The sequence below is a fragment of the Delphinapterus leucas genome, chromosome 20, assembly GCF_059928025.1.
Source record: "Delphinapterus leucas isolate spDelLeu-1000000601 "Yukka" chromosome 20, BTC_Dleu_Yukka2, whole genome shotgun sequence".
NCBI classification, from domain to species: Eukaryota; Metazoa; Chordata; class Mammalia; order Artiodactyla; family Monodontidae; genus Delphinapterus; species Delphinapterus leucas.
The window spans coordinates 22,938,124-23,008,127 of NC_143148.1; positions in this window are offsets into that span (position 1 = coordinate 22,938,124).

The following is a 70,004-nucleotide window of genomic DNA, read 5'->3' on the forward strand; positions in this document are numbered from 1 at the left end:
GGTGATGCCTATACTACATTGTGGAAAGGCTGGGTCTTACGGCTCTCTCTTTCTCCCTCTCTCGGGCCCATACCCTGGTGCTCAGCTCTTGTGGGAATGCTGAGTGAGAGACACCGCCACTGTGCTGGACTCAGAAGGCTTCCTCCCTTTATGGCAATTCTGTTTGTCTCTTACGTCGAGGAGCAATGGAGGGTGCGCACAGGTATTCTGAAATCAACTGGCTGACGACAGAGGCTCCGGGGGAGCTGGTTTCTCGGTGGAAGGAGCCAAAAGGCCCGCCTTCCTATGGTCTCCTTTAGAGCTGCCGGACACCCGGCCGTCTGAGGCCTAACAATTGGACATTGTGACGGCATGGCATGGAAACCCTGGGAACCCTAAGACACGGTGGAAGTGCGGTTCGCAAGCTGGGTGCCAGGAACCTTCAAAGCACAGTGTGGTTTCATGTACGAAAGCGAGCCCAAGCGTCTGAGGCTGGCAGCCTCTTGCTTGCGAGGCTTGGTGTCCTCGTGGGCCTGACGGCTACTTCCCTGTTTCCGGCACCCTCAGGAAACTCTTCAGAAGAGCCTTCGGAAGCCGCTGAGAGAGAACAGCTGCGAAGTGGAGGCACAGAGCAGTCACCTCGATACCAGCCCCGTGTCCCAAGCAACGATCCTTCCCCGGAGGGTTCTTAACCCACCCAGGGATTCAAGCAGGGAGTTTGCCTTGTCCAACTTGCACAGGAAACTGGCATGAGAGGTAGGGCTCATGTACTTGCGTTCACACGACGAGGCCCGGAGAAGTTCTCACGGAGCCGAATCCAGCACCCTTCCTCCACCACGTGTGTACAACAAAGGAGCGCTGGGCAGTGGGTGTTCTCAGGCCAAGAGAGAAGTCCTTGTTCTGTGCTGCACCTGCTGGGTGGTTCAAGGGTTCTCTGACCTTCCTCCTCTGGAAGCTTTTCAGAGCTGAGGCTACCCCTGGGCTGCGAAAGCAGAGAGGCGTAGAGGCCTTTCACACTGAAGGCGTGGGCTGGTTTCCCAGGGAGAAAGTGTACGTCGCCCACACCCACACCCCCACCCCACCCCAGCTGGAGGCGTGCAGGTTGACACCATTTTGTTCTGCCCACGGAAAATACAAAGAGGCGTACACGATTTGGGCTGTCTGGCGAAAGGATTCTGAATCGCTGGCACCCTGAGTACCTTTCCTGAAGTTTGCCTCCTAGCTGGTTAAACTCGGCGTTCAGAGGCGAGATGAGAACAGACTTGCTCAGCGTGCGGCGACGAGCCTTGACGCCCTGCCCTAAACGTTTGTGCTTCTGGCCAGCGTCGCGCAAGTACTTTGACACGTAGGATTCTTACCTTTACTCTAAGCTGTCCCTGTTGGCTGAAGCAGTCGGCGTGTCTGTATCGCAGCCTGGGAGGCAGGGCGTTGGGGGAGTCCGCCAAGTGACTGGCCTCCATCATAGCTGAGAAAGTGCGTCGAGGTTTTCGGGAGCCACTTACAGGGAAAGGTTGCAATTCGGAATTGGAGACTGTGCTGGCAAACGTCAGCAGCTCCTCTCCCTCGCAGTGCTCTGGGTGTGCCGACTCCTAACAGCCACCACGGTCCCCAGCTTGTGAACGGTCCCACTGCGAGCCGGTTTCATCCGTGAAAGATCCACGTGAGGCCGATCTCCAGCGATCGGGCTCCACGCCTTGAGCCTCTGGGACAGGGCAGCCCTGTGCCGATGTGCCCACCAGGGGACGCAACCGAAGTTTACTTACCACGGGAAAGCGCATCAAGGCCTCGTGTTCTCTGCATGAGATGAACGCGAGCTTGAAGGGTGACGCGTCAGAGTACACTGTGAACAGCTCGCCGGTACGCCTGTCTTGCCCCCTCTCACGGTCTCACGCACCCGGGCTCAGTTCCCTGTTGGAATGCTGAGTGGGAGCGCCAGCCTCCCTTCTGGACTCTGAAGCCTTCCGCCCCTAATGGCAAGTCTGTGTGCCTCTCACGTGGGGGGGCGGAATGAGGTCGCCCGCAGAGGTTCTGACATGAAAGAACTAAAGACGCGTGGTGCTGAGGAGCTGGTTCCTCATGGAGGGAGCCCAAAGGCCAGAACGCCGAAGGTCTCTTCCAAGGCTGCCGGACGCTCTGCCCTTCTAGGCCTGAGATACGGACCTTGTGACGGCACGGAAAGCCTGCGAGATTTAGGAGACATCGCCAGTGCAAGTGGCAATCCGGAAGGAAGACCCTTCAAGGCGGAGGGTCCTTTCCTGCACAAAACTGCGCCCTAGCATTTAACTTCACAGAACAGGTATCCTCGCACGCCTGTGGCTTACTCTACAGAAAGGACACTGTGAGCAACCTCTTCCGAAAAGCCTTCGCCAACGGCTTGGAGACAACAGCAAGCGAGCGCAGTGGAGGCACAGACCATTATCCTAGATAGCAGCACAGTGTCTCTAGCAGAGATCGCCTCCCGGAGGATACTTACGCCACACCGAGGTTCCAGCAGGGAGTTTTGCCTTGTAGCAGTACAACTCACTCAAGAAACAGGGCTGAGGTGTAGGGCTAATCTGACGTGCGCTCACTCTATGTGTCCGCGAGAAGGTTTCACGGAGCAGAAGGCATCACCGACCGCGACCACGTGTGTGCACCCAAGAAGCCCTGTGCCGTGGGTGTTCTCAGGCCGACCGAGAAGACCTAGGTGTGTGCTGTACCCGCTCTCGGTGGTTCACACGTTGCGTGACCCTGTGCCTTTGGAGGGTTTTCAGGGCGGGTGGCACCTCTGCGCTGCGAGCGCGAAGAGGCGTAGAGGCCTTTCACACTGGAGGAAGGGCCTGCATCTATCTCACGGAGAAAATGTGTACGTCGCCCGGCAGATGGAGGCGCGCTCTTGACACCATTTCTTCTGCCCGTTTAAAACACAAGTATTTGTACTCGATCCGGGCTGCCTGGTTACATGCTTGGCAGTCCGCATCACCCCGAGTACCTTTCCTGAAGTTTGATTCGTAGCTGGGTAAACTCGGGCTTCAGAGGCTAGATGAGACCCAACGTGTTCGGCTTGTGGCGAAAGCCTTTGACCAGAGGCCTATACGCTTGTGCTCGTGGCGAGGGCTAGGCAAGAACGTTTACGCACTGGGTTTTTATCTTTACTCCAAGCTGCCCCTTTCGGCTGCAGCAGGCGGCGTGTCCGTATCCCAGCCAGGGAAGCAGGCCCGTGGGGGAGTCTGCCAGGCGACAGGCCTCCACTCTAGATAACGGCGAAAATGCATCGAGGCCTTCGGAAGCCCCTCTCAAGGAAAGGCTCCTCTCCGGACTAGAAGACTTTGCTAGCGGACTTCAGCAGCTCCTCTCCTTCAGGGTGCTCCGGCTGTGAAGACTAGTGAAAGCCACCATGGTCCCCAGCTTCTGAACGGCTCTTTCCCGAGTTGGTCCCATCCGTGGAAACGCCGAAGGGGCTGATCTCAACCGATCGGGCTGCGCACCGTGAGTCTCTGGGGTAGGGCAGCCCTGAGCCAGTGTGCCACCCAAGGAATGAAAAGCCAAGTTTCCTTACCCACAAGAAGGCACACTGAGGCCCGGTGTGTTCTCTATGAAATTTACGTGGGCTTGAAGGGTGATGCCTATACTACATTGTGGAAAGGCTGGGTCTTACGGCTCTCTCTTTCTCCCTCTCTCGGGCCCATACCCTGGTGCTCAGCTCTTGTGGGAATGCTGAGTGAGAGACACCGCCACTGTGCTGGACTCAGAAGGCTTCCTCCCTTTATGGCAATTCTGTTTGTCTCTTACGTCGAGGAGCAATGGAGGGTGCGCACAGGTATTCTGAAATCAACTGGCTGACGACAGAGGCTCCGGGGGAGCTGGTTTCTCGGTGGAAGGAGCCAAAAGGCCCGCCTTCCTATGGTCTCCTTTAGAGCTGCCGGACACCCGGCCGTCTGAGGCCTAACAATTGGACATTGTGACGGCATGGCATGGAAACCCTGGGAACCCTAAGACACGGTGGAAGTGCGGTTCGCAAGCTGGGTGCCAGGAACCTTCAAAGCACAGTGTGGTTTCATGTACGAAAGCGAGCCCAAGCGTCTGAGGCTGGCAGCCTCTTGCTTGCGAGGCTTGGTGTCCTCGTGGGCCTGACGGCTACTTCCCTGTTTCCGGCACCCTCAGGAAACTCTTCAGAAGAGCCTTCGGAAGCCGCTGAGAGAGAACAGCTGCGAAGTGGAGGCACAGAGCAGTCACCTCGATACCAGCCCCGTGTCCCAAGCAACGATCCTTCCCCGGAGGGTTCTTAACCCACCCAGGGATTCAAGCAGGGAGTTTGCCTTGTCCAACTTGCACAGGAAACTGGCATGAGAGGTAGGGCTCATGTACTTGCGTTCACACGACGAGGCCCGGAGAAGTTCTCACGGAGCCGAATCCAGCACCCTTCCTCCACCACGTGTGTACAACAAAGGAGCGCTGGGCAGTGGGTGTTCTCAGGCCAAGAGAGAAGTCCTTGTTCTGTGCTGCACCTGCTGGGTGGTTCAAGGGTTCTCTGACCTTCCTCCTCTGGAAGCTTTTCAGAGCTGAGGCTACCCCTGGGCTGCGAAAGCAGAGAGGCGTAGAGGCCTTTCACACTGAAGGCGTGGGCTGGTTTCCCAGGGAGAAAGTGTACGTCGCCCACACCCACACCCCCACCCCACCCCAGCTGGAGGCGTGCAGGTTGACACCATTTTGTTCTGCCCACGGAAAATACAAAGAGGCGTACACGATTTGGGCTGTCTGGCGAAAGGATTCTGAATCGCTGGCACCCTGAGTACCTTTCCTGAAGTTTGCCTCCTAGCTGGTTAAACTCGGCGTTCAGAGGCGAGATGAGAACAGACTTGCTCAGCGTGCGGCGACGAGCCTTGATGCCCTGCCCTAAACGTTTGTGCTTCTGGCCAGCGTCGCGCAAGTACTTTGACACGTAGGATTCTTACCTTTACTCTAAGCTGTCCCTGTTGGCTGAAGCAGTCGGCGTGTCTGTATCGCAGCCTGGGAGGCAGGGCGTTGGGGGAGTCCGCCAAGTGACTGGCCTCCATCATAGCTGAGAAAGTGCGTCGAGGTTTTCGGGAGCCACTTACAGGGAAAGGTTGCAATTCGGAATTGGAGACTGTGCTGGCAAACGTCAGCAGCTCCTCTCCCTCGCAGTGCTCTGGGTGTGCCGACTCCTAACAGCCACCACGGTCCCCAGCTTGTGAACGGTCCCACTGCGAGCCGGTTTCATCCGTGAAAGATCCACGTGAGGCCGATCTCCAGCGATCGGGCTCCACGCCTTGAGCCTCTGGGACAGGGCAGCCCTGTGCCGATGTGCCCACCAGGGGACGCAACCGAAGTTTACTTACCACGGGAAAGCGCATCAAGGCCTCGTGTTCTCTCCATGAGATGAACGCGAGCTTGAAGGGTGACGCGTCAGAGTACACTGTGAACAGCTCGCCGGTACGCCTGTCTTGCCCCCTCTCACGGTCTCACGCACCCGGGCTCAGTTCCCTGTTGGAATGCTGAGTGGGAGCGCCAGCCTCCCTTCTGGACTCTGAAGCCTTCCGCCCCTAATGGCAAGTCTGTGTGCCTCTCACGTGGGGGGGCGGAATGAGGTCGCCCGCAGAGGTTCTGACATGAAAGAACTAAAGACGCGTGGTGCTGAGGAGCTGGTTCCTCATGGAGGGAGCCCAAAGGCCAGAACGCCGAAGGTCTCTTCCAAGGCTGCCGGACGCTCTGCCCTTCTAGGCCTGAGATACGGACCTTGTGACGGCACGGAAAGCCTGCGAGATTTAGGAGACATCGCCAGTGCAAGTGGCAATCCGGAAGGAAGACCCTTCAAGGCGGAGGGTCCTTTCCTGCACAAAACTGCGCCCTAGCATTTAACTTCACAGAACAGGTATCCTCGCACGCCTGTGGCTTACTCTACAGAAAGGACACTGTGAGCAACCTCTTCCGAAAAGCCTTCGCCAACGGCTTGGAGACAACAGCAAGCGAGCGCAGTGGAGGCACAGACCATTATCCTAGATAGCAGCACAGTGTCTCTAGCAGAGATCGCCTCCCGGAGGATACTTACGCCACACCGAGGTTCCAGCAGGGAGTTTTGCCTTGTAGCAGTACAACTCACTCAAGAAACAGGGCTGAGGTGTAGGGCTAATCTGACGTGCGCTCACTCTATGTGTCCGCGAGAAGGTTTCACGGAGCAGAAGGCATCACCGACCGCGACCACGTGTGTGCACCCAAGAAGCCCTGTGCCGTGGGTGTTCTCAGGCCGACCGAGAAGACCTAGGTGTGTGCTGTACCCGCTCTCGGTGGTTCACACGTTGCGTGACCCTGTGCCTTTGGAGGGTTTTCAGGGCGGGTGGCACCTCTGCGCTGCGAGCGCGAAGAGGCGTAGAGGCCTTTCACACTGGAGGAAGGGCCTGCATCTATCTCACGGAGAAAATGTGTACGTCGCCCGGCAGATGGAGGCGCGCTCTTGACACCATTTCTTCTGCCCGTTTAAAACACAAGTATTTGTACTCGATCCGGGCTGCCTGGTTACATGCTTGGCAGTCCGCATCACCCCGAGTACCTTTCCTGAAGTTTGATTCGTAGCTGGGTAAACTCGGGCTTCAGAGGCTAGATGAGACCCAACGTGTTCGGCTTGTGGCGAAAGCCTTTGACCAGAGGCCTATACGCTTGTGCTCGTGGCGAGGGCTAGGCAAGAACGTTTACGCACTGGGTTTTTATCTTTACTCCAAGCTGCCCCTTTCGGCTGCAGCAGGCGGCGTGTCCGTATCCCAGCCAGGGAAGCAGGCCCGTGGGGGAGTCTGCCAGGCGACAGGCCTCCACTCTAGATAACGGCGAAAATGCATCGAGGCCTTCGGAAGCCCCTCTCAAGGAAAGGCTCCTCTCCGGACTAGAAGACTTTGCTAGCGGACTTCAGCAGCTCCTCTCCTTCAGGGTGCTCCGGCTGTGAAGACTAGTGAAAGCCACCATGGTCCCCAGCTTCTGAACGGCTCTTTCCCGAGTTGGTCCCATCCGTGGAAACGCCGAAGGGGCTGATCTCAACCGATCGGGCTGCGCACCGTGAGTCTCTGGGGTAGGGCAGCCCTGAGCCAGTGTGCCACCCAAGGAATGAAAAGCCAAGTTTCCTTACCCACAAGAAGGCACACTGAGGCCCGGTGTGTTCTCTATGAAATTTACGTGGGCTTGAAGGGTGATGCCTATACTACATTGTGGAAAGGCTGGGTCTTACGGCTCTCTCTTTCTCCCTCTCTCGGGCCCATACCCTGGTGCTCAGCTCTTGTGGGAATGCTGAGTGAGAGACACCGCCACTGTGCTGGACTCAGAAGGCTTCCTCCCTTTATGGCAATTCTGTTTGTCTCTTACGTCGAGGAGCAATGGAGGGTGCGCACAGGTATTCTGAAATCAACTGGCTGACGACAGAGGCTCCGGGGGAGCTGGTTTCTCGGTGGAAGGAGCCAAAAGGCCCGCCTTCCTATGGTCTCCTTTAGAGCTGCCGGACACCCGGCCGTCTGAGGCCTAACAATTGGACATTGTGACGGCATGGCATGGAAACCCTGGGAACCCTAAGACACGGTGGAAGTGCGGTTCGCAAGCTGGGTGCCAGGAACCTTCAAAGCACAGTGTGGTTTCATGTACGAAAGCGAGCCCAAGCGTCTGAGGCTGGCAGCCTCTTGCTTGCGAGGCTTGGTGTCCTCGTGGGCCTGACGGCTACTTCCCTGTTTCCGGCACCCTCAGGAAACTCTTCAGAAGAGCCTTCGGAAGCCGCTGAGAGAGAACAGCTGCGAAGTGGAGGCACAGAGCAGTCACCTCGATACCAGCCCCGTGTCCCAAGCAACGATCCTTCCCCGGAGGGTTCTTAACCCACCCAGGGATTCAAGCAGGGAGTTTGCCTTGTCCAACTTGCACAGGAAACTGGCATGAGAGGTAGGGCTCATGTACTTGCGTTCACACGACGAGGCCCGGAGAAGTTCTCACGGAGCCGAATCCAGCACCCTTCCTCCACCACGTGTGTACAACAAAGGAGCGCTGGGCAGTGGGTGTTCTCAGGCCAAGAGAGAAGTCCTTGTTCTGTGCTGCACCTGCTGGGTGGTTCAAGGGTTCTCTGACCTTCCTCCTCTGGAAGCTTTTCAGAGCTGAGGCTACCCCTGGGCTGCGAAAGCAGAGAGGCGTAGAGGCCTTTCACACTGAAGGCGTGGGCTGGTTTCCCAGGGAGAAAGTGTACGTCGCCCACACCCACACCCCCACCCCACCCCAGCTGGAGGCGTGCAGGTTGACACCATTTTGTTCTGCCCACGGAAAATACAAAGAGGCGTACACGATTTGGGCTGTCTGGCGAAAGGATTCTGAATCGCTGGCACCCTGAGTACCTTTCCTGAAGTTTGCCTCCTAGCTGGTTAAACTCGGCGTTCAGAGGCGAGATGAGAACAGACTTGCTCAGCGTGCGGCGACGAGCCTTGATGCCCTGCCCTAAACGTTTGTGCTTCTGGCCAGCGTCGCGCAAGTACTTTGACACGTAGGATTCTTACCTTTACTCTAAGCTGTCCCTGTTGGCTGAAGCAGTCGGCGTGTCTGTATCGCAGCCTGGGAGGCAGGGCGTTGGGGGAGTCCGCCAAGTGACTGGCCTCCATCATAGCTGAGAAAGTGCGTCGAGGTTTTCGGGAGCCACTTACAGGGAAAGGTTGCAATTCGGAATTGGAGACTGTGCTGGCAAACGTCAGCAGCTCCTCTCCCTCGCAGTGCTCTGGGTGTGCCGACTCCTAACAGCCACCACGGTCCCCAGCTTGTGAACGGTCCCACTGCGAGCCGGTTTCATCCGTGAAAGATCCACGTGAGGCCGATCTCCAGCGATCGGGCTCCACGCCTTGAGCCTCTGGGACAGGGCAGCCCTGTGCCGATGTGCCCACCAGGGGACGCAACCGAAGTTTACTTACCACGGGAAAGCGCATCAAGGCCTCGTGTTCTCTCCATGAGATGAACGCGAGCTTGAAGGGTGACGCGTCAGAGTACACTGTGAACAGCTCGCCGGTACGCCTGTCTTGCCCCCTCTCACGGTCTCACGCACCCGGGCTCAGTTCCCTGTTGGAATGCTGAGTGGGAGCGCCAGCCTCCCTTCTGGACTCTGAAGCCTTCCGCCCCTAATGGCAAGTCTGTGTGCCTCTCACGTGGGGGGGCGGAATGAGGTCGCCCGCAGAGGTTCTGACATGAAAGAACTAAAGACGCGTGGTGCTGAGGAGCTGGTTCCTCATGGAGGGAGCCCAAAGGCCAGAACGCCGAAGGTCTCTTCCAAGGCTGCCGGACGCTCTGCCGTTCTAGGCCTGAGATACGGACCTTGTGACGGCACGGAAAGCCTGCGAGATTTAGGAGACATCGCCAGTGCAAGTGGCAATCCGGAAGGAAGACCCTTCAAGGCGGAGGGTCCTTTCCTGCACAAAACTGCGCCCTAGCATTTAACTTCACAGAACAGGTATCCTCGCACGCCTGTGGCTTACTCTACAGAAAGGACACTGTGAGCAACCTCTTCCGAAAAGCCTTCGCCAACGGCTTGGAGACAACAGCAAGCGAGCGCAGTGGAGGCACAGACCATTATCCTAGATAGCAGCACAGTGTCTCTAGCAGAGATCGCCTCCCGGAGGATACTTACGCCACACCGAGGTTCCAGCAGGGAGTTTTGCCTTGTAGCAGTACAACTCACTCAAGAAACAGGGCTGAGGTGTAGGGCTAATCTGACGTGCGCTCACTCTATGTGTCCGCGAGAAGGTTTCACGGAGCAGAAGGCATCACCGACCGCGACCACGTGTGTGCACCCAAGAAGCCCTGTGCCGTGGGTGTTCTCAGGCCGACCGAGAAGACCTAGGTGTGTGCTGTACCCGCTCTCGGTGGTTCACACGTTGCGTGACCCTGTGCCTTTGGAGGGTTTTCAGGGCGGGTGGCACCTCTGCGCTGCGAGCGCGAAGAGGCGTAGAGGCCTTTCACACTGGAGGAAGGGCCTGCATCTATCTCACGGAGAAAATGTGTACGTCGCCCGGCAGATGGAGGCGCGCTCTTGACACCATTTCTTCTGCCCGTTTAAAACACAAGTATTTGTACTCGATCCGGGCTGCCTGGTTACATGCTTGGCAGTCCGCATCACCCCGAGTACCTTTCCTGAAGTTTGATTCGTAGCTGGGTAAACTCGGGCTTCAGAGGCTAGATGAGACCCAAGGTGTTCGGCTTGTGGCGAAAGCCTTTGACCAGAGGCCTATACGCTTGTGCTCGTGGCGAGGGCTAGGCAAGAACGTTTACGCACTGGGTTTTTATCTTTACTCCAAGCTGCCCCTTTCGGCTGCAGCAGGCGGCGTGTCCGTATCCCAGCCAGGGAAGCAGGCCCGTGGGGGAGTCTGCCAGGCGACAGGCCTCCACTCTAGATAACGGCGAAAATGCATCGAGGCCTTCGGAAGCCCCTCTCAAGGAAAGGCTCCTCTCCGGACTAGAAGACTTTGCTAGCGGACTTCAGCAGCTCCTCTCCTTCAGGGTGCTCCGGCTGTGAAGACTAGTGAAAGCCACCATGGTCCCCAGCTTCTGAACGGCTCTTTCCCGAGTTGGTCCCATCCGTGGAAACGCCGAAGGGGCTGATCTCAACCGATCGGGCTGCGCACCGTGAGTCTCTGGGGTAGGGCAGCCCTGAGCCAGTGTGCCACCCAAGGAATGAAAAGCCAAGTTTCCTTACCCACAAGAAGGCACACTGAGGCCCGGTGTGTTCTCTATGAAATTTACGTGGGCTTGAAGGGTGATGCCTATACTACATTGTGGAAAGGCTGGGTCTTACGGCTCTCTCTTTCTCCCTCTCTCGGGCCCATACCCTGGTGCTCAGCTCTTGTGGGAATGCTGAGTGAGAGACACCGCCACTGTGCTGGACTCAGAAGGCTTCCTCCCTTTATGGCAATTCTGTTTGTCTCTTACGTCGAGGAGCAATGGAGGGTGCGCACAGGTATTCTGAAATCAACTGGCTGACGACAGAGGCTCCGGGGGAGCTGGTTTCTCGGTGGAAGGAGCCAAAAGGCCCGCCTTCCTATGGTCTCCTTTAGAGCTGCCGGACACCCGGCCGTCTGAGGCCTAACAATTGGACATTGTGACGGCATGGCATGGAAACCCTGGGAACCCTAAGACACGGTGGAAGTGCGGTTCGCAAGCTGGGTGCCAGGAACCTTCAAAGCACAGTGTGGTTTCATGTACGAAAGCGAGCCCAAGCGTCTGAGGCTGGCAGCCTCTTGCTTGCGAGGCTTGGTGTCCTCGTGGGCCTGACGGCTACTTCCCTGTTTCCGGCACCCTCAGGAAACTCTTCAGAAGAGCCTTCGGAAGCCGCTGAGAGAGAACAGCTGCGAAGTGGAGGCACAGAGCCGTCACCTCGATACCAGCCCCGTGTCCCAAGCAACGATCCTTCCCCGGAGGGTTCTTAACCCACCCAGGGATTCAAGCAGGGAGTTTGCCTTGTCCAACTTGCACAGGAAACTGGCATGAGAGGTAGGGCTCATGTACTTGCGTTCACACGACGAGGCCCGGAGAAGTTCTCACGGAGCCGAATCCAGCACCCTTCCTCCACCACGTGTGTACAACAAAGGAGCGCTGGGCAGTGGGTGTTCTCAGGCCAAGAGAGAAGTCCTTGTTCTGTGCTGCACCTGCTGGGTGGTTCAAGGGTTCTCTGACCTTCCTCCTCTGGAAGCTTTTCAGAGCTGAGGCTACCCCTGGGCTGCGAAAGCAGAGAGGCGTAGAGGCCTTTCACACTGAAGGCGTGGGCTGGTTTCCCAGGGAGAAAGTGTACGTCGCCCACACCCACACCCCCACCCCACCCCAGCTGGAGGCGTGCAGGTTGACACCATTTTGTTCTGCCCACGGAAAATACAAAGAGGCGTACACGATTTGGGCTGTCTGGCGAAAGGATTCTGAATCGCTGGCACCCTGAGTACCTTTCCTGAAGTTTGCCTCCTAGCTGGTTAAACTCGGCGTTCAGAGGCGAGATGAGAACAGACTTGCTCAGCGTGCGGCGACGAGCCTTGATGCCCTGCCCTAAACGTTTGTGCTTCTGGCCAGCGTCGCGCAAGTACTTTGACACGTAGGATTCTTACCTTTACTCTAAGCTGTCCCTGTTGGCTGAAGCAGTCGGCGTGTCTGTATCGCAGCCTGGGAGGCAGGGCGTTGGGGGAGTCCGCCAAGTGACTGGCCTCCATCATAGCTGAGAAAGTGCGTCGAGGTTTTCGGGAGCCACTTACAGGGAAAGGTTGCAATTCGGAATTGGAGACTGTGCTGGCAAACGTCAGCAGCTCCTCTCCCTCGCAGTGCTCTGGGTGTGCCGACTCCTAACAGCCACCACGGTCCCCAGCTTGTGAACGGTCCCACTGCGAGCCGGTTTCATCCGTGAAAGATCCACGTGAGGCCGATCTCCAGCGATCGGGCTCCACGCCTTGAGCCTCTGGGACAGGGCAGCCCTGTGCCGATGTGCCCACCAGGGGACGCAACCGAAGTTTACTTACCACGGGAAAGCGCATCAAGGCCTCGTGTTCTCTCCATGAGATGAACGCGAGCTTGAAGGGTGACGCGTCAGAGTACACTGTGAACAGCTCGCCGGTACGCCTGTCTTGCCCCCTCTCACGGTCTCACGCACCCGGGCTCAGTTCCCTGTTGGAATGCTGAGTGGGAGCGCCAGCCTCCCTTCTGGACTCTGAAGCCTTCCGCCCCTAATGGCAAGTCTGTGTGCCTCTCACGTGGGGGGGCGGAATGAGGTCGCCCGCAGAGGTTCTGACATGAAAGAACTAAAGACGCGTGGTGCTGAGGAGCTGGTTCCTCATGGAGGGAGCCCAAAGGCCAGAACGCCGAAGGTCTCTTCCAAGGCTGCCGGACGCTCTGCCCTTCTAGGCCTGAGATACGGACCTTGTGACGGCACGGAAAGCCTGCGAGATTTAGGAGACATCGCCAGTGCAAGTGGCAATCCGGAAGGAAGACCCTTCAAGGCGGAGGGTCCTTTCCTGCACAAAACTGCGCCCTAGCATTTAACTTCACAGAACAGGTATCCTCGCACGCCTGTGGCTTACTCTACAGAAAGGACACTGTGAGCAACCTCTTCCGAAAAGCCTTCGCCAACGGCTTGGAGACAACAGCAAGCGAGCGCAGTGGAGGCACAGACCATTATCCTAGATAGCAGCACAGTGTCTCTAGCAGAGATCGCCTCCCGGAGGATACTTACGCCACACCGAGGTTCCAGCAGGGAGTTTTGCCTTGTAGCAGTACAACTCACTCAAGAAACAGGGCTGAGGTGTAGGGCTAATCTGACGTGCGCTCACTCTATGTGTCCGCGAGAAGGTTTCACGGAGCAGAAGGCATCACCGACCGCGACCACGTGTGTGCACCCAAGAAGCCCTGTGCCGTGGGTGTTCTCAGGCCGACCAAGAAGACCTAGGTGTGTGCTGTACCCGCTCTCGGTGGTTCACACGTTGCGTGACCCTGTGCCTTTGGAGGGTTTTCAGGGCGGGTGGCACCTCTGCGCTGCGAGCGCGAAGAGGCGTAGAGGCCTTTCACACTGGAGGAAGGGCCTGCATCTATCTCACGGAGAAAATGTGTACGTCGCCCGGCAGATGGAGGCGCGCTCTTGACACCATTTCTTCTGCCCGTTTAAAACACAAGTATTTGTACTCGATCCGGGCTGCCTGGTTACATGCTTGGCAGTCCGCATCACCCCGAGTACCTTTCCTGAAGTTTGATTCGTAGCTGGGTAAACTCGGGCTTCAGAGGCTAGATGAGACCCAACGTGTTCGGCTTGTGGCGAAAGCCTTTGACCAGAGGCCTATACGCTTGTGCTCGTGGTGAGGGCTAGGCAAGAACGTTTACGCACTGGGTTTTTATCTTTACTCCAAGCTGCCCCTTTCGGCTGCAGCAGGCGGCGTGTCCGTATGCCAGCCAGGGAAGCAGGCCCGTGGGGGAGTCTGCCAGGCGACAGGCCTCCACTCTAGATAACGGCGAAAATGCATCGAGGCCTTCGGAAGCCCCTCTCAAGGAAAGGCTCCTCTCCGGACTAGAAGACTTTGCTAGCGGACTTCAGCAGCTCCTCTCCTTCAGGGTGCTCCGGCTGTGAAGACTAGTGAAAGCCACCATGGTCCCCAGCTTCTGAACGGCTCTTTCCCGAGTTGGTCCCATCCGTGGAAACGCCGAAGGGGCTGATCTCAACCGATCGGGCTGCGCACCGTGAGTCTCTGGGGTAGGGCAGCCCTGAGCCAGTGTGCCACCCAAGGAATGAAAAGCCAAGTTTCCTTACCCACAAGAAGGCACACTGAGGCCCGGTGTGTTCTCTATGAAATTTACGTGGGCTTGAAGGGTGATGCCTATACTACATTGTGGAAAGGCTGGGTCTTACGGCTCTCTCTTTCTCCCTCTCTCGGGCCCATACCCTGGTGCTCAGCTCTTGTGGGAATGCTGAGTGAGAGACACCGCCACTGTGCTGGACTCAGAAGGCTTCCTCCCTTTATGGCAATTCTGTTTGTCTCTTACGTCGAGGAGCAATGGAGGGTGCGCACAGGTATTCTGAAATCAACTGGCTGACGACAGAGGCTCCGGGGGAGCTGGTTTCTCGGTGGAAGGAGCCAAAAGGCCCGCCTTCCTATGGTCTCCTTTAGAGCTGCCGGACACCCGGCCGTCTGAGGCCTAACAATTGGACATTGTGACGGCATGGCATGGAAACCCTGGGAACCCTAAGACACGGTGGAAGTGCGGTTCGCAAGCTGGGTGCCAGGAACCTTCAAAGCACAGTGTGGTTTCATGTACGAAAGCGAGCCCAAGCGTCTGAGGCTGGCAGCCTCTTGCTTGCGAGGCTTGGTGTCCCCGTGGGCCTGACGGCTACTTCCCTGTTTCCGGCACCCTCAGGAAACTCTTCAGAAGAGCCTTCGGAAGCCGCTGAGAGAGAACAGCTGCGAAGTGGAGGCACAGAGCAGTCACCTCGATACCAGCCCCGTGTCCCAAGCAACGATCCTTCCCCGGAGGGTTCTTAACCCACCCAGGGATTCAAGCAGGGAGTTTGCCTTGTCCAACTTGCACAGGAAACTGGCATGAGAGGTAGGGCTCATGTACTTGCGTTCACACGACGAGGCCCGGAGAAGTTCTCACGGAGCCGAATCCAGCACCCTTCCTCCACCACGTGTGTACAACAAAGGAGCGCTGGGCAGTGGGTGTTCTCAGGCCAAGAGAGAAGTCCTTGTTCTGTGCTGCACCTGCTGGGTGGTTCAAGGGTTCTCTGACCTTCCTCCTCTGGAAGCTTTTCAGAGCTGAGGCTACCCCTGGGCTGCGAAAGCAGAGAGGCGTAGAGGCCTTTCACACTGAAGGCGTGGGCTGGTTTCCCAGGGAGAAAGTGTACGTCGCCCACACCCACACCCCCACCCCACCCCAGCTGGAGGCGTGCAGGTTGACACCATTTTGTTCTGCCCACGGAAAATACAAAGAGGCGTACACGATTTGGGCTGTCTGGCGAAACGATTCTGAATCGCTGGCACCCTGAGTACCTTTCCTGAAGTTTGCCTCCTAGCTGGTTAAACTCGGCGTTCAGAGGCGAGATGAGAACAGACTTGCTCAGCGTGCGGCGACGAGCCTTGATGCCCTGCCCTAAACGTTTGTGCTTCTGGCCAGCGTCGCGCAAGTACTTTGACACGTAGGATTCTTACCTTTACTCTAAGCTGTCCCTGTTGGCTGAAGCAGTCGGCGTGTCTGTATCGCAGCCTGGGAGGCAGGGCGTTGGGGGAGTCCGCCAAGTGACTGGCCTCCATCATAGCTGAGAAAGTGCGTCGAGGTTTTCGGGAGCCACTTACAGGGAAAGGTTGCAATTCGGAATTGGAGACTGTGCTGGCAAACGTCAGCAGCTCCTCTCCCTCGCAGTGCTCTGGGTGTGCCGACTCCTAACAGCCACCACGGTCCCCAGCTTGTGAACGGTCCCACTGCGAGCCGGTTTCATCCGTGAAAGATCCACGTGAGGCCGATCTCCAGCGATCGGGCTCCACGCCTTGAGCCTCTGGGACAGGGCAGCCCTGTGCCGATGTGCCCACCAGGGGACGCAACCGAAGTTTACTTACCACGGGAAAGCGCATCAAGGCCTCGTGTTCTCTCCATGAGATGAACGCGAGCTTGAAGGGTGACGCGTCAGAGTACACTGTGAACAGCTCGCCGGTACGCCTGTCTTGCCCCCTCTCACGGTCTCACGCACCCGGGCTCAGTTCCCTGTTGGAATGCTGAGTGGGAGCGCCAGCCTCCCTTCTGGACTCTGAAGCCTTCCGCCCCTAATGGCAAGTCTGTGTGCCTCTCACGTGGGGGGGCGGAATGAGGTCGCCCGCAGAGGTTCTGACATGAAAGAACTAAAGACGCGTGGTGCTGAGGAGCTGGTTCCTCATGGAGGGAGCCCAAAGGCCAGAACGCCGAAGGTCTCTTCCAAGGCTGCCGGACGCTCTGCCCTTCTAGGCCTGAGATACGGACCTTGTGACGGCACGGAAAGCCTGCGAGATTTAGGAGACATCGCCAGTGCAAGTGGCAATCCGGAAGGAAGACCCTTCAAGGCGGAGGGTCCTTTCCTGCACAAAACTGCGCCCTAGCATTTAACTTCACAGAACAGGTATCCTCGCACGCCTGTGGCTTACTCTACAGAAAGGACACTGTGAGCAACCTCTTCCGAAAAGCCTTCGCCAACGGCTTGGAGACAACAGCAAGCGAGCGCAGTGGAGGCACAGACCATTATCCTAGATAGCAGCACAGTGTCTCTAGCAGAGATCGCCTCCCGGAGGATACTTACGCCACACCGAGGTTCCAGCAGGGAGTTTTGCCTTGTAGCAGTACAACTCACTCAAGAAACAGGGCTGAGGTGTAGGGCTAATCTGACGTGCGCTCACTCTATGTGTCCGCGAGAAGGTTTCACGGAGCAGAAGGCATCACCGACCGCGACCACGTGTGTGCACCCAAGAAGCCCTGTGCCGTGGGTGTTCTCAGGCCGACCGAGAAGACCTAGGTGTGTGCTGTACCCGCTCTCGGTGGTTCACACGCTGCGTGACCCTGTGCCTTTGGAGGGTTTTCAGGGCGGGTGGCACCTCTGCGCTGCGAGCGCGAAGAGGCGTAGAGGCCTTTCACACTGGAGGAAGGGCCTGCATCTATCTCACGGAGAAAATGTGTACGTCGCCCGGCAGATGGAGGCGCGCTCTTGACACCATTTCTTCTGCCCGTTTAAAACACAAGTATTTGTACTCGATCCGGGCTGCCTGGTTACATGCTTGGCAGTCCGCATCACCCCGAGTACCTTTCCTGAAGTTTGATTCGTAGCTGGGTAAACTCGGGCTTCAGAGGCTAGATGAGACCCAACGTGTTCGGCTTGTGGCGAAAGCCTTTGACCAGAGGCCTATACGCTTGTGCTCGTGGCGAGGGCTAGGCAAGAACGTTTACGCACTGGGTTTTTATCTTTACTCCAAGCTGCCCCTTTCGGCTGCAGCAGGCGGCGTGTCCGTATGCCAGCCAGGGAAGCAGGCCCGTGGGGGAGTCTGCCAGGCGACAGGCCTCCACTCTAGATAACGGCGAAAATGCATCGAGGCCTTCGGAAGCCCCTCTCAAGGAAAGGCTCCTCTCCGGACTAGAAGACTTTGCTAGCGGACTTCAGCAGCTCCTCTCCTTCAGGGTGCTCCGGCTGTGAAGACTAGTGAAAGCCACCATGGTCCCCAGCTTCTGAACGGCTCTTTCCCGAGTTGGTCCCATCCGTGGAAACGCCGAAGGGGCTGATCTCAACCGATCGGGCTGCGCACCGTGAGTCTCTGGGGTAGGGCAGCCCTGAGCCAGTGTGCCACCCAAGGAATGAAAAGCCAAGTTTCCTTACCCACAAGAAGGCACACTGAGGCCCGGTGTGTTCTCTATGAAATTTACGTGGGCTTGAAGGGTGATGCCTATACTACATTGTGGAAAGGCTGGGTCTTACGGCTCTCTCTTTCTCCCTCTCTCGGGCCCATACCCTGGTGCTCAGCTCTTGTGGGAATGCTGAGTGAGAGACACCGCCACTGTGCTGGACTCAGAAGGCTTCCTCCCTTTATGGCAATTCTGTTTGTCTCTTACGTCGAGGAGCAATGGAGGGTGCGCACAGGTATTCTGAAATCAACTGGCTGACGACAGAGGCTCCGGGGGAGCTGGTTTCTCGGTGGAAGGAGCCAAAAGGCCCGCCTTCCTATGGTCTCCTTTAGAGCTGCCGGACACCCGGCCGTCTGAGGCCTAACAATTGGACATTGTGACGGCATGGCATGGAAACCCTGGGAACCCTAAGACACGGTGGAAGTGCGGTTCGCAAGCTGGGTGCCAGGAACCTTCAAAGCACAGTGTGGTTTCATGTACGAAAGCGAGCCCAAGCGTCTGAGGCTGGCAGCCTCTTGCTTGCGAGGCTTGGTATCCTCGTGGGCCTGACGGCTACTTCCCTGTTTCCGGCACCCTCAGGAAACTCTTCAGAAGAGCCTTCGGAAGCCGCTGAGAGAGAACAGCTGCGAAGTGGAGGCACAGAGCAGTCACCTCGATACCAGCCCCGTGTCCCAAGCAACGATCCTTCCCCGGAGGGTTCTTAACCCACCCAGGGATTCAAGCAGGGAGTTTGCCTTGTCCAACTTGCACAGGAAACTGGCATGAGAGGTAGGGCTCATGTACTTGCGTTCACACGACGAGGCCCGGAGAAGTTCTCACGGAGCCGAATCCAGCACCCTTCCTCCACCACGTGTGTACAACAAAGGAGCGCTGGGCAGTGGGTGTTCTCAGGCCAAGAGAGAAGTCCTTGTTCTGTGCTGCACCTGCTGGGTGGTTCAAGGGTTCTCTGACCTTCCTCCTCTGGAAGCTTTTCAGAGCTGAGGCTACCCCTGGGCTGCGAAAGCAGAGAGGCGTAGAGGCCTTTCACACTGAAGGCGTGGGCTGGTTTCCCAGGGAGAAAGTGTACGTCGCCCACACCCACACCCCCACCCCACCCCAGCTGGAGGCGTGCAGGTTGACACCATTTTGTTCTGCCCACGGAAAATACAAAGAGGCGTACACGATTTGGGCTGTCTGGCGAAAGGATTCTGAATCGCTGGCACCCTGAGTACCTTTCCTGAAGTTTGCCTCCTAGCTGGTTAAACTCGGCGTTCAGAGGCGAGATGAGAACAGACTTGCTCAGCGTGCGGCGACGAGCCTTGATGCCCTGCCCTAAACGTTTGTGCTTCTGGCCAGCGTCGCGCAAGTACTTTGACACGTAGGATTCTTACCTTTACTCTAAGCTGTCCCTGTTGGCTGAAGCAGTCGGCGTGTCTGTATCGCAGCCTGGGAGGCAGGGCGTTGGGGGAGTCCGCCAAGTGACTGGCCTCCATCATAGCTGAGAAAGTGCGTCGAGGTTTGCGGGAGCCACTTACAGGGAAAGGTTGCAATTCGGAATTGGAGACTGTGCTGGCAAACGTCAGCAGCTCCTCTCCCTCGCAGTGCTCTGGGTGTGCCGACTCCTAACAGCCACCACGGTCCCCAGCTTGTGAACGGTCCCACTGCGAGCCGGTTTCATCCGTGAAAGATCCACGTGAGGCCGATCTCCAGCGATCGGGCTCCACGCCTTGAGCCTCTGGGACAGGGCAGCCCTGTGCCGATGTGCCCACCAGGGGACGCAACCGAAGTTTACTTACCACGGGAAAGCGCATCAAGGCCTCGTGTTCTCTCCATGAGATGAACGCGAGCTTGAAGGGTGACGCGTCAGAGTACACTGTGAACAGCTCGCCGGTACGCCTGTCTTGCCCCCTCTCACGGTCTCACGCACCCGGGCTCAGTTCCCTGTTGGAATGCTGAGTGGGAGCGCCAGCCTCCCTTCTGGACTCTGAAGCCTTCCGCCCCTAATGGCAAGTCTGTGTGCCTCTCACGTGGGGGGGCGGAATGAGGTCGCCCGCAGAGGTTCTGACATGAAAGAACTAAAGACGCGTGGTGCTGAGGAGCTGGTTCCTCATGGAGGGAGCCCAAAGGCCAGAACGCCGAAGGTCTCTTCCAAGGCTGCCGGACGCTCTGCCCTTCTAGGCCTGAGATACGGACCTTGTGACGGCACGGAAAGCCTGCGAGATTTAGGAGACATCGCCAGTGCAAGTGGCAATCCGGAAGGAAGACCCTTCAAGGCGGAGGGTCCTTTCCTGCACAAAACTGCGCCCTAGCATTTAACTTCACAGAACAGGTATCCTCGCACGCCTGTGGCTTACTCTACAGAAAGGACACTGTGAGCAACCTCTTCCGAAAAGCCTTCGCCAACGGCTTGGAGACAACAGCAAGCGAGCGCAGTGGAGGCACAGACCATTATCCTAGATAGCAGCACAGTGTCTCTAGCAGAGATCGCCTCCCGGAGGATACTTACGCCACACCGAGGTTCCAGCAGGGAGTTTTGCCTTGTAGCAGTACAACTCACTCAAGAAACAGGGCTGAGGTGTAGGGCTAATCTGACGTGCGCTCACTCTATGTGTCCGCGAGAAGGTTTCACGGAGCAGAAGGCATCACCGACCGCGACCACGTGTGTGCACCCAAGAAGCCCTGTGCCGTGGGTGTTCTCAGGCCGACCGAGAAGACCTAGGTGTGTGCTGTACCCGCTCTCGGTGGTTCACACGCTGCGTGACCCTGTGCCTTTGGAAGGTTTTCAGAGCGGGTGGCACCTCTGCGCTGCGAGCGCGAAGAGGCGTAGAGGCCTTTCACACTGGAGGAAGGGCCTGCATCTATCTCACGGAGAAAATGTGTACGTCGCCCGGCAGATGGAGGCGCGCTCTTGACACCATTTCTTCTGCCCGTTTAAAACACAAGTATTTGTACTCGATCCGGGCTGCCTGGTTACATGCTTGGCAGTCCGCATCACCCCGAGTACCTTTCCTGAAGTTTGATTCGTAGCTGGGTAAACTCGGGCTTCAGAGGCTAGATGAGACCCAACGTGTTCGGCTTGTGGCGAAAGCCTTTGACCAGAGGCCTATACGCTTGTGCTCGTGGCGAGGGCTAGGCAAGAACGTTTACGCACTGGGTTTTTATCTTTACTCCAAGCTGCCCCTTTCGGCTGCAGCAGGCGGCGTGTCCGTATGCCAGCCAGGGAAGCAGGCCCGTGGGGGAGTCTGCCAGGCGACAGGCCTCCACTCTAGATAACGGCGAAAATGCATCGAGGCCTTCGGAAGCCCCTCTCAAGGAAAGGCTCCTCTCCGGACTAGAAGACTTTGCTAGCGGACTTCAGCAGCTCCTCTCCTTCAGGGTGCTCCGGCTGTGAAGACTAGTGAAAGCCACCATGGTCCCCAGCTTCTGAACGGCTCTTTCCCGAGTTGGTCCCATCCGTGGAAACGCCGAAGGGGCTGATCTCAACCGATCGGGCTGCGCACCGTGAGTCTCTGGGGTAGGGCAGCCCTGAGCCAGTGTGCCACCCAAGGAATGAAAAGCCAAGTTTCCTTACCCACAAGAAGGCACACTGAGGCCCGGTGTGTTCTCTATGAAATTTACGTGGGCTTGAAGGGTGATGCCTATACTACATTGTGGAAAGGCTGGGTCTTACGGCTCTCTCTTTCTCCCTCTCTCGGGCCCATACCCTGGTGCTCAGCTCTTGTGGGAATGCTGAGTGAGAGACACCGCCACTGTGCTGGACTCAGAAGGCTTCCTCCCTTTATGGCAATTCTGTTTGTCTCTTACGTCGAGGAGCAATGGAGGGTGCGCACAGGTATTCTGAAATCAACTGGCTGACGACAGAGGCTCCGGGGGAGCTGGTTTCTCGGTGGAAGGAGCCAAAAGGCCCGCCTTCCTATGGTCTCCTTTAGAGCTGCCGGACACCCGGCCGTCTGAGGCCTAACAATTGGACATTGTGACGGCATGGCATGGAAACCCTGGGAACCCTAAGACACGGTGGAAGTGCGGTTCGCAAGCTGGGTGCCAGGAACCTTCAAAGCACAGTGTGGTTTCATGTACGAAAGCGAGCCCAAGCGTCTGAGGCTGGCAGCCTCTTGCTTGCGAGGCTTGGTGTCCTCGTGGGCCTGACGGCTACTTCCCTGTTTCCGGCACCCTCAGGAAACTCTTCAGAAGAGCCTTCGGAAGCCGCTGAGAGAGAACAGCTGCGAAGTGGAGGCACAGAGCAGTCACCTCCATACCAGCCCCGTGTCCCAAGCAACGATCCTTCCCCGGAGGGTTCTTAACCCACCCAGGGATTCAAGCAGGGAGTTTGCCTTGTCCAACTTGCACAGGAAACTGGCATGAGAGGTAGGGCTCATGTACTTGCGTTCACACGACGAGGCCCGGAGAAGTTCTCACGGAGCCGAATCCAGCACCCTTCCTCCACCACGTGTGTACAACAAAGGAGCGCTGGGCAGTGGGTGTTCTCAGGCCAAGAGAGAAGTCCTTGTTCTGTGCTGCACCTGCTGGGTGGTTCAAGGGTTCTCTGACCTTCCTCCTCTGGAAGCTTTTCAGAGCTGAGGCTACCCCTGGGCTGCGAAAGCAGAGAGGCGTAGAGGCCTTTCACACTGAAGGCGTGGGCTGGTTTCCCAGGGAGAAAGTGTACGTCGCCCACACCCACACCCCCACCCCACCCCAGCTGGAGGCGTGCAGGTTGACACCATTTTGTTCTGCCCACGGAAAATACAAAGAGGCGTACACGATTTGGGCTGTCTGGCGAAAGGATTCTGAATCGCTGGCACCCTGAGTACCTTTCCTGAAGTTTGCCTCCTAGCTGGTTAAACTCGGCGTTCAGAGGCGAGATGAGAACAGACTTGCTCAGCGTGCGGCGACGAGCCTTGATGCCCTGCCCTAAACGTTTGTGCTTCTGGCCAGCGTCGCGCAAGTACTTTGACACGTAGGATTCTTACCTTTACTCTAAGCTGTCCCTGTTGGCTGAAGCAGTCGGCGTGTCTGTATCGCAGCCTGGGAGGCAGGGCGTTGGGGGAGTCCGCCAAGTGACTGGCCTCCATCATAGCTGAGAAAGTGCGTCGAGGTTTTCGGGAGCCACTTACAGGGAAAGGTTGCAATTCGGAATTGGAGACTGTGCTGGCAAACGTCAGCAGCTCCTCTCCCTCGCAGTGCTCTGGGTGTGCCGACTCCTAACAGCCACCACGGTCCCCAGCTTGTGAACGGTCCCACTGCGAGCCGGTTTCATCCGTGAAAGATCCACGTGAGGCCGATCTCCAGCGATCGGGCTCCACGCCTTGAGCCTCTGGGACAGGGCAGCCCTGTGCCGATGTGCCCACCAGGGGACGCAACCGAAGTTTACTTACCACGGGAAAGCGCATCAAGGCCTCGTGTTCTCTCCATGAGATGAACGCGAGCTTGAAGGGTGACGCGTCAGAGTACACTGTGAACAGCTCGCCGGTACGCCTGTCTTGCCCCCTCTCACGGTCTCACGCACCCGGGCTCAGTTCCCTGTTGGAATGCTGAGTGGGAGCGCCAGCCTCCCTTCTGGACTCTGAAGCCTTCCGCCCCTAATGGCAAGTCTGTGTGCCTCTCACGTGGGGGGGCGGAATGAGGTCGCCCGCAGAGGTTCTGACATGAAAGAACTAAAGACGCGTGGTGCTGAGGAGCTGGTTCCTCATGGAGGGAGCCCAAAGGCCAGAACGCCGAAGGTCTCTTCCAAGGCTGCCGGACGCTCTGCCCTTCTAGGCCTGAGATACGGACCTTGTGACGGCACGGAAAGCCTGCGAGATTTAGGAGACATCGCCAGTGCAAGTGGCAATCCGGAAGGAAGACCCTTCAAGGCGGAGGGTCCTTTCCTGCACAAAACTGCGCCCTAGCATTTAACTTCACAGAACAGGTATCCTCGCACGCCTGTGGCTTACTCTACAGAAAGGACACTGTGAGCAACCTCTTCCGAAAAGCCTTCGCCAACGGCTTGGAGACAACAGCAAGCGAGCGCAGTGGAGGCACAGACCATTATCCTAGATAGCAGCACAGTGTCTCTAGCAGAGATCGCCTCCCGGAGGATACTTACGCCACACCGAGGTTCCAGCAGGGAGTTTTGCCTTGTAGCAGTACAACTCACTCAAGAAACAGGGCTGAGGTGTAGGGCTAATCTGACGTGCGCTCACTCTATGTGTCCGCGAGAAGGTTTCACGGAGCAGAAGGCATCACCGACCGCGACCACGTGTGTGCACCCAAGAAGCCCTGTGCCGTGGGTGTTCTCAGGCCGACCGAGAAGACCTAGGTGTGTGCTGTACCCGCTCTCGGTGGTTCACACGCTGCGTGACCCTGTGCCTTTGGAAGGTTTTCAGAGCGGGTGGCACCTCTGCGCTGCGAGCGCGAAGAGGCGTAGAGGCCTTTCACACTGGAGGAAGGGCCTGCATCTATCTCACGGAGAAAATGTGTACGTCGCCCGGCAGATGGAGGCGCGCTCTTGACACCATTTCTTCTGCCCGTTTAAAACACAAGTATTTGTACTCGATCCGGGCTGCCTGGTTACATGCTTGGCAGTCCGCATCACCCCGAGTACCTTTCCTGAAGTTTGATTCGTAGCTGGGTAAACTCGGGCTTCAGAGGCTAGATGAGACCCAACGTGTTCGGCTTGTGGCGAAAGCCTTTGACCAGAGGCCTATACGCTTGTGCTCGTGGCGAGGGCTAGGCAAGAACGTTTACGCACTGGGTTTTTATCTTTACTCCAAGCTGCCCCTTTCGGCTGCAGCAGGCGGCGTGTCCGTATGCCAGCCAGGGAAGCAGGCCCGTGGGGGAGTCTGCCAGGCGACAGGCCTCCACTCTAGATAACGGCGAAAATGCATCGAGGCCTTCGGAAGCCCCTCTCAAGGAAAGGCTCCTCTCCGGACTAGAAGACTTTGCTAGCGGACTTCAGCAGCTCCTCTCCTTCAGGGTGCTCCGGCTGTGAAGACTAGTGAAAGCCACCATGGTCCCCAGCTTCTGAACGGCTCTTTCCCGAGTTGGTCCCATCCGTGGAAACGCCGAAGGGGCTGATCTCAACCGATCGGGCTGCGCACCGTGAGTCTCTGGGGTAGGGCAGCCCTGAGCCAGTGTGCCACCCAAGGAATGAAAAGCCAAGTTTCCTTACCCACAAGAAGGCACACTGAGGCCCGGTGTGTTCTCTATGAAATTTACGTGGGCTTGAAGGGTGATGCCTATACTACATTGTGGAAAGGCTGGGTCTTACGGCTCTCTCTTTCTCCCTCTCTCGGGCCCATACCCTGGTGCTCAGCTCTTGTGGGAATGCTGAGTGAGAGACACCGCCACTGTGCTGGACTCAGAAGGCTTCCTCCCTTTATGGCAATTCTGTTTGTCTCTTACGTCGAGGAGCAATGGAGGGTGCGCACAGGTATTCTGAAATCAACTGGCTGACGACAGAGGCTCCGGGGGAGCTGGTTTCTCGGTGGAAGGAGCCAAAAGGCCCGCCTTCCTATGGTCTCCTTTAGAGCTGCCGGACACCCGGCCGTCTGAGGCCTAACAATTGGACATTGTGACGGCATGGCATGGAAACCCTGGGAACCCTAAGACACGGTGGAAGTGCGGTTCGCAAGCTGGGTGCCAGGAACCTTCAAAGCACAGTGTGGTTTCATGTACGAAAGCGAGCCCAAGCGTCTGAGGCTGGCAGCCTCTTGCTTGCGAGGCTTGGTATCCTCGTGGGCCTGACGGCTACTTCCCTGTTTCCGGCACCCTCAGGAAACTCTTCAGAAGAGCCTTCGGAAGCCGCTGAGAGAGAACAGCTGCGAAGTGGAGGCACAGAGCAGTCACCTCGATACCAGCCCCGTGTCCCAAGCAACGATCCTTCCCCGGAGGGTTCTTAACCCACCCAGGGATTCAAGCAGGGAGTTTGCCTTGTCCAACTTGCACAGGAAACTGGCATGAGAGGTAGGGCTCATGTACTTGCGTTCACACGACGAGGCCCGGAGAAGTTCTCACGGAGCCGAATCCAGCACCCTTCCTCCACCACGTGTGTACAACAAAGGAGCGCTGGGCAGTGGGTGTTCTCAGGCCAAGAGAGAAGTCCTTGTTCTGTGCTGCACCTGCTGGGTGGTTCAAGGGTTCTCTGACCTTCCTCCTCTGGAAGCTTTTCAGAGCTGAGGCTACCCCTGGGCTGCGAAAGCAGAGAGGCGTAGAGGCCTTTCACACTGAAGGCGTGGGCTGGTTTCCCAGGGAGAAAGTGTACGTCGCCCACACCCACACCCCCACCCCACCCCAGCTGGAGGCGTGCAGGTTGACACCATTTTGTTCTGCCCACGGAAAATACAAAGAGGCGTACACGATTTGGGCTGTCTGGCGAAAGGATTCTGAATCGCTGGCACCCTGAGTACCTTTCCTGAAGTTTGCCTCCTAGCTGGTTAAACTCGGCGTTCAGAGGCGAGATGAGAACAGACTTGCTCAGCGTGCGGCGACGAGCCTTGATGCCCTGCCCTAAACGTTTGTGCTTCTGGCCAGCGTCGCGCAAGTACTTTGACACGTAGGATTCTTACCTTTACTCTAAGCTGTCCCTGTTGGCTGAAGCAGTCGGCGTGTCTGTATCGCAGCCTGGGAGGCAGGGCGTTGGGGGAGTCCGCCAAGTGACTGGCCTCCATCATAGCTGAGAAAGTGCGTCGAGGTTTGCGGGAGCCACTTACAGGGAAAGGTTGCAATTCGGAATTGGAGACTGTGCTGGCAAACGTCAGCAGCTCCTCTCCCTCGCAGTGCTCTGGGTGTGCCGACTCCTAACAGCCACCACGGTCCCCAGCTTGTGAACGGTCCCACTGCGAGCCGGTTTCATCCGTGAAAGATCCACGTGAGGCCGATCTCCAGCGATCGGGCTCCACGCCTTGAGCCTCTGGGACAGGGCAGCCCTGTGCCGATGTGCCCACCAGGGGACGCAACCGAAGTTTACTTACCACGGGAAAGCGCATCAAGGCCTCGTGTTCTCTCCATGAGATGAACGCGAGCTTGAAGGGTGACGCGTCAGAGTACACTGTGAACAGCTCGCCGGTACGCCTGTCTTGCCCCCTCTCACGGTCTCACGCACCCGGGCTCAGTTCCCTGTTGGAATGCTGAGTGGGAGCGCCAGCCTCCCTTCTGGACTCTGAAGCCTTCCGCCCCTAATGGCAAGTCTGTGTGCCTCTCACGTGGGGGGGCGGAATGAGGTCGCCCGCAGAGGTTCTGACATGAAAGAACTAAAGACGCGTGGTGCTGAGGAGCTGGTTCCTCATGGAGGGAGCCCAAAGGCCAGAACGCCGAAGGTCTCTTCCAAGGCTGCCGGACGCTCTGCCCTTCTAGGCCTGAGATACGGACCTTGTGACGGCACGGAAAGCCTGCGAGATTTAGGAGACATCGCCAGTGCAAGTGGCAATCCGGAAGGAAGACCCTTCAAGGCGGAGGGTCCTTTCCTGCACAAAACTGCGCCCTAGCATTTAACTTCACAGAACAGGTATCCTCGCACGCCTGTGGCTTACTCTACAGAAAGGACACTGTGAGCAACCTCTTCCGAAAAGCCTTCGCCAACGGCTTGGAGACAACAGCAAGCGAGCGCAGTGGAGGCACAGACCATTATCCTAGATAGCAGCACAGTGTCTCTAGCAGAGATCGCCTCCCGGAGGATACTTACGCCACACCGAGGTTCCAGCAGGGAGTTTTGCCTTGTAGCAGTACAACTCACTCAAGAAACAGGGCTGAGGTGTAGGGCTAATCTGACGTGCGCTCACTCTATGTGTCCGCGAGAAGGTTTCACGGAGCAGAAGGCATCACCGACCGCGACCACGTGTGTGCACCCAAGAAGCCCTGTGCCGTGGGTGTTCTCAGGCCGACCGAGAAGACCTAGGTGTGTGCTGTACCCGCTCTCGGTGGTTCACACGCTGCGTGACCCTGTGCCTTTGGAAGGTTTTCAGAGCGGGTGGCACCTCTGCGCTGCGAGCGCGAAGAGGCGTAGAGGCCTTTCACACTGGAGGAAGGGCCTGCATCTATCTCACGGAGAAAATGTGTACGTCGCCCGGCAGATGGAGGCGCGCTCTTGACACCATTTCTTCTGCCCGTTTAAAACACAAGTATTTGTACTCGATCCGGGCTGCCTGGTTACATGCTTGGCAGTCCGCATCACCCCGAGTACCTTTCCTGAAGTTTGATTCGTAGCTGGGTAAACTCGGGCTTCAGAGGCTAGATGAGACCCAACGTGTTCGGCTTGTGGCGAAAGCCTTTGACCAGAGGCCTATACGCTTGTGCTCGTGGCGAGGGCTAGGCAAGAACGTTTACGCACTGGGTTTTTATCTTTACTCCAAGCTGCCCCTTTCGGCTGCAGCAGGCGGCGTGTCCGTATGCCAGCCAGGGAAGCAGGCCCGTGGGGGAGTCTGCCAGGCGACAGGCCTCCACTCTAGATAACGGCGAAAATGCATCGAGGCCTTCGGAAGCCCCTCTCAAGGAAAGGCTCCTCTCCGGACTAGAAGACTTTGCTAGCGGACTTCAGCAGCTCCTCTCCTTCAGGGTGCTCCGGCTGTGAAGACTAGTGAAAGCCACCATGGTCCCCAGCTTCTGAACGGCTCTTTCCCGAGTTGGTCCCATCCGTGGAAACGCCGAAGGGGCTGATCTCAACCGATCGGGCTGCGCACCGTGAGTCTCTGGGGTAGGGCAGCCCTGAGCCAGTGTGCCACCCAAGGAATGAAAAGCCAAGTTTCCTTACCCACAAGAAGGCACACTGAGGCCCGGTGTGTTCTCTATGAAATTTACGTGGGCTTGAAGGGTGATGCCTATACTACATTGTGGAAAGGCTGGGTCTTACGGCTCTCTCTTTCTCCCTCTCTCGGGCCCATACCCTGGTGCTCAGCTCTTGTGGGAATGCTGAGTGAGAGACACCGCCACTGTGCTGGACTCAGAAGGCTTCCTCCCTTTATGGCAATTCTGTTTGTCTCTTACGTCGAGGAGCAATGGAGGGTGCGCACAGGTATTCTGAAATCAACTGGCTGACGACAGAGGCTCCGGGGGAGCTGGTTTCTCGGTGGAAGGAGCCAAAAGGCCCGCCTTCCTATGGTCTCCTTTAGAGCTGCCGGACACCCGGCCGTCTGAGGCCTAACAATTGGACATTGTGACGGCATGGCATGGAAACCCTGGGAACCCTAAGACACGGTGGAAGTGCGGTTCGCAAGCTGGGTGCCAGGAACCTTCAAAGCACAGTGTGGTTTCATGTACGAAAGCGAGCCCAAGCGTCTGAGGCTGGCAGCCTCTTGCTTGCGAGGCTTGGTGTCCTCGTGGGCCTGACGGCTACTTCCCTGTTTCCGGCACCCTCAGGAAACTCTTCAGAAGAGCCTTCGGAAGCCGCTGAGAGAGAACAGCTGCGAAGTGGAGGCACAGAGCAGTCACCTCCATACCAGCCCCGTGTCCCAAGCAACGATCCTTCCCCGGAGGGTTCTTAACCCACCCAGGGATTCAAGCAGGGAGTTTGCCTTGTCCAACTTGCACAGGAAACTGGCATGAGAGGTAGGGCTCATGTACTTGCGTTCACACGACGAGGCCCGGAGAAGTTCTCACGGAGCCGAATCCAGCACCCTTCCTCCACCACGTGTGTACAACAAAGGAGCGCTGGGCAGTGGGTGTTCTCAGGCCAAGAGAGAAGTCCTTGTTCTGTGCTGCACCTGCTGGGTGGTTCAAGGGTTCTCTGACCTTCCTCCTCTGGAAGCTTTTCAGAGCTGAGGCTACCCCTGGGCTGCGAAAGCAGAGAGGCGTAGAGGCCTTTCACACTGAAGGCGTGGGCTGGTTTCCCAGGGAGAAAGTGTACGTCGCCCACACCCACACCCCCACCCCACCCCAGCTGGAGGCGTGCAGGTTGACACCATTTTGTTCTGCCCACGGAAAATACAAAGAGGCGTACACGATTTGGGCTGTCTGGCGAAAGGATTCTGAATCGCTGGCACCCTGAGTACCTTTCCTGAAGTTTGCCTCCTAGCTGGTTAAACTCGGCGTTCAGAGGCGAGATGAGAACAGACTTGCTCAGCGTGCGGCGACGAGCCTTGATGCCCTGCCCTAAACGTTTGTGCTTCTGGCCAGCGTCGCGCAAGTACTTTGACACGTAGGATTCTTACCTTTACTCTAAGCTGTCCCTGTTGGCTGAAGCAGTCGGCGTGTCTGTATCGCAGCCTGGGAGGCAGGGCGTTGGGGGAGTCCGCCAAGTGACTGGCCTCCATCATAGCTGAGAAAGTGCGTCGAGGTTTTCGGGAGCCACTTACAGGGAAAGGTTGCAATTCGGAATTGGAGACTGTGCTGGCAAACGTCAGCAGCTCCTCTCCCTCGCAGTGCTCTGGGTGTGCCGACTCCTAACAGCCACCACGGTCCCCAGCTTGTGAACGGTCCCACTGCGAGCCGGTTTCATCCGTGAAAGATCCACGTGAGGCCGATCTCCAGTGATCGGGCTCCACGCCTTGAGCCTCTGGGACAGGGCAGCCCTGTGCCGATGTGCCCACCAGGGGACGCAACCGAAGTTTACTTACCACGGGAAAGCGCATCAAGGCCTCGTGTTCTCTCCATGAGATGAACGCGAGCTTGAAGGGTGACGCGTCAGAGTACACTGTGAACAGCTCGCCGGTACGCCTGTCTTGCCCCCTCTCACGGTCTCACGCACCCGGGCTCAGTTCCCTGTTGGAATGCTGAGTGGGAGCGCCAGCCTCCCTTCTGGACTCTGAAGCCTTCCGCCCCTAATGGCAAGTCTGTGTGCCTCTCACGTGGGGGGGCGGAATGAGGTCGCCCGCAGAGGTTCTGACATGAAAGAACTAAAGACGCGTGGTGCTGAGGAGCTGGTTCCTCATGGAGGGAGCCCAAAGGCCAGAACGCCGAAGGTCTCTTCCAAGGCTGCCGGACGCTCTGCCCTTCTAGGCCTGAGATACGGACCTTGTGACGGCACGGAAAGCCTGCGAGATTTAGGAGACATCGCCAGTGCAAGTGGCAATCCGGAAGGAAGACCCTTCAAGGCGGAGGGTCCTTTCCTGCACAAAACTGCGCCCTAGCATTTAACTTCACAGAACAGGTATCCTCGCACGCCTGTGGCTTACTCTACAGAAAGGACACTGTGAGCAACCTCTTCCGAAAAGCCTTCGCCAACGGCTTGGAGACAACAGCAAGCGAGCGCAGTGGAGGCACAGACCATTATCCTAGATAGCAGCACAGTGTCTCTAGCAGAGATCGCCTCCCGGAGGATACTTACGCCACACCGAGGTTCCAGCAGGGAGTTTTGCCTTGTAGCAGTACAACTCACTCAAGAAACAGGGCTGAGGTGTAGGGCTAATCTGACGTGCGCTCACTCTATGTGTCCGCGAGAAGGTTTCACGGAGCAGAAGGCATCACCGACCGCGACCACGTGTGTGCACCCAAGAAGCCCTGTGCCGTGGGTGTTCTCAGGCCGACCGAGAAGACCTAGGTGTGTGCTGTACCCGCTCTCGGTGGTTCACACGTTGCGTGACCCTGTGCCTTTGGAGGGTTTTCAGGGCGGGTGGCACCTCTGCGCTGCGAGCGCGAAGAGGCGTAGAGGCCTTTCACACTGGAGGAAGGGCCTGCATCTATCTCACGGAGAAAATGTGTACGTCGCCCGGCAGATGGAGGCGCGCTCTTGACACCATTTCTTCTGCCCGTTTAAAACACAAGTATTTGTACTCGATCCGGGCTGCCTGGTTACATGCTTGGCAGTCCGCATCACCCCGAGTACCTTTCCTGAAGTTTGATTCGTAGCTGGGTAAACTCGGGCTTCAGAGGCTAGATGAGACCCAACGTGTTCGGCTTGTGGCGAAAGCCTTTGACCAGAGGCCTATACGCTTGTGCTCGTGGCGAGGGCTAGGCAAGAACGTTTACGCACTGGGTTTTTATCCTTACTCCAAGCTGCCCCTTTCGGCTGCAGCAGGCGGCGTGTCCGTATCCCAGCCAGGGAAGCAGGCCCGTGGGGGAGTCTGCCAGGCGACAGGCCTCCACTCTAGATAACGGCGAAAATGCATCGAGGCCTTCGGAAGCCCCTCTCAAGGAAAGGCTCCTCTCCGGACTAGAAGACTTTGCTAGCGGACTTCAGCAGCTCCTCTCCTTCAGGGTGCTCCGGCTGTGAAGACTAGTGAAAGCCACCATGGTCCCCAGCTTCTGAACGGCTCTTTCCCGAGTTGGTCCCATCCGTGGAAACGCCGAAGGGGCTGATCTCAACCGATCGGGCTGCGCACCGTGAGTCTCTGGGGTAGGGCAGCCCTGAGCCAGTGTGCCACCCAAGGAATGAAAAGCCAAGTTTCCTTACCCACAAGAAGGCACACTGAGGCCCGGTGTGTTCTCTATGAAATTTACGTGGGCTTGAAGGGTGATGCCTATACTACATTGTGGAAAGGCTGGGTCTTACGGCTCTCTCTTTCTCCCTCTCTCGGGCCCATACCCTGGTGCTCAGCTCTTGTGGGAATGCTGAGTGAGAGACACCGCCACTGTGCTGGACTCAGAAGGCTTCCTCCCTTTATGGCAATTCTGTTTGTCTCTTACGTCGAGGAGCAATGGAGGGTGCGCACAGGTATTCTGAAATCAACTGGCTGACGACAGAGGCTCCGGGGGAGCTGGTTTCTCGGTGGAAGGAGCCAAAAGGCCCGCCTTCCTATGGTCTCCTTTAGAGCTGCCGGACACCCGGCCGTCTGAGGCCTAACAATTGGACATTGTGACGGCATGGCATGGAAACCCTGGGAACCCTAAGACACGGTGGAAGTGCGGTTCGCAAGCTGGGTGCCAGGAACCTTCAAAGCACAGTGTGGTTTCATGTACGAAAGCGAGCCCAAGCGTCTGAGGCTGGCAGCCTCTTGCTTGCGAGGCTTGGTGTCCTCGTGGGCCTGACGGCTACTTCCCTGTTTCCGGCACCCTCAGGAAACTCTTCAGAAGAGCCTTCGGAAGCCGCTGAGAGAGAACAGCTGCGAAGTGGAGGCACAGAGCAGTCACCTCGATACCAGCCCCGTGTCCCAAGCAACGATCCTTCCCCGGAGGGTTCTTAACCCACCCAGGGATTCAAGCAGGGAGTTTGCCTTGTCCAACTTGCACAGGAAACTGGCATGAGAGGTAGGGCTCATGTACTTGCGTTCACACGACGAGGCCCGGAGAAGTTCTCACGGAGCCGAATCCAGCACCCTTCCTCCACCACGTGTGTACAACAAAGGAGCGCTGGGCAGTGGGTGTTCTCAGGCCAAGAGAGAAGTCCTTGTTCTGTGCTGCACCTGCTGGGTGGTTCAAGGGTTCTCTGACCTTCCTCCTCTGGAAGCTTTTCAGAGCTGAGGCTACCCCTGGGCTGCGAAAGCAGAGAGGCGTAGAGGCCTTTCACACTGAAGGCGTGGGCTGGTTTCCCAGGGAGAAAGTGTACGTCGCCCACACCCACACCCCCACCCCACCCCAGCTGGAGGCGTGCAGGTTGACACCATTTTGTTCTGCCCACGGAAAATACAAAGAGGCGTACACGATTTGGGCTGTCTGGCGAAAGGATTCTGAATCGCTGGCACCCTGAGTACCTTTCCTGAAGTTTGCCTCCTAGCTGGTTAAACTCGGCGTTCAGAGGCGAGATGAGAACAAACTTGCTCAGCGTGCGGCGACGAGCCTTGATGCCCTGCCCTAAACGTTTGTGCTTCTGGCCAGCGTCGCGCAAGTACTTTGACACGTAGGATTCTTACCTTTACTCTAAGCTGTCCCTGTTGGCTGAAGCAGTCGGCGTGTCTGTATCGCAGCCTGGGAGGCAGGGCGTTGGGGGAGTCCGCCAAGTGACTGGCCTCCATCATAGCTGAGAAAGTGCGTCGAGGTTTGCGGGAGCCACTTACAGGGAAAGGTTGCAATTCGGAATTGGAGACTGTGCTGGCAAACGTCAGCAGCTCCTCTCCCTCGCAGTGCTCTGGGTGTGCCGACTCCTAACAGCCACCACGGTCCCCAGCTTGTGAACGGTCCCACTGCGAGCCGGTTTCATCCGTGAAAGATCCACGTGAGGCCGATCTCCAGCGATCGGGCTCCACGCCTTGAGCCTCTGGGACAGGGCAGCCCTGTGCCGATGTGCCCACCAGGGGACGCAACCGAAGTTTACTTACCACGGGAAAGCGCATCAAGGCCTCGTGTTCTCTCCATGAGATGAACGCGAGCTTGAAGGGTGACGCGTCAGAGTACACTGTGAACAGCTCGCCGGTACGCCTGTCTTGCCCCCTCTCACGGTCTCACGCACCCGGGCTCAGTTCCCTGTTGGAATGCTGAGTGGGAGCGCCAGCCTCCCTTCTGGACTCTGAAGCCTTCCGCCCCTAATGGCAAGTCTGTGTGCCTCTCACGTGGGGGGGCGGAATGAGGTCGCCCGCAGAGGTTCTGACATGAAAGAACTAAAGACGCGTGGTGCTGAGGAGCTGGTTCCTCATGGAGGGAGCCCAAAGGCCAGAACGCCGAAGGTCTCTTCCAAGGCTGCCGGACGCTCTGCCCTTCTAGGCCTGAGATACGGACCTTGTGACGGCACGGAAAGCCTGCGAGATTTAGGAGACATCGCCAGTGCAAGTGGCAATCCGGAAGGAAGACCCTTCAAGGCGGAGGGTCCTTTCCTGCACAAAACTGCGCCCTAGCATTTAACTTCACAGAACAGGTATCCTCGCACGCCTGTGGCTTACTCTACAGAAAGGACACTGTGAGCAACCTCTTCCGAAAAGCCTTCGCCAACGGCTTGGAGACAACAGCAAGCGAGCGCAGTGGAGGCACAGACCATTATCCTAGATAGCAGCACAGTGTCTCTAGCAGAGATCGCCTCCCGGAGGATACTTACGCCACACCGAGGTTCCAGCAGGGAGTTTTGCCTTGTAGCAGTACAACTCACTCAAGAAACAGGGCTGAGGTGTAGGGCTAATCTGACGTGCGCTCACTCTATGTGTCCGCGAGAAGGTTTCACGGAGCAGAAGGCATCACCGACCGCGACCACGTGTGTGCACCCAAGAAGCCCTGTGCCGTGGGTGTTCTCAGGCCGACCGAGAAGACCTAGGTGTGTGCTGTACCCGCTCTCGGTGGTTCACACGTTGCGTGACCCTGTGCCTTTGGAGGGTTTTCAGGGCGGGTGGCACCTCTGCGCTGCGAGCGCGAAGAGGCGTAGAGGCCTTTCACACTGGAGGAAGGGCCTGCATCTATCTCACGGAGAAAATGTGTACGTCGCCCGGCAGATGGAGGCGCGCTCTTGACACCATTTCTTCTGCCCGTTTAAAACACAAGTATTTGTACTCGATCCGGGCTGCCTGGTTACATGCTTGGCAGTCCGCATCACCCCGAGTACCTTTCCTGAAGTTTGATTCGTAGCTGGGTAAACTCGGGCTTCAGAGGCTAGATGAGACCCAACGTGTTCGGCTTGTGGCGAAAGCCTTTGACCAGAGGCCTATACGCTTGTGCTCGTGGCGAGGGCTAGGCAAGAACGTTTACGCACTGGGTTTTTATCTTTACTCCAAGCTGCCCCTTTCGGCTGCAGCAGGCGGCGTGTCCGTATCCCAGCCAGGGAAGCAGGCCCGTGGGGGAGTCTGCCAGGCGACAGGCCTCCACTCTAGATAACGGCGAAAGTGCATCGAGGCCTTCGGAAGCCCCTCTCAAGGAAAGGCTCCTCTCCGGACTAGAAGACTTTGCTAGCGGACTTCAGCAGCTCCTCTCCTTCAGGGTGCTCCGGCTGTGAAGACTAGTGAAAGCCACCATGGTCCCCAGCTTCTGAACGGCTCTTTCCCGAGTTGGTCCCATCCGTGGAAACGCCGAAGGGGCTGATCTCAACCGATCGGGCTGCGCACCGTGAGTCTCTGGGGTAGGGCAGCCCTGAGCCAGTGTGCCACCCAAGGAATGAAAAGCCAAGTTTCCTTACCCACAAGAAGGCACACTGAGGCCCGGTGTGTTCTCTATGAAATTTACGTGGGCTTGAAGGGTGATGCCTATACTACATTGTGGAAAGGCTGGGTCTTACGGCTCTCTCTTTCTCCCTCTCTCGGGCCCATACCCTGGTGCTCAGCTCTTGTGGGAATGCTGAGTGAGAGACACCGCCACTGTGCTGGACTCAGAAGGCTTCCTCCCTTTATGGCAATTCTGTTTGTCTCTTACGTCGAGGAGCAATGGAGGGTGCGCACAGGTATTCTGAAATCAACTGGCTGACGACAGAGGCTCCGGGGGAGCTGGTTTCTCGGTGGAAGGAGCCAAAAGGCCCGCCTTCCTATGGTCTCCTTTAGAGCTGCCGGACACCCGGCCGTCTGAGGCCTAACAATTGGACATTGTGACGGCATGGCATGGAAACCCTGGGAACCCTAAGACACGGTGGAAGTGCGGTTCGCAAGCTGGGTGCCAGGAACCTTCAAAGCACAGTGTGGTTTCATGTACGAAAGCGAGCCCAAGCGTCTGAGGCTGGCAGCCTCTTGCTTGCGAGGCTTGGTGTCCTCGTGGGCCTGACGGCTACTTCCCTGTTTCCGGCACCCTCAGGAAACTCTTCAGAAGAGCCTTCGGAAGCCGCTGAGAGAGAACAGCTGCGAAGTGGAGGCACAGAGCAGTCACCTCGATACCAGCCCCGTGTCCCAAGCAACGATCCTTCCCCGGAGGGTTCTTAACCCACCCAGGGATTCAAGCAGGGAGTTTGCCTTGTCCAACTTGCACAGGAAACTGGCATGAGAGGTAGGGCTCATGTACTTGCGTTCACACGACGAGGCCCGGAGAAGTTCTCACGGAGCCGAATCCAGCACCCTTCCTCCACCACGTGTGTACAACAAAGGAGCGCTGGGCAGTGGGTGTTCTCAGGCCAAGAGAGAAGTCCTTGTTCTGTGCTGCACCTGCTGGGTGGTTCAAGGGTTCTCTGACCTTCCTCCTCTGGAAGCTTTTCAGAGCTGAGGCTACCCCTGGGCTGCGAAAGCAGAGAGGCGTAGAGGCCTTTCACACTGAAGGCGTGGGCTGGTTTCCCAGGGAGAAAGTGTACGTCGCCCACACCCACACCCCCACCCCACCCCAGCTGGAGGCGTGCAGGTTGACACCATTTTGTTCTGCCCACGGAAAATACAAAGAGGCGTACACGATTTGGGCTGTCTGGCGAAAGGATTCTGAATCGCTGGCACCCTGAGTACCTTTCCTGAAGTTTGCCTCCTAGCTGGTTAAACTCGGCGTTCAGAGGCGAGATGAGAACAAACTTGCTCAGCGTGCGGCGACGAGCCTTGATGCCCTGCCCTAAACGTTTGTGCTTCTGGCCAGCGTCGCGCAAGTACTTTGACACGTAGGATTCTTACCTTTACTCTAAGCTGTCCCTGTTGGCTGAAGCAGTCGGCGTGTCTGTATCGCAGCCTGGGAGGCAGGGCGTTGGGGGAGTCCGCCAAGTGACTGGCCTCCATCATAGCTGAGAAAGTGCGTCGAGGTTTGCGGGAGCCACTTACAGGGAAAGGTTGCAATTCGGAATTGGAGACTGTGCTGGCAAACGTCAGCAGCTCCTCTCCCTCGCAGTGCTCTGGGTGTGCCGACTCCTAACAGCCACCACGGTCCCCAGCTTGTGAACGGTCCCACTGCGAGCCGGTTTCATCCGTGAAAGATCCACGTGAGGCCGATCTCCAGCGATCGGGCTCCACGCCTTGAGCCTCTGGGACAGGGCAGCCCTGTGCCGATGTGCCCACCAGGGGACGCAACCGAAGTTTACTTACCACGGGAAAGCGCATCAAGGCCTCGTGTTCTCTCCATGAGATGAACGCGAGCTTGAAGGGTGACGCGTCAGAGTACACTGTGAACAGCTCGCCGGTACGCCTGTCTTGCCCCCTCTCACGGTCTCACGCACCCGGGCTCAGTTCCCTGTTGGAATGCTGAGTGGGAGCGCCAGCCTCCCTTCTGGACTCTGAAGCCTTCCGCCCCTAATGGCAAGTCTGTGTGCCTCTCACGTGGGGGGGCGGAATGAGGTCGCCCGCAGAGGTTCTGACATGAAAGAACTAAAGACGCGTGGTGCTGAGGAGCTGGTTCCTCATGGAGGGAGCCCAAAGGCCAGAACGCCGAAGGTCTCTTCCAAGGCTGCCGGACGCTCTGCCCTTCTAGGCCTGAGATACGGACCTTGTGACGGCACGGAAAGCCTGCGAGATTTAGGAGACATCGCCAGTGCAAGTGGCAATCCGGAAGGAAGACCCTTCAAGGCGGAGGGTCCTTTCCTGCACAAAACTGCGCCCTAGCATTTAACTTCACAGAACAGGTATCCTCGCACGCCTGTGGCTTACTCTACAGAAAGGACACTGTGAGCAACCTCTTCCGAAAAGCCTTCGCCAACGGCTTGGAGACAACAGCAAGCGAGCGCAGTGGAGGCACAGACCATTATCCTAGATAGCAGCACAGTGTCTCTAGCAGAGATCGCCTCCCGGAGGATACTTACGCCACACCGAGGTTCCAGCAGGGAGTTTTGCCTTGTAGCAGTACAACTCACTCAAGAAACAGGGCTGAGGTGTAGGGCTAATCTGACGTGCGCTCACTCTATGTGTCCGCGAGAAGGTTTCACGGAGCAGAAGGCATCACCGACCGCGACCACGTGTGTGCACCCAAGAAGCCCTGTGCCGTGGGTGTTCTCAGGCCGACCGAGAAGACCTAGGTGTGTGCTGTACCCGCTCTCGGTGGTTCACACGTTGCGTGACCCTGTGCCTTTGGAGGGTTTTCAGGGCGGGTGGCACCTCTGCGCTGCGAGCGCGAAGAGGCGTAGAGGCCTTTCACACTGGAGGAAGGGCCTGCATCTATCTCACGGAGAAAATGTGTACGTCGCCCGGCAGATGGAGGCGCGCTCTTGACACCATTTCTTCTGCCCGTTTAAAACACAAGTATTTGTACTCGATCCGGGCTGCCTGGTTACATGCTTGGCAGTCCGCATCACCCCGAGTACCTTTCCTGAAGTTTGATTCGTAGCTGGGTAAACTCGGGCTTCAGAGGCTAGATGAGACCCAACGTGTTCGGCTTGTGGCGAAAGCCTTTGACCAGAGGCCTATACGCTTGTGCTCGTGGCGAGGGCTAGGCAAGAACGTTTACGCACTGGGTTTTTATCTTTACTCCAAGCTGCCCCTTTCGGCTGCAGCAGGCGGCGTGTCCGTATCCCAGCCAGGGAAGCAGGCCCGTGGGGGAGTCTGCCAGGCGACAGGCCTCCACTCTAGATAACGGCGAAAGTGCATCGAGGCCTTCGGAAGCCCCTCTCAAGGAAAGGCTCCTCTCCGGACTAGAAGACTTTGCTAGCGGACTTCAGCAGCTCCTCTCCTTCAGGGTGCTCCGGCTGTGAAGACTAGTGAAAGCCACCATGGTCCCCAGCTTCTGAACGGCTCTTTCCCGAGTTGGTCCCATCCGTGGAAACGCCGAAGGGGCTGATCTCAACCGATCGGGCTGCGCACCGTGAGTCTCTGGGGTAGGGCAGCCCTGAGCCAGTGTGCCACCCAAGGAATGAAAAGCCAAGTTTCCTTACCCACAAGAAGGCACACTGAGGCCCGGTGTGTTCTCTATGAAATTTACGTGGGCTTGAAGGGTGATGCCTATACTACATTGTGGAAAGGCTGGGTCTTACGGCTCTCTCTTTCTCCCTCTCTCGGGCCCATACCCTGGTGCTCAGCTCTTGTGGGAATGCTGAGTGAGAGACACCGCCACTGTGCTGGACTCAGAAGGCTTCCTCCCTTTATGGCAATTCTGTTTGTCTCTTACGTCGAGGAGCAATGGAGGGTGCGCACAGGTATTCTGAAATCAACTGGCTGACGACAGAGGCTCCGGGGGAGCTGGTTCCTCGGTGGAAGGAGCCAAAAGGCCCGCCTTCCTATGGTCTCCTTTAGAGCTGCCGGACACCCGGCCGTCTGAGGCCTAACAATTGGACATTGTGACGGCATGGCATGGAAACCCTGGGAACCCTAAGACACGGTGGAAGTGCGGTTCGCAAGCTGGGTGCCAGGAACCTTCAAAGCACAGTGTGGTTTCATGTACGAAAGCGAGCCCAAGCGTCTGAGGCTGGCAGCCTCTTGCTTGCGAGGCTTGGTGTCCCCGTGGGCCTGACGGCTACTTCCCTGTTTCCGGCACCCTCAGGAAACTCTTCAGAAGAGCCTTCGGAAGCCGCTGAGAGAGAACAGCTGCGAAGTGGAGGCACAGAGCAGTCACCTCGATACCAGCCCCGTGTCCCAAGCAACGATCCTTCCCCGGAGGGTTCTTAACCCACCCAGGGATTCAAGCAGGGAGTTTGCCTTGTCCAACTTGCACAGGAAACTGGCATGAGAGGTAGGGCTCATGTACTTGCGTTCACACGACGAGGCCCGGAGAAGTTCTCACGGAGCCGAATCCAGCACCCTTCCTCCACCACGTGTGTACAACAAAGGAGCGCTGGGCAGTGGGTGTTCTCAGGCCAAGAGAGAAGTCCTTGTTCTGTGCTGCACCTGCTGGGTGGTTCAAGGGTTCTCTGACCTTCCTCCTCTGGAAGCTTTTCAGAGCTGAGGCTACCCCTGGGCTGCGAAAGCAGAGAGGCGTAGAGGCCTTTCACACTGAAGGCGTGGGCTGGTTTCCCAGGGAGAAAGTGTACGTCGCCCACACCCACACCCCCACCCCACCCCAGCTGGAGGCGTGCAGGTTGACACCATTTTGTTCTGCCCACGGAAAATACAAAGAGGCGTACACGATTTGGGCTGTCTGGCGAAAGGATTCTGAATCGCTGGCACCCTGAGTACCTTTCCTGAAGTTTGCCTCCTAGCTGGTTAAACTCGGCGTTCAGAGGCGAGATGAGAACAGACTTGCTCAGCGTGCGGCGACGAGCCTTGATGCCCTGCCCTAAACGTTTGTGCTTCTGGCCAGCGTCGCGCAAGTACTTTGACACGTAGGATTCTTACCTTTACTCTAAGCTGTCCCTGTTGGCTGAAGCAGTCGGCGTGTCTGTATCGCAGCCTGGGAGGCAGGGCGTTGGGGGAGTCCGCCAAGTGACTGGCCTCCATCATAGCTGAGAAAGTGCGTCGAGGTTTGCGGGAGCCACTTACAGGGAAAGGTTGCAATTCGGAATTGGAGACTGTGCTGGCAAACGTCAGCAGCTCCTCTCCCTCGCAGTGCTCTGGGTGTGCCGACTCCTAACAGCCACCACGGTCCCCAGCTTGTGAACGGTCCCACTGCGAGCCGGTTTCATCCGTGAAAGATCCACGTGAGGCCGATCTCCAGCGATCGGGCTCCACGCCTTGAGCCTCTGGGACAGGGCAGCCCTGTGCCGATGTGCCCACCAGGGGACGCAACCGAAGTTTACTTACCACGGGAAAGCGCATCAAGGCCTCGTGTTCTCTCCATGAGATGAACGCGAGCTTGAAGGGTGACGCGTCAGAGTACACTGTGAACAGCTCGCCGGTACGCCTGTCTTGCCCCCTCTCACGGTCTCACGCACCCGGGCTCAGTTCCCTGTTGGAATGCTGAGTGGGAGCGCCAGCCTCCCTTCTGGACTCTGAAGCCTTCCGCCCCTAATGGCAAGTCTGTGTGCCTCTCACGTGGGGGGGCGGAATGAGGTCGCCCGCAGAGGTTCTGACATGAAAGAACTAAAGACGCGTGGTGCTGAGGAGCTGGTTCCTCATGGAGGGAGCCCAAAGGCCAGAACGCCGAAGGTCTCTTCCAAGGCTGCCGGACGCTCTGCCCTTCTAGGCCTGAGATACGGACCTTGTGACGGCACGGAAAGCCTGCGAGATTTAGGAGACATCGCCAGTGCAAGTGGCAATCCGGAAGGAAGACCCTTCAAGGCGGAGGGTCCTTTCCTGCACAAAACTGCGCCCTAGCATTTAACTTCACAGAACAGGTATCCTCGCACGCCTGTGGCTTACTCTACAGAAAGGACACTGTGAGCAACCTCTTCCGAAAAGCCTTCGCCAACGGCTTGGAGACAACAGCAAGCGAGCGCAGTGGAGGCACAGACCATTATCCTAGATAGCAGCACAGTGTCTCTAGCAGAGATCGCCTCCCGGAGGATACTTACGCCACACCGAGGTTCCAGCAGGGAGTTTTGCCTTGTAGCAGTACAACTCACTCAAGAAACAGGGCTGAGGTGTAGGGCTAATCTGACGTGCGCTCACTCTATGTGTCCGCGAGAAGGTTTCACGGAGCAGAAGGCATCACCGACCGCGACCACGTGTGTGCACCCAAGAAGCCCTGTGCCGTGGGTGTTCTCAGGCCGACCGAGAAGACCTAGGTGTGTGCTGTACCCGCTCTCGGTGGTTCACACGTTGCGTGACCCTGTGCCTTTGGAGGGTTTTCAGGGCGGGTGGCACCTCTGCGCTGCGAGCGCGAAGAGGCGTAGAGGCCTTTCACACTGGAGGAAGGGCCTGCATCTATCTCACGGAGAAAATGTGTACGTCGCCCGGCAGATGGAGGCGCGCTCTTGACACCATTTCTTCTGCCCGTTTAAAACACAAGTATTTGTACTCGATCCGGGCTGCCTGGTTACATGCTTGGCAGTCCGCATCACCCCGAGTACCTTTCCTGAAGTTTGATTCGTAGCTGGGTAAACTCGGGCTTCAGAGGCTAGATGAGACCCAACGTGTTCGGCTTGTGGCGAAAGCCTTTGACCAGAGGCCTATACGCTTGTGCTCGTGGCGAGGGCTAGGCAAGAACGTTTACGCACTGGGTTTTTATCTTTACTCCAAGCTGCCCCTTTCGGCTGCAGCAGGCGGCGTGTCCGTATCCCAGCCAGGGAAGCAGGCCCGTGGGGGAGTCTGCCAGGCGACAGGCCTCCACTCTAGATAACGGCGAAAGTGCATCGAGGCCTTCGGAAGCCCCTCTCAAGGAAAGGCTCCTCTCCGGACTAGAAGACTTTGCTAGCGGACTTCAGCAGCTCCTCTCCTTCAGGGTGCTCCGGCTGTGAAGACTAGTGAAAGCCACCATGGTCCCCAGCTTCTGAACGGCTCTTTCCCGAGTTGGTCCCATCCGTGGAAACGCCGAAGGGGCTGATCTCAACCGATCGGGCTGCGCACCGTGAGTCTCTGGGGTAGGGCAGCCCTGAGCCAGTGTGCCACCCAAGGAATGAAAAGCCAAGTTTCCTTACCCACAAGAAGGCACACTGAGGCCCGGTGTGTTCTCTATGAAATTTACGTGGGCTTGAAGGGTGATGCCTATACTACATTGTGGAAAGGCTGGGTCTTACGGCTCTCTCTTTCTCCCTCTCTCGGGCCCATACCCTGGTGCTCAGCTCTTGTGGGAATGCTGAGTGAGAGACACCGCCACTGTGCTGGACTCAGAAGGCTTCCTCCCTTTATGGCAATTCTGTTTGTCTCTTACGTCGAGGAGCAATGGAGGGTGCGCACAGGTATTCTGAAATCAACTGGCTGACGACAGAGGCTCCGGGGGAGCTGGTTCCTCGGTGGAAGGAGCCAAAAGGCCCGCCTTCCTATGGTCTCCTTTAGAGCTGCCGGACACCCGGCCGTCTGAGGCCTAACAATTGGACATTGTGACGGCATGGCATGGAAACCCTGGGAACCCTAAGACACGGTGGAAGTGCGGTTCGCAAGCTGGGTGCCAGGAACCTTCAAAGCACAGTGTGGTTTCATGTACGAAAGCGAGCCCAAGCGTCTGAGGCTGGCAGCCTCTTGCTTGCGAGGCTTGGTGTCCCCGTGGGCCTGACGGCTACTTCCCTGTTTCCGGCACCCTCAGGAAACTCTTCAGAAGAGCCTTCGGAAGCCGCTGAGAGAGAACAGCTGCGAAGTGGAGGCACAGAGCAGTCACCTCCATACCAGCCCCGTGTCCCAAGCAACGATCCTTCCCCGGAGGGTTCTTAACCCACCCAGGGATTCAAGCAGGGAGTTTGCCTTGTCCAACTTGCACAGGAAACTGGCATGAGAGGTAGGGCTCATGTACTTGCGTTCACACGACGAGGCCCGGAGAAGTTCTCACGGAGCCGAATCCAGCACCCTTCCTCCACCACGTGTGTACAACAAAGGAGCGCTGGGCAGTGGGTGTTCTCAGGCCAAGAGAGAAGTCCTTGTTCTGTGCTGCACCTGCTGGGTGGTTCAAGGGTTCTCTGACCTTCCTCCTCTGGAAGCTTTTCAGAGCTGAGGCTACCCCTGGGCTGCGAAAGCAGAGAGGCGTAGAGGCCTTTCACACTGAAGGCGTGGGCTGGTTTCCCAGGGAGAAAGTGTACGTCGCCCACACCCACACCCCCACCCCACCCCAGCTGGAGGCGTGCAGGTTGACACCATTTTGTTCTGCCCACGGAAAATACAAAGAGGCGTACACGATTTGGGCTGTCTGGCGAAAGGATTCTGAATCGCTGGCACCCTGAGTACCTTTCCTGAAGTTTGCCTCCTAGCTGGTTAAACTCGGCGTTCAGAGGCGAGATGAGAACAGACTTGCTCAGCGTGCGGCGACGAGCCTTGATGCCCTGCCCTAAACGTTTGTGCTTCTGGCCAGCGTCGCGCAAGTACTTTGACACGTAGGATTCTTACCTTTACTCTAAGCTGTCCCTGTTGGCTGAAGCAGTCGGCGTGTCTGTATCGCAGCCTGGGAGGCAGGGCGTTGGGGGAGTCCGCCAAGTGACTGGCCTCCATCATAGCTGAGAAAGTGCGTCGAGGTTTGCGGGAGCCACTTACAGGGAAAGGTTGCAATTCGGAATTGGAGACTGTGCTGGCAAACGTCAGCAGCTCCTCTCCCTCGCAGTGCTCTGGGTGTGCCGACTCCTAACAGCCACCACGGTCCCCAGCTTGTGAACGGTCCCACTGCGAGCCGGTTTCATCCGTGAAAGATCCACGTGAGGCCGATCTCCAGCGATCGGGCTCCACGCCTTGAGCCTCTGGGACAGGGCAGCCCTGTGCCGATGTGCCCACCAGGGGACGCAACCGAAGTTTACTTACCACGGGAAAGCGCATCAAGGCCTCGTGTTCTCTCCATGAGATGAACGCGAGCTTGAAGGGTGACGCGTCAGAGTACACTGTGAACAGCTCGCCGGTACGCCTGTCTTGCCCCCTCTCACGGTCTCACGCACCCGGGCTCAGTTCCCTGTTGGAATGCTGAGTGGGAGCGCCAGCCTCCCTTCTGGACTCTGAAGCCTTCCGCCCCTAATGGCAAGTCTGTGTGCCTCTCACGTGGGGGGGCGGAATGAGGTCGCCCGCAGAGGTTCTGACATGAAAGAACTAAAGACGCGTGGTGCTGAGGAGCTGGTTCCTCATGGAGGGAGCCCAAAGGCCAGAACGCCGAAGGTCTCTTCCAAGGCTGCCGGACGCTCTGCCCTTCTAGGCCTGAGATACGGACCTTGTGACGGCACGGAAAGCCTGCGAGATTTAGGAGACATCGCCAGTGCAAGTGGCAATCCGGAAGGAAGACCCTTCAAGGCGGAGGGTCCTTTCCTGCACAAAACTGCGCCCTAGCATTTAACTTCACAGAACAGGTATCCTCGCACGCCTGTGGCTTACTCTACAGAAAGGACACTGTGAGCAACCTCTTCCGAAAAGCCTTCGCCAACGGCTTGGAGACAACAGCAAGCGAGCGCAGTGGAGGCACAGACCATTATCCTAGATAGCAGCACAGTGTCTCTAGCAGAGATCGCCTCCCGGAGGATACTTACGCCACACCGAGGTTCCAGCAGGGAGTTTTGCCTTGTAGCAGTACAACTCACTCAAGAAACAGGGCTGAGGTGTAGGGCTAATCTGACGTGCGCTCACTCTATGTGTCCGCGAGAAGGTTTCACGGAGCAGAAGGCATCACCGACCGCGACCACGTGTGTGCACCCAAGAAGCCCTGTGCCGTGGGTGTTCTCAGGCCGACCGAGAAGACCTAGGTGTGTGCTGTACCCGCTCTCGGTGGTTCACACGTTGCGTGACCCTGTGCCTTTGGAGGGTTTTCAGGGCGGGTGGCACCTCTGCGCTGCGAGCGCGAAGAGGCGTAGAGGCCTTTCACACTGGAGGAAGGGCCTGCATCTATCTCACGGAGAAAATGTGTACGTCGCCCGGCAGATGGAGGCGCGCTCTTGACACCATTTCTTCTGCCCGTTTAAAACACAAGTATTTGTACTCGATCCGGGCTGCCTGGTTACATGCTTGGCAGTCCGCATCACCCCGAGTACCTTTCCTGAAGTTTGATTCGTAGCTGGGTAAACTCGGGCTTCAGAGGCTAGATGAGACCCAACGTGTTCGGCTTGTGGCGAAAGCCTTTGACCAGAGGCCTATACGCTTGTGCTCGTGGCGAGGGCTAGGCAAGAACGTTTACGCACTGGGTTTTTATCTTTACTCCAAGCTGCCCCTTTCGGCTGCAGCAGGCGGCGTGTCCGTATCCCAGCCAGGGAAGCAGGCCCGTGGGGGAGTCTGCCAGGCGACAGGCCTCCACTCTAGATAACGGCGAAAGTGCATCGAGGCCTTCGGAAGCCCCTCTCAAGGAAAGGCTCCTCTCCGGACTAGAAGACTTTGCTAGCGGACTTCAGCAGCTCCTCTCCTTCAGGGTGCTCCGGCTGTGAAGACTAGTGAAAGCCACCATGGTCCCCAGCTTCTGAACGGCTCTTTCCCGAGTTGGTCCCATCCGTGGAAACGCCGAAGGGGCTGATCTCAACCGATCGGGCTGCGCACCGTGAGTCTCTGGGGTAGGGCAGCCCTGAGCCAGTGTGCCACCCAAGGAATGAAAAGCCAAGTTTCCTTACCCACAAGAAGGCACACTGAGGCCCGGTGTGTTCTCTATGAAATTTACGTGGGCTTGAAGGGTGATGCCTATACTACATTGTGGAAAGGCTGGGTCTTACGGCTCTCTCTTTCTCCCTCTCTCGGGCCCATACCCTGGTGCTCAGCTCTTGTGGGAATGCTGAGTGAGAGACACCGCCACTGTGCTGGACTCAGAAGGCTTCCTCCCTTTATGGCAATTCTGTTTGTCTCTTACGTCGAGGAGCAATGGAGGGTGCGCACAGGTATTCTGAAATCAACTGGCTGACGACAGAGGCTCCGGGGGAGCTGGTTCCTCGGTGGAAGGAGCCAAAAGGCCCGCCTTCCTATGGTCTCCTTTAGAGCTGCCGGACACCCGGCCGTCTGAGGCCTAACAATTGGACATTGTGACGGCATGGCATGGAAACCCTGGGAACCCTAAGACACGGTGGAAGTGCGGTTCGCAAGCTGGGTGCCAGGAACCTTCAAAGCACAGTGTGGTTTCATGTACGAAAGCGAGCCCAAGCGTCTGAGGCTGGCAGCCTCTTGCTTGCGAGGCTTGGTGTCCCCGTGGGCCTGACGGCTACTTCCCTGTTTCCGGCACCCTCAGGAAACTCTTCAGAAGAGCCTTCGGAAGCCGCTGAGAGAGAACAGCTGCGAAGTGGAGGCACAGAGCAGTCACCTCGATACCAGCCCCGTGTCCCAAGCAACGATCCTTCCCCGGAGGGTTCTTAACCCACCCAGGGATTCAAGCAGGGAGTTTGCCTTGTCCAACTTGCACAGGAAACTGGCATGAGAGGTAGGGCTCATGTACTTGCGTTCACACGACGAGGCCCGGAGAAGTTCTCACGGAGCCGAATCCAGCACCCTTCCTCCACCACGTGTGTACAACAAAGGAGCGCTGGGCAGTGGGTGTTCTCAGGCCAAGAGAGAAGTCCTTGTTCTGTGCTGCACCTGCTGGGTGGTTCAAGGGTTCTCTGACCTTCCTCCTCTGGAAGCTTTTCAGAGCTGAGGCTACCCCTGGGCTGCGAAAGCAGAGAGGCGTAGAGGCCTTTCACACTGAAGGCGTGGGCTGGTTTCCCAGGGAGAAAGTGTACGTCGCCCACACCCACACCCCCACCCCACCCCAGCTGGAGGCGTGCAGGTTGACACCATTTTGTTCTGCCCACGGAAAATACAAAGAGGCGTACACGATTTGGGCTGTCTGGCGAAAGGATTCTGAATCGCTGGCACCCTGAGTACCTTTCCTGAAGTTTGCCTCCTAGCTGGTTAAACTCGGCGTTCAGAGGCGAGATGAGAACAGACTTGCTCAGCGTGCGGCGACGAGCCTTGATGCCCTGCCCTAAACGTTTGTGCTTCTGGCCAGCGTCGCGCAAGTACTTTGACACGTAGGATTCTTACCTTTACTCTAAGCTGTCCCTGTTGGCTGAAGCAGTCGGCGTGTCTGTATCGCAGCCTGGGAGGCAGGGCGTTGGGGGAGTCCGCCAAGTGACTGGCCTCCATCATAGCTGAGAAAGTGCGTCGAGGTTTGCGGGAGCCACTTACAGGGAAAGGTTGCAATTCGGAATTGGAGACTGTGCTGGCAAACGTCAGCAGCTCCTCTCCCTCGCAGTGCTCTGGGTGTGCCGACTCCTAACAGCCACCACGGTCCCCAGCTTGTGAACGGTCCCACTGCGAGCCGGTTTCATCCGTGAAAGATCCACGTGAGGCCGATCTCCAGCGATCGGGCTCCACGCCTTGAGCCTCTGGGACAGGGCAGCCCTGTGCCGATGTGCCCACCAGGGGACGCAACCGAAGTTTACTTACCACGGGAAAGCGCATCAAGGCCTCGTGTTCTCTCCATGAGATGAACGCGAGCTTGAAGGGTGACGCGTCAGAGTACACTGTGAACAGCTCGCCGGTACGCCTGTCTTGCCCCCTCTCACGGTCTCACGCACCCGGGCTCAGTTCCCTGTTGGAATGCTGAGTGGGAGCGCCAGCCTCCCTTCTGGACTCTGAAGCCTTCCGCCCCTAATGGCAAGTCTGTGTGCCTCTCACGTGGGGGGGCGGAATGAGGTCGCCCGCAGAGGTTCTGACATGAAAGAACTAAAGACGCGTGGTGCTGAGGAGCTGGTTCCTCATGGAGGGAGCCCAAAGGCCAGAACGCCGAAGGTCTCTTCCAAGGCTGCCGGACGCTCTGCCCTTCTAGGCCTGAGATACGGACCTTGTGACGGCACGGAAAGCCTGCGAGATTTAGGAGACATCGCCAGTGCAAGTGGCAATCCGGAAGGAAGACCCTTCAAGGCGGAGGGTCCTTTCCTGCACAAAACTGCGCCCTAGCATTTAACTTCACAGAACAGGTATCCTCGCACGCCTGTGGCTTACTCTACAGAAAGGACACTGTGAGCAACCTCTTCCGAAAAGCCTTCGCCAACGGCTTGGAGACAACAGCAAGCGAGCGCAGTGGAGGCACAGACCATTATCCTAGATAGCAGCACAGTGTCTCTAGCAGAGATCGCCTCCCGGAGGATACTTACGCCACACCGAGGTTCCAGCAGGGAGTTTTGCCTTGTAGCAGTACAACTCACTCAAGAAACAGGGCTGAGGTGTAGGGCTAATCTGACGTGCGCTCACTCTATGTGTCCGCGAGAAGGTTTCACGGAGCAGAAGGCATCACCGACCGCGACCACGTGTGTGCACCCAAGAAGCCCTGTGCCGTGGGTGTTCTCAGGCCGACCGAGAAGACCTAGGTGTGTGCTGTACCCGCTCTCGGTGGTTCACACGTTGCGTGACCCTGTGCCTTTGGAGGGTTTTCAGGGCGGGTGGCACCTCTGCGCTGCGAGCGCGAAGAGGCGTAGAGGCCTTTCACACTGGAGGAAGGGCCTGCATCTATCTCACGGAGAAAATGTGTACGTCGCCCGGCAGATGGAGGCGCGCTCTTGACACCATTTCTTCTGCCCGTTTAAAACACAAGTATTTGTACTCGATCCGGGCTGCCTGGTTACATGCTTGGCAGTCCGCATCACCCCGAGTACCTTTCCTGAAGTTTGATTCGTAGCTGGGTAAACTCGGGCTTCAGAGGCTAGATGAGACCCAACGTGTTCGGCTTGTGGCGAAAGCCTTTGACCAGAGGCCTATACGCTTGTGCTCGTGGCGAGGGCTAGGCAAGAACGTTTACGCACTGGGTTTTTATCTTTACTCCAAGCTGCCCCTTTCGGCTGCAGCAGGCGGCGTGTCCGTATCCCAGCCAGGGAAGCAGGCCCGTGGGGGAGTCTGCCAGGCGACAGGCCTCCACTCTAGATAACGGCGAAAGTGCATCGAGGCCTTCGGAAGCCCCTCTCAAGGAAAGGCTCCTCTCCGGACTAGAAGACTTTGCTAGCGGACTTCAGCAGCTCCTCTCCTTCAGGGTGCTCCGGCTGTGAAGACTAGTGAAAGCCACCATGGTCCCCAGCTTCTGAACGGCTCTTTCCCGAGTTGGTCCCATCCGTGGAAACGCCGAAGGGGCTGATCTCAACCGATCGGGCTGCGCACCGTGAGTCTCTGGGGTAGGGCAGCCCTGAGCCAGTGTGCCACCCAAGGAATGAAAAGCCAAGTTTCCTTACCCACAAGAAGGCACACTGAGGCCCGGTGTGTTCTCTATGAAATTTACGTGGGCTTGAAGGGTGATGCCTATACTACATTGTGGAAAGGCTGGGTCTTACGGCTCTCTCTTTCTCCCTCTCTCGGGCCCATACCCTGGTGCTCAGCTCTTGTGGGAATGCTGAGTGAGAGACACCGCCACTGTGCTGGACTCAGAAGGCTTCCTCCCTTTATGGCAATTCTGTTTGTCTCTTACGTCGAGGAGCAATGGAGGGTGCGCACAGGTATTCTGAAATCAACTGGCTGACGACAGAGGCTCCGGGGGAGCTGGTTCCTCGGTGGAAGGAGCCAAAAGGCCCGCCTTCCTATGGTCTCCTTTAGAGCTGCCAGACACCCGGCCGTCTGAGGCCTAACAATTGGACATTGTGACGGCATGGCATGGAAACCCTGGGAACCCTAAGACACGGTGGAAGTGCGGTTCGCAAGCTGGGTGCCAGGAACCTTCAAAGCACAGTGTGGTTTCATGTACGAAAGCGAGCCCAAGCGTCTGAGGCTGGCAGCCTCTTGCTTGCGAGGCTTGGTGTCCCCGTGGGCCTGACGGCTACTTCCCTGTTTCCGGCACCCTCAGGAAACTCTTCAGAAGAGCCTTCGGAAGCCGCTGAGAGAGAACAGCTGCGAAGTGGAGGCACAGAGCAGTCACCTCGATACCAGCCCCGTGTCCCAAGCAACGATCCTTCCCCGGAGGGTTCTTAACCCACCCAGGGATTCAAGCAGGGAGTTTGCCTTGTCCAACTTGCACAGGAAACTGGCATGAGAGGTAGGGCTCATGTACTTGCGTTCACACGACGAGGCCCGGAGAAGTTCTCACGGAGCCGAATCCAGCACCCTTCCTCCACCACGTGTGTACAACAAAGGAGCGCTGGGCAGTGGGTGTTCTCAGGCCAAGAGAGAAGTCCTTGTTCTGTGCTGCACCTGCTGGGTGGTTCAAGGGTTCTCTGACCTTCCTCCTCTGGAAGCTTTTCAGAGCTGAGGCTACCCCTGGGCTGCGAAAGCAGAGAGGCGTAGAGGCCTTTCACACTGAAGGCGTGGGCTGGTTTCCCAGGGAGAAAGTGTACGTCGCCCACACCCACACCCCCACCCCACCCCAGCTGGAGGCGTGCAGGTTGACACCATTTTGTTCTGCCCACGGAAAATACAAAGAGGCGTACACGATTTGGGCTGTCTGGCGAAAGGATTCTGAATCGCTGGCACCCTGAGTACCTTTCCTGAAGTTTGCCTCCTAGCTGGTTAAACTCGGCGTTCAGAGGCGAGATGAGAACAGACTTGCTCAGCGTGCGGCGACGAGCCTTGATGCCCTGCCCTAAACGTTTGTGCTTCTGGCCAGCGTCGCGCAAGTACTTTGACACGTAGGATTCTTACCTTTACTCTAAGCTGTCCCTGTTGGCTGAAGCAGTCGGCGTGTCTGTATCGCAGCCTGGGAGGCAGGGCGTTGGGGGAGTCCGCCAAGTGACTGGCCTCCATCATAGCTGAGAAAGTGCGTCGAGGTTTGCGGGAGCCACTTACAGGGAAAGGTTGCAATTCGGAATTGGAGACTGTGCTGGCAAACGTCAGCAGCTCCTCTCCCTCGCAGTGCTCTGGGTGTGCCGACTCCTAACAGCCACCACGGTCCCCAGCTTGTGAACGGTCCCACTGCGAGCCGGTTTCATCCGTGAAAGATCCACGTGAGGCCGATCTCCAGCGATCGGGCTCCACGCCTTGAGCCTCTGGGACAGGGCAGCCCTGTGCCGATGTGCCCACCAGGGGACGCAACCGAAGTTTACTTACCACGGGAAAGCGCATCAAGGCCTCGTGTTCTCTCCATGAGATGAACGCGAGCTTGAAGGGTGACGCGTCAGAGTACACTGTGAACAGCTCGCCGGTACGCCTGTCTTGCCCCCTCTCACGGTCTCACGCACCCGGGCTCAGTTCCCTGTTGGAATGCTGAGTGGGAGCGCCAGCCTCCCTTCTGGACTCTGAAGCCTTCCGCCCCTAATGGCAAGTCTGTGTGCCTCTCACGTGGGGGGGCGGAATGAGGTCGCCCGCAGAGGTTCTGACATGAAAGAACTAAAGACGCGTGGTGCTGAGGAGCTGGTTCCTCATGGAGGGAGCCCAAAGGCCAGAACGCCGAAGGTCTCTTCCAAGGCTGCCGGACGCTCTGCCCTTCTAGGCCTGAGATACGGACCTTGTGACGGCACGGAAAGCCTGCGAGATTTAGGAGACATCGCCAGTGCAAGTGGCAATCCGGAAGGAAGACCCTTCAAGGCGGAGGGTCCTTTCCTGCACAAAACTGCGCCCTAGCATTTAACTTCACAGAACAGGTATCCTCGCACGCCTGTGGCTTACTCTACAGAAAGGACACTGTGAGCAACCTCTTCCGAAAAGCCTTCGCCAACGGCTTGGAGACAACAGCAAGCGAGCGCAGTGGAGGCACAGACCATTATCCTAGATAGCAGCACAGTGTCTCTAGCAGAGATCGCCTCCCGGAGGATACTTACGCCACACCGAGGTTCCAGCAGGGAGTTTTGCCTTGTAGCAGTACAACTCACTCAAGAAACAGGGCTGAGGTGTAGGGCTAATCTGACGTGCGCTCACTCTATGTGTCCGCGAGAAGGTTTCACGGAGCAGAAGGCATCACCGACCGCGACCACGTGTGTGCACCCAAGAAGCCCTGTGCCGTGGGTGTTCTCAGGCCGACCGAGAAGACCTAGGTGTGTGCTGTACCCGCTCTCGGTGGTTCACACGTTGCGTGACCCTGTGCCTTTGGAGGGTTTTCAGGGCGGGTGGCACCTCTGCGCTGCGAGCGCGAAGAGGCGTAGAGGCCTTTCACACTGGAGGAAGGGCCTGCATCTATCTCACGGAGAAAATGTGTACGTCGCCCGGCAGATGGAGGCGCGCTCTTGACACCATTTCTTCTGCCCGTTTAAAACACAAGTATTTGTACTCGATCCGGGCTGCCTGGTTACATGCTTGGCAGTCCGCATCACCCCGAGTACCTTTCCTGAAGTTTGATTCGTAGCTGGGTAAACTCGGGCTTCAGAGGCTAGATGAGACCCAACGTGTTCGGCTTGTGGCGAAAGCCTTTGACCAGAGGCCTATACGCTTGTGCTCGTGGCGAGGGCTAGGCAAGAACGTTTACGCACTGGGTTTTTATCTTTACTCCAAGCTGCCCCTTTCGGCTGCAGCAGGCGGCGTGTCCGTATCCCAGCCAGGGAAGCAGGCCCGTGGGGGAGTCTGCCAGGCGACAGGCCTCCACTCTAGATAACGGCGAAAGTGCATCGAGGCCTTCGGAAGCCCCTCTCAAGGAAAGGCTCCTCTCCGGACTAGAAGACTTTGCTAGCGGACTTCAGCAGCTCCTCTCCTTCAGGGTGCTCCGGCTGTGAAGACTAGTGAAAGCCACCATGGTCCCCAGCTTCTGAACGGCTCTTTCCCGAGTTGGTCCCATCCGTGGAAACGCCGAAGGGGCTGATCTCAACCGATCGGGCTGCGCACCGTGAGTCTCTGGGGTAGGGCAGCCCTGAGCCAGTGTGCCACCCAAGGAATGAAAAGCCAAGTTTCCTTACCCACAAGAAGGCACACTGAGGCCCGGTGTGTTCTCTATGAAATTTACGTGGGCTTGAAGGGTGATGCCTATACTACATTGTGGAAAGGCTGGGTCTTACGGCTCTCTCTTTCTCCCTCTCTCGGGCCCATACCCTGGTGCTCAGCTCTTGTGGGAATGCTGAGTGAGAGACACCGCCACTGTGCTGGACTCAGAAGGCTTCCTCCCTTTATGGCAATTCTGTTTGTCTCTTACGTCGAGGAGCAATGGAGGGTGCGCACAGGTATTCTGAAATCAACTGGCTGACGACAGAGGCTCCGGGGGAGCTGGTTCCTCGGTGGAAGGAGCCAAAAGGCCCGCCTTCCTATGGTCTCCTTTAGAGCTGCCGGACACCCGGCCGTCTGAGGCCTAACAATTGGACATTGTGACGGCATGGCATGGAAACCCTGGGAACCCTAAGACACGGTGGAAGTGCGGTTCGCAAGCTGGGTGCCAGGAACCTTCAAAGCACAGTGTGGTTTCATGTACGAAAGCGAGCCCAAGCGTCTGAGGCTGGCAGCCTCTTGCTTGCGAGGCTTGGTGTCCTCGTGGGCCTGACGGCTACTTCCCTGTTTCCGGCACCCTCAGGAAACTCTTCAGAAGAGCCTTCGGAAGCCGCTGAGAGAGAACAGCTGCGAAGTGGAGGCACAGAGCAGTCACCTCCATACCAGCCCCGTGTCCCAAGCAACGATCCTTCCCCGGAGGGTTCTTAACCCACCCAGGGATTCAAGCAGGGAGTTTGCCTTGTCCAACTTGCACAGGAAACTGGCATGAGAGGTAGGGCTCATGTACTTGCGTTCACACGACGAGGCCCGGAGAAGTTCTCACGGAGCCGAATCCAGCACCCTTCCTCCACCACGTGTGTACAACAAAGGAGCGCTGGGCAGTGGGTGTTCTCAGGCCAAGAGAGAAGTCCTTGTTCTGTGCTGCACCTGCTGGGTGGTTCAAGGGTTCTCTGACCTTCCTCCTCTGGAAGCTTTTCAGAGCTGAGGCTACCCCTGGGCTGCGAAAGCAGAGAGGCGTAGAGGCCTTTCACACTGAAGGCGTGGGCTGGTTTCCCAGGGAGAAAGTGTACGTCGCCCACACCCACACCCCCACCCCACCCCAGCTGGAGGCGTGCAGGTTGACACCATTTTGTTCTGCCCACGGAAAATACAAAGAGGCGTACACGATTTGGGCTGTCTGGCGAAAGGATTCTGAATCGCTGGCACCCTGAGTACCTTTCCTGAAGTTTGCCTCCTAGCTGGTTAAACTCGGCGTTCAGAGGCGAGATGAGAACAAACTTGCTCAGCGTGCGGCGACGAGCCTTGATGCCCTGCCCTAAACGTTTGTGCTTCTGGCCAGCGTCGCGCAAGTACTTTGACACGTAGGATTCTTACCTTTACTCTAAGCTGTCCCTGTTGGCTGAAGCAGTCGGCGTGTCTGTATCGCAGCCTGGGAGGCAGGGCGTTGGGGGAGTCCGCCAAGTGACTGGCCTCCATCATAGCTGAGAAAGTGCGTCGAGGTTTGCGGGAGCCACTTACAGGGAAAGGTTGCAATTCGGAATTGGAGACTGTGCTGGCAAACGTCAGCAGCTCCTCTCCCTCGCAGTGCTCTGGGTGTGCCGACTCCTAACAGCCACCACGGTCCCCAGCTTGTGAACGGTCCCACTGCGAGCCGGTTTCATCCGTGAAAGATCCACGTGAGGCCGATCTCCAGCGATCGGGCTCCACGCCTTGAGCCTCTGGGACAGGGCAGCCCTGTGCCGATGTGCCCACCAGGGGACGCAACCGAAGTTTACTTACCACGGGAAAGCGCATCAAGGCCTCGTGTTCTCTCCATGAGATGAACGCGAGCTTGAAGGGTGACGCGTCAGAGTACACTGTGAACAGCTCGCCGGTACGCCTGTCTTGCCCCCTCTCACGGTCTCACGCACCCGGGCTCAGTTCCCTGTTGGAATGCTGAGTGGGAGCGCCAGCCTCCCTTCTGGACTCTGAAGCCTTCCGCCCCTAATGGCAAGTCTGTGTGCCTCTCACGTGGGGGGGCGGAATGAGGTCGCCCGCAGAGGTTCTGACATGAAAGAACTAAAGACGCGTGGTGCTGAGGAGCTGGTTCCTCATGGAGGGAGCCCAAAGGCCAGAACGCCGAAGGTCTCTTCCAAGGCTGCCGGACGCTCTGCCCTTCTAGGCCTGAGATACGGACCTTGTGACGGCACGGAAAGCCTGCGAGATTTAGGAGACATCGCCAGTGCAAGTGGCAATCCGGAAGGAAGACCCTTCAAGGCGGAGGGTCCTTTCCTGCACAAAACTGCGCCCTAGCATTTAACTTCACAGAACAGGTATCCTCGCACGCCTGTGGCTTACTCTACAGAAAGGACACTGTGAGCAACCTCTTCCGAAAAGCCTTCGCCAACGGCTTGGAGACAACAGCAAGCGAGCGCAGTGGAGGCACAGACCATTATCCTAGATAGCAGCACAGTGTCTCTAGCAGAGATCGCCTCCCGGAGGATACTTACGCCACACCGAGGTTCCAGCAGGGAGTTTTGCCTTGTAGCAGTACAACTCACTCAAGAAACAGGGCTGAGGTGTAGGGCTAATCTGACGTGCGCTCACTCTATGTGTCCGCGAGAAGGTTTCACGGAGCAGAAGGCATCACCGACCGCGACCACGTGTGTGCACCCAAGAAGCCCTGTGCCGTGGGTGTTCTCAGGCCGACCGAGAAGACCTAGGTGTGTGCTGTACCCGCTCTCGGTGGTTCACACGTTGCGTGACCCTGTGCCTTTGGAGGGTTTTCAGGGCGGGTGGCACCTCTGCGCTGCGAGCGCGAAGAGGCGTAGAGGCCTTTCACACTGGAGGAAGGGCCTGCATCTATCTCACGGAGAAAATGTGTACGTCGCCCGGCAGATGGAGGCGCGCTCTTGACACCATTTCTTCTGCCCGTTTAAAACACAAGTATTTGTACTCGATCCGGGCTGCCTGGTTACATGCTTGGCAGTCCGCATCACCCCGAGTACCTTTCCTGAAGTTTGATTCGTAGCTGGGTAAACTCGGGCTTCAGAGGCTAGATGAGACCCAACGTGTTCGGCTTGTGGCGAAAGCCTTTGACCAGAGGCCTATACGCTTGTGCTCGTGGCGAGGGCTAGGCAAGAACGTTTACGCACTGGGTTTTTATCTTTACTCCAAGCTGCCCCTTTCGGCTGCAGCAGGCGGCGTGTCCGTATCCCAGCCAGGGAAGCAGGCCCGTGGGGGAGTCTGCCAGGCGACAGGCCTCCACTCTAGATAACGGCGAAAGTGCATCGAGGCCTTCGGAAGCCCCTCTCAAGGAAAGGCTCCTCTCCGGACTAGAAGACTTTGCTAGCGGACTTCAGCAGCTCCTCTCCTTCAGGGTGCTCCGGCTGTGAAGACTAGTGAAAGCCACCATGGTCCCCAGCTTCTGAACGGCTCTTTCCCGAGTTGGTCCCATCCGTGGAAACGCCGAAGGGGCTGATCTCAACCGATCGGGCTGCGCACCGTGAGTCTCTGGGGTAGGGCAGCCCTGAGCCAGTGTGCCACCCAAGGAATGAAAAGCCAAGTTTCCTTACCCACAAGAAGGCACACTGAGGCCCGGTGTGTTCTCTATGAAATTTACGTGGGCTTGAAGGGTGATGCCTATACTACATTGTGGAAAGGCTGGGTCTTACGGCTCTCTCTTTCTCCCTCTCTCGGGCCCATACCCTGGTGCTCAGCTCTTGTGGGAATGCTGAGTGAGAGACACCGCCACTGTGCTGGACTCAGAAGGCTTCCTCCCTTTATGGCAATTCTGTTTGTCTCTTACGTCGAGGAGCAATGGAGGGTGCGCACAGGTATTCTGAAATCAACTGGCTGACGACAGAGGCTCCGGGGGAGCTGGTTCCTCGGTGGAAGGAGCCAAAAGGCCCGCCTTCCTATGGTCTCCTTTAGAGCTGCCGGACACCCGGCCGTCTGAGGCCTAACAATTGGACATTGTGACGGCATGGCATGGAAACCCTGGGAACCCTAAGACACGGTGGAAGTGCGGTTCGCAAGCTGGGTGCCAGGAACCTTCAAAGCACAGTGTGGTTTCATGTACGAAAGCGAGCCCAAGCGTCTGAGGCTGGCAGCCTCTTGCTTGCGAGGCTTGGTGTCCCCGTGGGCCTGACGGCTACTTCCCTGTTTCCGGCACCCTCAGGAAACTCTTCAGAAGAGCCTTCGGAAGCCGCTGAGAGAGAACAGCTGCGAAGTGGAGGCACAGAGCAGTCACCTCGATACCAGCCCCGTGTCCCAAGCAACGATCCTTCCCCGGAGGGTTCTTAACCCACCCAGGGATTCAAGCAGGGAGTTTGCCTTGTCCAACTTGCACAGGAAACTGGCATGAGAGGTAGGGCTCATGTACTTGCGTTCACACGACGAGGCCCGGAGAAGTTCTCACGGAGCCGAATCCAGCACCCTTCCTCCACCACGTGTGTACAACAAAGGAGCGCTGGGCAGTGGGTGTTCTCAGGCCAAGAGAGAAGTCCTTGTTCTGTGCTGCACCTGCTGGGTGGTTCAAGGGTTCTCTGACCTTCCTCCTCTGGAAGCTTTTCAGAGCTGAGGCTACCCCTGGGCTGCGAAAGCAGAGAGGCGTAGAGGCCTTTCACACTGAAGGCGTGGGCTGGTTTCCCAGGGAGAAAGTGTACGTCGCCCACACCCACACCCCCACCCCACCCCAGCTGGAGGCGTGCAGGTTGACACCATTTTGTTCTGCCCACGGAAAATACAAAGAGGCGTACACGATTTGGGCTGTCTGGCGAAAGGATTCTGAATCGCTGGCACCCTGAGTACCTTTCCTGAAGTTTGCCTCCTAGCTGGTTAAACTCGGCGTTCAGAGGCGAGATGAGAACAGACTTGCTCAGCGTGCGGCGACGAGCCTTGATGCCCTGCCCTAAACGTTTGTGCTTCTGGCCAGCGTCGCGCAAGTACTTTGACACGTAGGATTCTTACCTTTACTCTAAGCTGTCCCTGTTGGCTGAAGCAGTCGGCGTGTCTGTATCGCAGCCTGGGAGGCAGGGCGTTGGGGGAGTCCGCCAAGTGACTGGCCTCCATCATAGCTGAGAAAGTGCGTCGAGGTTTGCGGGAGCCACTTACAGGGAAAGGTTGCAATTCGGAATTGGAGACTGTGCTGGCAAACGTCAGCAGCTCCTCTCCCTCGCAGTGCTCTGGGTGTGCCGACTCCTAACAGCCACCACGGTCCCCAGCTTGTGAACGGTCCCACTGCGAGCCGGTTTCATCCGTGAAAGATCCACGTGAGGCCGATCTCCAGCGATCGGGCTCCACGCCTTGAGCCTCTGGGACAGGGCAGCCCTGTGCCGATGTGCCCACCAGGGGACGCAACCGAAGTTTACTTACCACGGGAAAGCGCATCAAGGCCTCGTGTTCTCTCCATGAGATGAACGCGAGCTTGAAGGGTGACGCGTCAGAGTACACTGTGAACAGCTCGCCGGTACGCCTGTCTTGCCCCCTCTCACGGTCTCACGCACCCGGGCTCAGTTCCCTGTTGGAATGCTGAGTGGGAGCGCCAGCCTCCCTTCTGGACTCTGAAGCCTTCCGCCCCTAATGGCAAGTCTGTGTGCCTCTCACGTGGGGGGGCGGAATGAGGTCGCCCGCAGAGGTTCTGACATGAAAGAACTAAAGACGCGTGGTGCTGAGGAGCTGGTTCCTCATGGAGGGAGCCCAAAGGCCAGAACGCCGAAGGTCTCTTCCAAGGCTGCCGGACGCTCTGCCCTTCTAGGCCTGAGATACGGACCTTGTGACGGCACGGAAAGCCTGCGAGATTTAGGAGACATCGCCAGTGCAAGTGGCAATCCGGAAGGAAGACCCTTCAAGGCGGAGGGTCCTTTCCTGCACAAAACTGCGCCCTAGCATTTAACTTCACAGAACAGGTATCCTCGCACGCCTGTGGCTTACTCTACAGAAAGGACACTGTGAGCAACCTCTTCCGAAAAGCCTTCGCCAACGGCTTGGAGACAACAGCAAGCGAGCGCAGTGGAGGCACAGACCATTATCCTAGATAGCAGCACAGTGTCTCTAGCAGAGATCGCCTCCCGGAGGATACTTACGCCACACCGAGGTTCCAGCAGGGAGTTTTGCCTTGTAGCAGTACAACTCACTCAAGAAACAGGGCTGAGGTGTAGGGCTAATCTGACGTGCGCTCACTCTATGTGTCCGCGAGAAGGTTTCACGGAGCAGAAGGCATCACCGACCGCGACCACGTGTGTGCACCCAAGAAGCCCTGTGCCGTGGGTGTTCTCAGGCCGACCGAGAAGACCTAGGTGTGTGCTGTACCCGCTCTCGGTGGTTCACACGTTGCGTGACCCTGTGCCTTTGGAGGGTTTTCAGGGCGGGTGGCACCTCTGCGCTGCGAGCGCGAAGAGGCGTAGAGGCCTTTCACACTGGAGGAAGGGCCTGCATCTATCTCACGGAGAAAATGTGTACGTCGCCCGGCAGATGGAGGCGCGCTCTTGACACCATTTCTTCTGCCCGTTTAAAACACAAGTATTTGTACTCGATCCGGGCTGCCTGGTTACATGCTTGGCAGTCCGCATCACCCCGAGTACCTTTCCTGAAGTTTGATTCGTAGCTGGGTAAACTCGGGCTTCAGAGGCTAGATGAGACCCAACGTGTTCGGCTTGTGGCGAAAGCCTTTGACCAGAGGCCTATACGCTTGTGCTCGTGGCGAGGGCTAGGCAAGAACGTTTACGCACTGGGTTTTTATCTTTACTCCAAGCTGCCCCTTTCGGCTGCAGCAGGCGGCGTGTCCGTATCCCAGCCAGGGAAGCAGGCCCGTGGGGGAGTCTGCCAGGCGACAGGCCTCCACTCTAGATAACGGCGAAAGTGCATCGAGGCCTTCGGAAGCCCCTCTCAAGGAAAGGCTCCTCTCCGGACTAGAAGACTTTGCTAGCGGACTTCAGCAGCTCCTCTCCTTCAGGGTGCTCCGGCTGTGAAGACTAGTGAAAGCCACCATGGTCCCCAGCTTCTGAACGGCTCTTTCCCGAGTTGGTCCCATCCGTGGAAACGCCGAAGGGGCTGATCTCAACCGATCGGGCTGCGCACCGTGAGTCTCTGGGGTAGGGCAGCCCTGAGCCAGTGTGCCACCCAAGGAATGAAAAGCCAAGTTTCCTTACCCACAAGAAGGCACACTGAGGCCCGGTGTGTTCTCTATGAAATTTACGTGGGCTTGAAGGGTGATGCCTATACTACATTGTGGAAAGGCTGGGTCTTACGGCTCTCTCTTTCTCCCTCTCTCGGGCCCATACCCTGGTGCTCAGCTCTTGTGGGAATGCTGAGTGAGAGACACCGCCACTGTGCTGGACTCAGAAGGCTTCCTCCCTTTATGGCAATTCTGTTTGTCTCTTACGTCGAGGAGCAATGGAGGGTGCGCACAGGTATTCTGAAATCAACTGGCTGACGACAGAGGCTCCGGGGGAGCTGGTTTCTCGGTGGAAGGAGCCAAAAGGCCCGCCTTCCTATGGTCTCCTTTAGAGCTGCCGGACACCCGGCCGTCTGAGGCCTAACAATTGGACATTGTGACGGCATGGCATGGAAACCCTGGGAACCCTAAGACACGGTGGAAGTGCGGTTCGCAAGCTGGGTGCCAGGAACCTTCAAAGCACAGTGTGGTTTCATGTACGAAAGCGAGCCCAAGCGTCTGAGGCTGGCAGCCTCTTGCTTGCGAGGCTTGGTGTCCTCGTGGGCCTGACGGCTACTTCCCTGTTTCCGGCACCCTCAGGAAACTCTTCAGAAGAGCCTTCGGAAGCCGCTGAGAGAGAACAGCTGCGAAGTGGAGGCACAGAGCAGTCACCTCCATACCAGCCCCGTGTCCCAAGCAACGATCCTTCCCCGGAGGGTTCTTAACCCACCCAGGGATTCAAGCAGGGAGTTTGCCTTGTCCAACTTGCACAGGAAACTGGCATGAGAGGTAGGGCTCATGTACTTGCGTTCACACGACGAGGCCCGGAGAAGTTCTCACGGAGCCGAATCCAGCACCCTTCCTCCACCACGTGTGTACAACAAAGGAGCGCTGGGCAGTGGGTGTTCTCAGGCCAAGAGAGAAGTCCTTGTTCTGTGCTGCACCTGCTGGGTGGTTCAAGGGTTCTCTGACCTTCCTCCTCTGGAAGCTTTTCAGAGCTGAGGCTACCCCTGGGCTGCGAAAGCAGAGAGGCGTAGAGGCCTTTCACACTGAAGGCGTGGGCTGGTTTCCCAGGGAGAAAGTGTACGTCGCCCACACCCACACCCCCACCCCACCCCAGCTGGAGGCGTGCAGGTTGACACCATTTTGTTCTGCCCACGGAAAATACAAAGAGGCGTACACGATTTGGGCTGTCTGGCGAAAGGATTCTGAATCGCTGGCACCCTGAGTACCTTTCCTGAAGTTTGCCTCCTAGCTGGTTAAACTCGGCGTTCAGAGGCGAGATGAGAACAGACTTGCTCAGCGTGCGGCGACGAGCCTTGATGCCCTGCCCTAAACGTTTGTGCTTCTGGCCAGCGTCGCGCAAGTACTTTGACACGTAGGATTCTTACCTTTACTCTAAGCTGTCCCTGTTGGCTGAAGCAGTCGGCGTGTCTGTATCGCAGCCTGGGAGGCAGGGCGTTGGGGGAGTCCGCCAAGTGACTGGCCTCCATCATAGCTGAGAAAGTGCGTCGAGGTTTGCGGGAGCCACTTACAGGGAAAGGTTGCAATTCGGAATTGGAGACTGTGCTGGCAAACGTCAGCAGCTCCTCTCCCTCGCAGTGCTCTGGGTGTGCCGACTCCTAACAGCCACCACGGTCCCCAGCTTGTGAACGGTCCCACTGCGAGCCGGTTTCATCCGTGAAAGATCCACGTGAGGCCGATCTCCAGCGATCGGGCTCCACGCCTTGAGCCTCTGGGACAGGGCAGCCCTGTGCCGATGTGCCCACCAGGGGACGCAACCGAAGTTTACTTACCACGGGAAAGCGCATCAAGGCCTCGTGTTCTCTCCATGAGATGAACGCGAGCTTGAAGGGTGACGCGTCAGAGTACACTGTGAACAGCTCGCCGGTACGCCTGTCTTGCCCCCTCTCACGGTCTCACGCACCCGGGCTCAGTTCCCTGTTGGAATGCTGAGTGGGAGCGCCAGCCTCCCTTCTGGACTCTGAAGCCTTCCGCCCCTAATGGCAAGTCTGTGTGCCTCTCACGTGGGGGGGCGGAATGAGGTCGCCCGCAGAGGTTCTGACATGAAAGAACTAAAGACGCGTGGTGCTGAGGAGCTGGTTCCTCATGGAGGGAGCCCAAAGGCCAGAACGCCGAAGGTCTCTTCCAAGGCTGCCGGACGCTCTGCCCTTCTAGGCCTGAGATACGGACCTTGTGACGGCACGGAAAGCCTGCGAGATTTAGGAGACATCGCCAGTGCAAGTGGCAATCCGGAAGGAAGACCCTTCAAGGCGGAGGGTCCTTTCCTGCACAAAACTGCGCCCTAGCATTTAACTTCACAGAACAGGTATCCTCGCACGCCTGTGGCTTACTCTACAGAAAGGACACTGTGAGCAACCTCTTCCGAAAAGCCTTCGCCAACGGCTTGGAGACAACAGCAAGCGAGCGCAGTGGAGGCACAGACCATTATCCTAGATAGCAGCACAGTGTCTCTAGCAGAGATCGCCTCCCGGAGGATACTTACGCCACACCGAGGTTCCAGCAGGGAGTTTTGCCTTGTAGCAGTACAACTCACTCAAGAAACAGGGCTGAGGTGTAGGGCTAATCTGACGTGCGCTCACTCTATGTGTCCGCGAGAAGGTTTCACGGAGCAGAAGGCATCACCGACCGCGACCACGTGTGTGCACCCAAGAAGCCCTGTGCCGTGGGTGTTCTCAGGCCGACCGAGAAGACCTAGGTGTGTGCTGTACCCGCTCTCGGTGGTTCACACGTTGCGTGACCCTGTGCCTTTGGAGGGTTTTCAGGGCGGGTGGCACCTCTGCGCTGCGAGCGCGAAGAGGCGTAGAGGCCTTTCACACTGGAGGAAGGGCCTGCATCTATCTCACGGAGAAAATGTGTACGTCGCCCGGCAGATGGAGGCGCGCTCTTGACACCATTTCTTCTGCCCGTTTAAAACACAAGTATTTGTACTCGATCCGGGCTGCCTGGTTACATGCTTGGCAGTCCGCATCACCCCGAGTACCTTTCCTGAAGTTTGATTCGTAGCTGGGTAAACTCGGGCTTCAGAGGCTAGATGAGACCCAACGTGTTCGGCTTGTGGCGAAAGCCTTTGACCAGAGGCCTATACGCTTGTGCTCGTGGCGAGGGCTAGGCAAGAACGTTTACGCACTGGGTTTTTATCTTTACTCCAAGCTGCCCCTTTCGGCTGCAGCAGGCGGCGTGTCCGTATCCCAGCCAGGGAAGCAGGCCCGTGGGGGAGTCTGCCAGGCGACAGGCCTCCACTCTAGATAACGGCGAAAGTGCATCGAGGCCTTCGGAAGCCCCTCTCAAGGAAAGGCTCCTCTCCGGACTAGAAGACTTTGCTAGCGGACTTCAGCAGCTCCTCTCCTTCAGGGTGCTCCGGCTGTGAAGACTAGTGAAAGCCACCATGGTCCCCAGCTTCTGAACGGCTCTTTCCCGAGTTGGTCCCATCCGTGGAAACGCCGAAGGGGCTGATCTCAACCGATCGGGCTGCGCACCGTGAGTCTCTGGGGTAGGGCAGCCCTGAGCCAGTGTGCCACCCAAGGAATGAAAAGCCAAGTTTCCTTACCCACAAGAAGGCACACTGAGGCCCGGTGTGTTCTCTATGAAATTTACGTGGGCTTGAAGGGTGATGCCTATACTACATTGTGGAAAGGCTGGGTCTTACGGCTCTCTCTTTCTCCCTCTCTCGGGCCCATACCCTGGTGCTCAGCTCTTGTGGGAATGCTGAGTGAGAGACACCGCCACTGTGCTGGACTCAGAAGGCTTCCTCCCTTTATGGCAATTCTGTTTGTCTCTTACGTCGAGGAGCAATGGAGGGTGCGCACAGGTATTCTGAAATCAACTGGCTGACGACAGAGGCTCCGGGGGAGCTGGTTCCTCGGTGGAAGGAGCCAAAAGGCCCGCCTTCCTATGGTCTCCTTTAGAGCTGCCGGACACCCGGCCGTCTGAGGCCTAACAATTGGACATTGTGACGGCATGGCATGGAAACCCTGGGAACCCTAAGACACGGTGGAAGTGCGGTTCGCAAGCTGGGTGCCAGGAACCTTCAAAGCACAGTGTGGTTTCATGTACGAAAGCGAGCCCAAGCGTCTGAGGCTGGCAGCCTCTTGCTTGCGAGGCTTGGTGTCCCCGTGGGCCTGACGGCTACTTCCCTGTTTCCGGCACCCTCAGGAAACTCTTCAGAAGAGCCTTCGGAAGCCGCTGAGAGAGAACAGCTGCGAAGTGGAGGCACAGAGCAGTCACCTCGATACCAGCCCCGTGTCCCAAGCAACGATCCTTCCCCGGAGGGTTCTTAACCCACCCAGGGATTCAAGCAGGGAGTTTGCCTTGTCCAACTTGCACAGGAAACTGGCATGAGAGGTAGGGCTCATGTACTTGCGTTCACACGACGAGGCCCGGAGAAGTTCTCACGGAGCCGAATCCAGCACCCTTCCTCCACCACGTGTGTACAACAAAGGAGCGCTGGGCAGTGGGTGTTCTCAGGCCAAGAGAGAAGTCCTTGTTCTGTGCTGCACCTGCTGGGTGGTTCAAGGGTTCTCTGACCTTCCTCCTCTGGAAGCTTTTCAGAGCTGAGGCTACCCCTGGGCTGCGAAAGCAGAGAGGCGTAGAGGCCTTTCACACTGAAGGCGTGGGCTGGTTTCCCAGGGAGAAAGTGTACGTCGCCCACACCCACACCCCCACCCCACCCCAGCTGGAGGCGTGCAGGTTGACACCATTTTGTTCTGCCCACGGAAAATACAAAGAGGCGTACACGATTTGGGCTGTCTGGCGAAAGGATTCTGAATCGCTGGCACCCTGAGTACCTTTCCTGAAGTTTGCCTCCTAGCTGGTTAAACTCGGCGTTCAGAGGCGAGATGAGAACAGACTTGCTCAGCGTGCGGCGACGAGCCTTGATGCCCTGCCCTAAACGTTTGTGCTTCTGGCCAGCGTCGCGCAAGTACTTTGACACGTAGGATTCTTACCTTTACTCTAAGCTGTCCCTGTTGGCTGAAGCAGTCGGCGTGTCTGTATCGCAGCCTGGGAGGCAGGGCGTTGGGGGAGTCCGCCAAGTGACTGGCCTCCATCATAGCTGAGAAAGTGCGTCGAGGTTTTCGGGAGCCACTTACAGGGAAAGGTTGCAATTCGGAATTGGAGACTGTGCTGGCAAACGTCAGCAGCTCCTCTCCCTCGCAGTGCTCTGGGTGTGCCGACTCCTAACAGCCACCACGGTCCCCAGCTTGTGAACGGTCCCACTGCGAGCCGGTTTCATCCGTGAAAGATCCACGTGAGGCCGATCTCCAGCGATCGGGCTCCACGCCTTGAGCCTCTGGGACAGGGCAGCCCTGTGCCGATGTGCCCACCAGGGGACGCAACCGAAGTTTACTTACCACGGGAAAGCGCATCAAGGCCTCGTGTTCTCTCCATGAGATGAACGCGAGCTTGAAGGGTGACGCGTCAGAGTACACTGTGAACAGCTCGCCGGTACGCCTGTCTTGCCCCCTCTCACGGTCTCACGCACCCGGGCTCAGTTCCCTGTTGGAATGCTGAGTGGGAGCGCCAGCCTCCCTTCTGGACTCTGAAGCCTTCCGCCCCTAATGGCAAGTCTGTGTGCCTCTCACGTGGGGGGGCGGAATGAGGTCGCCCGCAGAGGTTCTGACATGAAAGAACTAAAGACGCGTGGTGCTGAGGAGCTGGTTCCTCATGGAGGGAGCCCAAAGGCCAGAACGCCGAAGGTCTCTTCCAAGGCTGCCGGACGCTCTGCCCTTCTAGGCCTGAGATACGGACCTTGTGACGGCACGGAAAGCCTGCGAGATTTAGGAGACATCGCCAGTGCAAGTGGCAATCCGGAAGGAAGACCCTTCAAGGCGGAGGGTCCTTTCCTGCACAAAACTGCGCCCTAGCATTTAACTTCACAGAACAGGTATCCTCGCACGCCTGTGGCTTACTCTACAGAAAGGACACTGTGAGCAACCTCTTCCGAAAAGCCTTCGCCAACGGCTTGGAGACAACAGCAAGCGAGCGCAGTGGAGGCACAGACCATTATCCTAGATAGCAGCACAGTGTCTCTAGCAGAGATCGCCTCCCGGAGGATACTTACGCCACACCGAGGTTCCAGCAGGGAGTTTTGCCTTGTAGCAGTACAACTCACTCAAGAAACAGGGCTGAGGTGTAGGGCTAATCTGACGTGCGCTCACTCTATGTGTCCGCGAGAAGGTTTCACGGAGCAGAAGGCATCACCGACCGCGACCACGTGTGTGCACCCAAGAAGCCCTGTGCCGTGGGTGTTCTCAGGCCGACCGAGAAGACCTAGGTGTGTGCTGTACCCGCTCTCGGTGGTTCACACGTTGCGTGACCCTGTGCCTTTGGAGGGTTTTCAGGGCGGGTGGCACCTCTGCGCTGCGAGCGCGAAGAGGCGTAGAGGCCTTTCACACTGGAGGAAGGGCCTGCATCTATCTCACGGAGAAAATGTGTACGTCGCCCGGCAGATGGAGGCGCGCTCTTGACACCATTTCTTCTGCCCGTTTAAAACACAAGTATTTGTACTCGATCCGGGCTGCCTGGTTACATGCTTGGCAGTCCGCATCACCCCGAGTACCTTTCCTGAAGTTTGATTCGTAGCTGGGTAAACTCGGGCTTCAGAGGCTAGATGAGACCCAACGTGTTCGGCTTGTGGCGAAAGCCTTTGACCAGAGGCCTATACGCTTGTGCTCGTGGCGAGGGCTAGGCAAGAACGTTTACGCACTGGGTTTTTATCTTTACTCCAAGCTGCCCCTTTCGGCTGCAGCAGGCGGCGTGTCCGTATCCCAGCCAGGGAAGCAGGCCCGTGGGGGAGTCTGCCAGGCGACAGGCCTCCACTCTAGATAACGGCGAAAGTGCATCGAGGCCTTCGGAAGCCCCTCTCAAGGAAAGGCTCCTCTCCGGACTAGAAGACTTTGCTAGCGGACTTCAGCAGCTCCTCTCCTTCAGGGTGCTCCGGCTGTGAAGACTAGTGAAAGCCACCATGGTCCCCAGCTTCTGAACGGCTCTTTCCCGAGTTGGTCCCATCCGTGGAAACGCCGAAGGGGCTGATCTCAACCGATCGGGCTGCGCACCGTGAGTCTCTGGGGTAGGGCAGCCCTGAGCCAGTGTGCCACCCAAGGAATGAAAAGCCAAGTTTCCTTACCCACAAGAAGGCACACTGAGGCCCGGTGTGTTCTCTATGAAATTTACGTGGGCTTGAAGGGTGATGCCTATACTACATTGTGGAAAGGCTGGGTCTTACGGCTCTCTCTTTCTCCCTCTCTCGGGCCCATACCCTGGTGCTCAGCTCTTGTGGGAATGCTGAGTGAGAGACACCGCCACTGTGCTGGACTCAGAAGGCTTCCTCCCTTTATGGCAATTCTGTTTGTCTCTTACGTCGAGGAGCAATGGAGGGTGCGCACAGGTATTCTGAAATCAACTGGCTGACGACAGAGGCTCCGGGGGAGCTGGTTCCTCGGTGGAAGGAGCCAAAAGGCCCGCCTTCCTATGGTCTCCTTTAGAGCTGCCGGACACCCGGCCGTCTGAGGCCTAACAATTGGACATTGTGACGGCATGGCATGGAAACCCTGGGAACCCTAAGACACGGTGGAAGTGCGGTTCGCAAGCTGGGTGCCAGGAACCTTCAAAGCACAGTGTGGTTTCATGTACGAAAGCGAGCCCAAGCGTCTGAGGCTGGCAGCCTCTTGCTTGCGAGGCTTGGTGTCCCCGTGGGCCTGACGGCTACTTCCCTGTTTCCGGCACCCTCAGGAAACTCTTCAGAAGAGCCTTCGGAAGCCGCTGAGAGAGAACAGCTGCGAAGTGGAGGCACAGAGCAGTCACCTCGATACCAGCCCCGTGTCCCAAGCAACGATCCTTCCCCGGAGGGTTCTTAACCCACCCAGGGATTCAAGCAGGGAGTTTGCCTTGTCCAACTTGCACAGGAAACTGGCATGAGAGGTAGGGCTCATGTACTTGCGTTCACACGACGAGGCCCGGAGAAGTTCTCACGGAGCCGAATCCAGCACCCTTCCTCCACCACGTGTGTACAACAAAGGAGCGCTGGGCAGTGGGTGTTCTCAGGCCAAGAGAGAAGTCCTTGTTCTGTGCTGCACCTGCTGGGTGGTTCAAGGGTTCTCTGACCTTCCTCCTCTGGAAGCTTTTCAGAGCTGAGGCTACCCCTGGGCTGCGAAAGCAGAGAGGCGTAGAGGCCTTTCACACTGAAGGCGTGGGCTGGTTTCCCAGGGAGAAAGTGTACGTCGCCCACACCCACACCCCCACCCCACCCCAGCTGGAGGCGTGCAGGTTGACACCATTTTGTTCTGCCCACGGAAAATACAAAGAGGCGTACACGATTTGGGCTGTCTGGCGAAAGGATTCTGAATCGCTGGCACCCTGAGTACCTTTCCTGAAGTTTGCCTCCTAGCTGGTTAAACTCGGCGTTCAGAGGCGAGATGAGAACAGACTTGCTCAGCGTGCGGCGACGAGCCTTGATGCCCTGCCCTAAACGTTTGTGCTTCTGGCCAGCGTCGCGCAAGTACTTTGACACGTAGGATTCTTACCTTTACTCTAAGCTGTCCCTGTTGGCTGAAGCAGTCGGCGTGTCTGTATCGCAGCCTGGGAGGCAGGGCGTTGGGGGAGTCCGCCAAGTGACTGGCCTCCATCATAGCTGAGAAAGTGCGTCGAGGTTTGCGGGAGCCACTTACAGGGAAAGGTTGCAATTCGGAATTGGAGACTGTGCTGGCAAACGTCAGCAGCTCCTCTCCCTCGCAGTGCTCTGGGTGTGCCGACTCCTAACAGCCACCACGGTCCCCAGCTTGTGAACGGTCCCACTGCGAGCCGGTTTCATCCGTGAAAGATCCACGTGAGGCCGATCTCCAGCGATCGGGCTCCACGCCTTGAGCCTCTGGGACAGGGCAGCCCTGTGCCGATGTGCCCACCAGGGGACGCAACCGAAGTTTACTTACCACGGGAAAGCGCATCAAGGCCTCGTGTTCTCTCCATGAGATGAACGCGAGCTTGAAGGGTGACGCGTCAGAGTACACTGTGAACAGCTCGCCGGTACGCCTGTCTTGCCCCCTCTCACGGTCTCACGCACCCGGGCTCAGTTCCCTGTTGGAATGCTGAGTGGGAGCGCCAGCCTCCCTTCTGGACTCTGAAGCCTTCCGCCCCTAATGGCAAGTCTGTGTGCCTCTCACGTGGGGGGGCGGAATGAGGTCGCCCGCAGAGGTTCTGACATGAAAGAACTAAAGACGCGTGGTGCTGAGGAGCTGGTTCCTCATGGA